Genomic DNA, 72,089 nt, shown 5'->3' with positions numbered 1-72,089 from the left:
GTCACTTCGACTTTTCCTCTGCTGTCTTCGCTGTCTCCACCCACCTCAGGGCTCCCGGTGTCTGCTGCTCTCAGCTGGTCAGCTTATCGGCCAGCGCTGCTACCCCATTTGCTCACACACCCACACACACACACTGACAGAGAGTGCTCTAAATTTAAACTAGCCCGTCCTTCCAAGAAAAATGACAGTATAGGTCGTAAATTCAGTCGCCAAAATGACCTATAGTTAAGTTTGAGGGACAGAAGCCATCTAGCAGCCGTAGTAATTATGAAGAGACGCAGTTCAGGTGATGTCCATATAAGGTGACAAATTTCCATATTTGGAGGTGGTGGGTTCAGAGGATGGCTGGATATAGAGATGGCAAAAAGGGGACTTAGCTGCAGGAGACCACTGTTCGCTTCACATTTCCAACCATGAATCAGGATAGCGTTTTAAAAAAAATAACTACAATTGTCGTGGTATTTACTGTTGCCACAATGACAAAGGTTGCCTAACTTTAAGGAAGTAGTAACTTCAACCCACACCACATTTCAAGTGTTCATTTTAATCCAAACCATGATCTTTCCCTAACCCTAACCAAGTGGCTTTTGTACCTAAACCTAACCACAGCGTTGTCACACCATAAAACATAATTACTTTCTTACAGTGATTTGTGATTTATCCGTGCGTTTTGGAATGCACAGACAAATGAAAACGCTCCAATGGGTCATTCTGGAGTGCATAGTATAATCAACCTCAATGTGGTCATTTAATTATGAGGACGTGTTGATTTAATAATAGATTAGATTTAATACTGATCAACTTCCAGTGTGCCATAACAAACTTCCTTCATCTTAGCATATGGTGCATTATGCTCTTAGGTTGTCTGCTATACTGAATTATTTTTACAGCGAAGCTTGCCAGGATGTCTCAGTGACACAATGCTTGGAAATGTAAAGTGGATTTTTCATGTATTAAAATTTTGTGTTTCAGGCAGCTTGAAAAAAATCCACACATGCTCATTTTGTATCTGTACAACTATTTACATACATGAAAGTATACTGGGTCAAATTAACATTATCAACATATATAAATGTGGTACAAGCTGGGTCAAAATTTTACCCAGTTTGGGTCAATATAGCACCAATACAACATTTGGTTAGCTTTACCCAGGAGCAATCTGCTACTTTGACCCAGTATTACACACAACAAGCTTTAGCTAAAAACTGTCACAAATGTATTGTTTCTTATACAAATTGATGTGCATATGACATTCAAAAGATACACAAGTTATTAACAATCAATAACAAACTGTGACATGTAAATTTAAACGGAGTAGAAAAGATTATAAGAAGCTTTAGTTTGGGGTAAATAACCCAACATTAAAATCGAAACACCAAAACTGGGACAAAACAACTGCTTGTCTTGAGTGGCTTTCTGGGGAACATTAGCCCAGTATTGTGTTGGTGCTATATTGTCCAAAACTGGGTAAATTTTAACCCAGTGAATTTTAGTGTGTACAGACATCCCAGAAGACATCAGTATGTCCACATTTAACACATATGGTCATAACTCTGAATGAGGAAAAGCCAAAGGATTTCAGGGAGGAAAAGAGAGAGCAACCAGTATGACTCAAAAGGGTTAAACTGGTCCGCAACATTATAGGAGGGTCAAATCAAAAAGAAAGAGAACACCAATATGTGTTGGTGCTGCAAATGAGTTTGCAAGTTACAGTGAGTAATATACCTACATACTGTAGGTATGTATGTGTGATACATACTGTGGTTATGAAAGTTTTATGGCACTTTTATTTCACAAGTAGATAGTTTAAACATGCTAATGTAATTTTATTTTACCAAACTTTTTAAAATGAGAACGGGGGGCTGTGAAGGTGTGTTAAACCACCCTCCATTATATATTTCACAATGTGTGGCTATTAAAGGAGATCTATTGCTGGCAAGCTACAGTATGCTAAGACATTAATTATACAAGCGCTAGTCCCCACTGCACAACAATATTGACTTTTTACCTTCTTTCGCCATTTTCTATTCAAGCTAATTAAAAATGTTGTATGACTTCTCCTACTGCACTGAGAGTGGAGAGACTTAGAGTGTGTGAAGCTGCTGCTGATGGAATTAAGATGTAATAAACCTCGTATAGAGAGGAGGAGGCGTTCCTCTGTCCCATTATTTACCTGTGCTCTTGTTCATGCATATTCTGGGTCTTGTACAATAAATAGGTAATTTCTACCCAGACAACGTTATAATAAGATACAGGAAATTAAGAGAACCTCCCCTTTATTGCAGGTATGTAATGAATCCTTTGGAAAACAGAGCAATGTCTGGGTAGACAGAAAGAGTGGAGTTGTCCACCTAATCCAAAGGGCCTTCAAACACCAGTTCATTCAGTGTTTTGTTGACGATCACCCATAGTTTGTGTGGTGAATCCAGCACTGTTGGTATTAGTTGGCCGTTTTGAGTGACCGTTCTGCTGATTCAGCATGTTGAATTAGCGGCATGAGCAGCTAGTGAGAAAGACTGTCTATGTGGCTAACTTGGCAAATCCATGATATCGTCTATGTGGTACTATTTCTGTTTATTTGTTCTGTTCATCCTTACTTTTCTTCATTAACAACCTAATGATGGGATGATGCTAACAGGGTTTAATTAAATGAAAATCTTAAAGAGGATATATCATGTACATATACAGGTTTATATTTTCATTGTGGGCCTCCAGAGGAATTTCTTTGCATGATTTACAGTTATTTATCTTATATTGACTGTTTATGCAGCCCATCAGTTCAGTCTCTGTCTGTCCATTTAAGGCCCCCATCCTTGATGAACCCACTCTGTTCTGATTGGCCAACTGGTAGAAACTGACCCTCAGCAGATTTCTGATAGTACAGCTACCTAAGCAAACAGTAATAGTAGGATTTCACTTATTTTTCTTGTTCTTTACTCAAAATGGAAACTTCTCAAATACATCTGAACATGTTCGAGCCTGCATCCGATTCCAAAATATGTGAGTTGACAACGTGAAGCAGGTTGTCTGGGCTTTTGACTTGCAGGGAGCATTTTTACATACATTCACTTCAAGTTTTGAAACCTTGTCCATGTACATAATATAGACATCTGACATCACAACAGCATATAAATGAAAGAAAATAACAAAAAGCATGATATGTCCCTTTTAAGGATTATAAAAAACAAGATTTGAGTTCATTCAACTAAAAATTGCAACTTTACCAGGAGATTCGACATGATACAAATAAGTTGATCAATCATCCTAATGATGCTAGTTTGTTAAGTTAAGGAGGGCAGGGTCAACAATGAATAACATCTGAGTACTTTGACTGATATGATCTACAGGTAGATCATTTTATACAGTATGAATAAATTCTATTTTGCCACATCAGAAAATAATTCAGTGTGTATGTGTGTGTGTGTGCTTAGGTGCATGCTTGCATTCATTACCTCATTTGCATGCCAGCCTTCCAGCAGTTGCCTTTGGTAAAGGAAATACATTTCTATTGCCAGCTCTGCAAAGACCTGCCTAAATGAGAGACATAGTATTTCAGAGTGACAGGGGGATTTTCAAAAGAATGTATCAGAAAATATATTAAGAGGATGTTATTCTCCTCAGAGAGGCGAGAACCTCAAAGCTGAAATTTTTGTCAGATGAAAGATGGAGACCTTCTAACCTCATCTTTGTGTTGATGAGAAGGGGAGGAGATACAAAAACAGTTTTCTTTGTACAGCCAGGAATGAGAATTGCTTGTTGAAAAAGACCCTGTTATTACAGCCAGAGACCTCAGTTAATGTATTTTGGAGAGAGAACATTTTAGCTTGCTATGGAGCAAAGGATGATAATCATTAGAATTCTGCCATATATTAAATGAGCATTCATCTAAATGAAGTTGTGCTTGTTTATAATTTGAATTGTAAATGAATTCAAATTTTCTGTTCCCATGAATATGCAGACTTTTCTTTTTCCAGCCAAAAGAGGACACTTTTGGCTCCATGTCCAATAGCCTATTTAAGCTACATCACTAGTTGTGGGAGGAAGGACCATGTGGTTGTGGGTTCTCTTTGCATAAAATGAAAGCCAAATGTGAAGTGGCACGTTAGAGATCCTTGAAGAAGGAAGGCTGGTCTGAGCTCAGAAAGCCTGGAAATAAATACACAGTTTTTGAAAATAGATTATCTCTACAACTTTTCCATAGGGTTACAGTGCGAAGAATGAATACTAAAGTCAGCCACAGTCAGTGACCAAACCATTGTTCCCTACAGGTGTCTCTCAGTGACTAGGTGTAAATGGTAAATGGACTGTACTAGTATAGTGCCTTTCTAGTCTTTCAAGCACTCAAAGCACTTTTTACACTACAAGTCACATTCACCCATTCACACACATTCATATGCTGAATGGGTACAAGGGCCACCATGCAAGGTCCCAACCTGCCTATCAGAGGAATCTAATCATTCACACACTGATGGAACGGCCATTAGGAGCAATTGGGGGTTCAGTATCTTGCTCAAGGACACTTTGACATGCGGACAGGAGGAGACAGGTATCGAACCGCCAATCTTCTGATTAGTGGGCGACCCGCTCTACCTGTTTAAAAGTAATTCTGGGCCTATGAAAGACTAGGAATATGTTGATTAGATACTGGAAGATGTAATGTCATTTGTTGATTACTTTGTCATTGCTGAGGGCAATATTTATTATTATATGTAGCAAATATTAATAATTCAATGAATTACACCCAGATTTAACCTGGATACTATATTTTGTTATATTGTCATATATTTGGTAAATGTATACTATGCCCTCTGTCCAGATGTCTATTCTTAGTTAAATCCTATTTTTTCTTTCCTTGTCATTCGAACATCTCAGTTACTATTTATTGATAGATTTATGTCATGGGTTCAGTGGTTTGTGTCTTACCGTAGGCTAATGTGGTGCTCAAAAATATCACCAGGTTTGGCAGGCTGCCAGAGTGCCAACTTAGCCTGATATGGTGATGATGCTCCTGTCTATTTATGAACTCTTAATGAATGTACAAGCTTGCAGGGTGTTTTATATTTGTCCTCCAAAATCTCCAACTATGTCCACTTCCTAAAAATTCAAAATAAATATTGTATTCTCCAGTTACTTACAATTTACTTTTCTGACAGTCATAAAGAAGTAAAATTTCATAACTGCAGTTAATATCAATGTTATTATGAAGCTGAAAGGGGATACACATACCAAATATAGATTTAACCAATGCTGCTTTCTTTTTTTTTCTAAATTTGTTGTACTTTATTTATGTTTTACTTCTTTGCCCCAAGCCTGTTATTCTTCAATTTTTGGCCTATACATAATGGATGCTGTGTGAGTGAGTCAGAGTGGAGTTTGGCTCTGGGACTTGCGGGCATTACAGGGAGATAGAGTAAGGGAAGGAAAGACAGACACAGCGAGCGGCAGACTGACCGAGAATCTGAGCCAAGCCTTGGCAACTGAGCAAAAAAGAGATTATTTGCCTCAGTGAAAAGGAGAAGAAATCATGGTAGACAGTAGCAAAAGCTCTGTTTGTGACCCCTGTCTGTCACAGAATGATATGGAATACAATACGTTTAGGTTTTTGAAGTACTTTAACATCTAACTGGATTTGACAGGGTGACTTTTAAAAAATCCTGGAGAGTGAACCTGTAGCATGGCAATCTCATCCATGCTTAACAAATCTGCCCCTTTCCTGAATGTACTGTGTAATATTATTTTCCTGTCTCCACTAATGACTGCACAAAGGTACATTATGAGATTTCTTGATGAGTAGAATGATCTTCTAGATTCATCATTTTATTCATTTAAAGAGGAAGAAGTTAATCGTAAAAGAGAAATGTCAGGTGCCTGAAGAATCCAAGAACAATGCTGTTCTTGGACTCACTGAACCATACATACACAAATTTAACATCCCTTGTCTTGAGAGTTATCCTGTGAAATTCATAAGGGTCTTGGAAAAGAAAAAAAATCGTCATCCAACAAAAAAAGTTGGATTTGGCTCAACGTTTTCTGCAACACAATGCAATGTCATCCAGCAAGGCATTGCATTTGTCAATCAAATATGTGCAAGTACACATTTCTGGCAGGTGACTTTGTAATATGAATGAGGAAATGTGTTTTTTTAACCGTGTTGATTTCGCTCTGAAGACTCGGTTAAAAGTATCCATACAGTAGGTACCTTTTCCTTTAAACAGTTAATCACTTTTCATAGTTTACTATCAAAATCATTAATTCTCAAAGTATTTTCAAATTTTACCTAGACACTGATTTTATAAGCAGCAACAAAGAGCCATCATGCATGGCTGACGCTGCTAACAGGCGGCTGATCGACAGTCTAAGAGTTTAGGAGTGTCTTTTGCTTGGAACCATTCCTCTTCCAGGTATTGATCTTGGGCAAGGCTTGGCTGATAGCTGAGCTGCAACCAGCTTGGGAGCTAACTCCCAGTGTTCCTGGTGCTGACAGGCCCAGACCTGCATCATTATTAGAGCACTAAGCATTGGCAGTCAGACTGCACTCTTCCCTCTCTCACCCCATGATAAACTACTGACGGGACTCTAAGGCAGATAGGTTTTTCAGCATACATCAGCTCCAAAAAGCACATCAATTATTCAGCCTCACAGTGGCCTATTGTAATTACTCTGCATTGATAGGCTGCCAGCAATCACAACCATAAGTCAATGAAATAAGCAACGAGATGCAAAAACGGTACTGCTGCGGTACTTCCAGTTGCAGCCTTATTAGGTTGTCCTTGTAGCCAGCAGGATGCTAAGCCACTGAGACAAAGCAAGAAGAAAAAGAAAAAAACGCATTGAGTCAATATGACGGCACTGATAGATTGTAAGCTTGTCCAGCAGATGTAAATGCTGCTTCTCGTTTCTTGATATTCATTTTTAATGGAACCAAATCTAATCTGTGACTTGCCGGGCATCTTAATGCACTGCGACTAGTAAAGAGTGGAAGTCTGAAAGTCATACATTCAGATAGATTTGGTGAAAGTAAGTGGTCAAAAGTCATCAACAGACAGAGTAATAGACTGACATGTACACAGAAACACAGACACACAGTCAAATTGACAAAACCACACTCAGAATCAGAGTTCAGAAAGCTAATCAATGTCTTCCTGTTTACATTTCACATGACTCTCTCCTTGCCTTCACTTTCACAAAGCCCATGTAATCTCCACAGAATATAGATTGGTTGTTCCTCAGTCTGCGCACGAGCTAATCATAAGAAATAGCAAACAAGGAAGTGAGAAGTAAAGAGGACAGAGAGGGAGACAGTAATGAACAGTACGGCACAGAGTGACGTCCCAGTCTCACCTCTTTAGTTTTATCGGGCAAGCAAATGCACACTTAGTAGAGAGGAGGAAAAGAGAAGAAAGGAAGGTGACTTACTTCAGAGCGAGGGTGACGGCAGACAAAGAGTAAGTGCTCCTGTGTGTCTTTGTGAGCCTGATTGAGCCGTAACAGTCTCCACTGACACAGATGGAGAGAAAGAGACAGAGAGGGAAAAAGAAAAGGAGAGTGGTGAGAAGAGAAGATGAAGAGGGAGACTGGAGGCGTGACTCAGAGTGCTGGCTTTGCTTTGTAGTGTACACTGTGGAAGTGCATGTGTGTATGTGTGTGTGTTGATATTCTGTTTTTTTTTTTTTTTTTTGTTCAGAGAGATTCCTTGGATGGACTCTGTGCAGAAACACTTAATCAACTTACTCCTGAACCTCTTGTTCACTCGGCGCAGTGCTCACATTTCCAGCACATGCGTGCAAGCCCATGTGTGCCTACACACACAAACATACACACACACACACGCACACACCAGCCCTTCCAAGTTGCCATATCACACAGCTGGAGTGTTTAGCACCACTCAGATAATGCCATATTCTGTTGGCTTTTTTTCCCTCCCTAAATACTGATTCATAGGCAAATAATGAAAGCATCTCTGCCCAGAGCAGGCAGGGAGTTTCAGTGTTTTGAAGAGATAAGGTATTTGGGCTCCATTCACAGCAGACACAGACTGAGACAAATTGATCCCCTCATTCTCTCGGTCAGTTGTTTGTAAGTGAGTATAATGCTGAGAGCTGTCAGTTTAGTGTGTGAAGATACAATCGCTGATATCCAAGAATTATCATTATTATAGCAAATTTACAGGTTTTTTTTTTTCGCATTCTGTGAAGTCAATCTGAGTCAAATTGAGCATCCTGCCTTCTGAGACAGACAGAAATCTTTAGAGGAGCGGACGCTTTTGCAGCATGCAATTAGCCTTTTGTGAAGTTATTGTTGTAGAGAATGTGAGGAAGCCATAGAAATCAGGAGCATAATGGTGGCAGGTGTGGAATTAGTGTTGTCTTGTTGTTTCCACGCTGCTGCTGTGGAAGCTCTTTCAGAACAATCTTGTCTCAAGTTTGGAGCAAATTTTAGCATCCCAGTGACAAAAACTTTCAAATAAAGATGTCAGCTGTGACTGCTGATTGGCATGAACACCGATGTAATGAATATTAAGCAAGCATGAATGAAGTTTGCAGACTGGATGGATGCTAGCCTTTGTGTTCTCCTGCATGGTCCATGACAGATTGTCAGAATCCACTTGTCTTTTTTTGTAGCTCCTGAAGAAATGCTGACTGTAACCTTACATGTCAATGCCTTAAATTAGCTCTTCATCCCTCCCCTCTTCTTGCTTGTGTTTTCCCCCTCTCCCTCTATTTTCCACTAAGCTTCTTTGTAGGTAACTCCATCCAGCCACACCCACAGCAACCCAGTTTTATAGCAGCACGGTCAATCTGATAGCTCTGACAATGACATCTTTCCCTTTTTTATATTCACAAACTCTTAGTCTGGGCTGCGGTCCACCAAAGCATGGACAGTGTCCTGTAACAAGAGCAATATTTCCCCCTGGGGTTTGAGGATTTATTGCCTGAAGCATTTATGGAGAGGTCCCAGTTGGAGATGAAAGCATATGCACACACAAACACACATACGCACGCAGAGGAAAGGGGGTTAGAAATGCTAATTCAGACACACAGACGGGGGGTGTAAATCCAGTCCTCATTGTGAATTCAGCACGTTGGCTGTATTGTGCAGCGGTGAGCCCCTTTATTCAATTGAGCTGCCATCCATCCTGGCTATGGCATTGAGCAGGCACGTACAGGGAGCTCCCACAGGAACCTTAGACTCAAACACACAAGGACTGTTTGCATACACATCAACAGACAGAGTAGGGTGACAGAGACCCATTAGGACTATAATGGCCTGATGCAACACTCTGTAGGGTCATTATGAACAGCTGAGGTATGCCAAAACATTACTTTTAGCAGGGCACGTGTCTGTGTGCATGCGTGTCTCTCTGAAGATACCTGTGTGTGACTGCATGTGATTATGAACATGGGGATCCATGAGTATGTTATAAAAACCCCTATGGACTTTAAATGAAGGAGAAAAAACCCCAACTACCCATGTTATGTGTACACATGGATATGCAGTTAGCTACTACCAGTGATGGATAAAGTATTCAGTATTCAGGAAAAAGTAAAGAGCTCTGTGATAGACCAGCGACCTGTCCAAAGTGTACCTTGCCTCTCATCCAGTGGATATACTGATACATGAGCCTGCAAAGTGTAAAGGCAGGGATTGAAAAGAACAACTTGCCAAGCAAAAGTGTTTAAAGCTGTTTTAACAGCCACACACAAGGAGAGGTGAAAACCCATCCGTCATAGAGAGGAGGTGAGACTCGATGAATCATACAAATGGAAATAACAGTGCCCATTTTTGGACAATCCTTCCTGGTATTTATTGTGTTGCACTTGTTTGTACAAACGAAAAGTGACAGAAATAGTTATAAGAATGAAAAAATAAACAGCTAAAGAGAGAAGTTCAAACCCTGTTGGCTTTCTCACCTCACACACTTGGCCAATTGCTGTGTGAATCGATTGTTGAAATTACAGAAATGGTTGCAGCGCCCTCAAATTCCAGTGTTGGAAAAGTGTAGGGGAAGGAGATTTTAGAAGCTGTTTTACCATTTAAGAAGCACTTAGTTGGGGCACACACACAATAGATAGTGGATGAATAGATGGATGGATGGAGCAAGTAAAGGTACTATAGAAATAGAAGTAGCAATACTACAAAGTAAAAATACTACATTATACATAAAAATCCTGTATTCAAAACTTTACTTAAAAGGAGTACAGTGCTCCAAAAATTTTGCACTGCACCTCTGTAAAGTGTAAAGAGACAGATTTAAAACAGAATGCTCAAAATCAAAGCTGCAGAGGCGGAGATATCATGTCGTTTTAGTCCACCCTTTTTTGTTATAAATTTGTAGAGAGAGATAACCCCGATGACATCATCAAGGGTTGCTTTCTCAGATTTGACAAAGATCCTTCAGAGCCACAGAAGACATACAACAGTATCTGTGTAAAAGTATTATCAGCAAAATGTATTAAGATTAAAAGTACTCAGTATGCAGAATGGCCCTTTTCAGAGCATCATATTTTACAGTATATAGATCACATATAAAATAACATGAAATCTAAATAATCAAGTAAAGTATCTCAAAATTGTTGACTTGAGTAAATCTACTTATTTACCACTGCTGTTTAAAACAATATTTTAGGATCTTGCAATATTGATAGTTGCAAGTGCATCAGCCAAGAGGAAGCTGGCAGAGGCTGAATCCCTATTAAGCCTGTGAGGGCGATGGTACATCAACAGCATCTCCCCTCTCATCTGCCCATTGATGGATGGTGAGAACTATAATTGTGATGATTGGTGTGAGGAGCGCACGAGTCTAGAGAGCAGATGAGAGGTGTTTAGCCTGCAAAGGCTGTGGCAAAGCTGCAGCAAGGTGAGCTATGGTCTCTGGCCTCGGTTATTATCATGCTGAGTTATAGGCCTCCGCCTCCTCCACCAATCTGCACACATTACAATGCCAAGCCACAACACGCAATCTTTCCTTATGCTCAACCTCTTGGTTCTACCCATGCTCGTTCTCTCTCTCTCTCTCTCTCTTGTTTTCTGAATTTCAGTCTCTTCCGGCCTCTTTAGTTCATTTCTGCACCCACTCTCCACGTATGGAAAGACAAGAAATCTAATGAGTTGGAAGATGTGATGTAATTTTTAACAGTGTATGTGTTGGAGGAGGATTTGGCACAAATATTATGATTGTCACGCAAGTATATCTTCTGAACTCATTAACAGTATCTATAGTGACTGATCAAGGCCTCAGTGTGGTTATAGGTTTGCCTGTTTCACTGTAGGCTGATGCCCCTCACTTGCTACAGTGGGCGGGGAAATAAAATCAATGAATCAATAAAAACAAACACTGTCGATTTCTTCCCCTAGAGCATGGATGAAAACTATTTTGGTTCAGTAAATGTCTGCTGTCAGTCAGCCTGTTTGGTTGGTTGGTTGGTTTTTTTTACTATCAGGGTTTGATTTCATGAAGAAATTAAAGGGGATGCATCATGCACGTTTTCAGACCTATATTTATATTCTGGAGCTGTACTGGTATATCTTTACAGTTCAAAAAACTCCTTATTAATCTTATACTGGCCCATTGCTCATTACTCTATTCTACCTTAAAAAAAAACAGTAGTAGTAGGATTTCACTTCTTTTTCTCATTCTTTGCACGAAATGGAAACTTCTCAAATACATCCATACGTGTTCGAACCTGAATCTAAAAAATGTGAGCGGACAACATGATAACCTTAGCAAAAGCCAAAGTCTACAGAACGGATGGCTGTTTGTGGGTATGCATGAACAATCTGATGTCATCTGATGTCAGGAAGTAGAGGTAACTTTGCCAACAGAGCGTTCAGAGCAGACTGAAGCCTGGGCTTTTGACTCACAGGGAGCATTTTTACATGAGTTCACCTCAGGTTTTGGAACTTGGTACCATGTTTAACATAGATATCTGACATCATAACAGTATAAAAATACCAGAAAATCACAAAAAGCGTATGTCCCCTTTAAAATCATGAACCTAACCTGACCTGAACGTGGTTGCAACCATGACAATGAACATCTCCTAACCTTAAGGAATAAGTAATTTTAATCCATACCTTGATGTTTTCCTAAACTTAATCAAGTCATTTTTGTGCCTAAACCTAACCTAACCATAGTGTTACATCAAAGAACATATTTATTTTTCAACAGTGATTTGTAATGGGTCTGTCAATCTGGAGTGCATGGACAAATTACATATTTTGTCATTCAATTTGGAGGAAATTTTGGACTGATGACAATATCATTGACAGACATGCATTGTATCCCTGTAGTGTCTCCTTGTGTTGGAAAAGGCAAAATGCAAAAAAAAAAGGAGATAGGAAAAAATCCTGCATCAAAATGGCAGTTTGAGACAAACTCAGGACAAGGCTTCTCACAAATAATACACCCCGCTCTATAATATAAAACAATAAACCCATTACCATATATAACAGAGTTACCATATGTGAGTGGCAGAGAGGGATCATTGCTCATGTGACATTCATTGTGTTGCTGCCTTCTGGTGCAGAATGCTGACATGCAGTGACTGGCAAAAGTCTGACTTCAGGAGCCCTGCTGTCTGTCACCCTCACCTCCTACTGGGGAGGCCTGTGTGTGCACCCTGGGGGGGTGTGTGGGGGAGTGGAGCAGACAGACGGAGAGGGAGAATTAAGTTAGGGCGAATGGAACATCAGGCCATATCCATCTTCTCCATCTCCTTATGAATATGTAAACCAGACAGGTCAAGTAGGCATCAATGACTCTCCTCCCCCTGGAATTCAAGGCAAGAGGAGGGGAGGAGAGAAAGGAGTGCTCGCCTCTGATGCTTTCATCCAATAATGGTGGATCTCTCTGTGGCATGTTATAGATACCTCTGTATGTGTGTGTGTGTGTGCATGAGAGCAGTGTGTTTCCCCGTGTCTCCATGTATGTGGGTATTTTACAAATGGCAAATCCTGGCAGTCATTTATTAAACACGACTGTTGCTTGGAAATTGCTTTTCTGATAAGCTGCCTCTCTCTTTGGTTTTGTTATATTATGAAAATTCAGAGAAGAAATTATATGGAGACTTTGACATTTCCTAGTGCCTTTCAAAGGGATATGTGGTTGGGGTTTCTCTGTTTTTGTCTTCTCCTCAGATGTGGTGGGAGAACTTGAAAGCCTTATGATCCTCATGCCAAAACCACTCCCTTCCCTTTGCCTTGCGCCTGCCTTCCCACTCCTGTGCTGCCCTTGGCTGTGCGTCTTTGAGTGAAACATTGGCACGGCATCAGTAACAGGGCATACCTCACCACAAGTCCTTTTGATGGCCCAAGACGAGAATGAAGCATTTGGTTTAGATTTTTTCTCATTTTGTTATTTACACACCGCACACACCACATCCATGTAGAGTCCCAGTGTGCAGGATTAAAATGAGAGGTCAAGTCAGGACCATTCTGTGCTGTTCTTATCACTACCATGGCTACATTGTCTCTCAATTCGTCTTGGTGACCACTATGTCTGGTCATGGTTTTCAGACATCCCTTCTAGGTCTGTCGGTGTGGTGGTTTGCTGCACTTTAGAACGGTGGTTCCCAAAGTGGGTTAAACATAGCATTGTTCATCTGTTTTGTGTTTTTAATAACATTTCACCACAATTCAACTATGTTTACATGAACTACTTTTTATGTTACACTTTTGAACATATCAAAAGAGAATAAATAAGCAATAAATATCAAAATCAGCATATTAAAAACTCTGTTTAATATGCAGGTAATCACAGCTGATGTGACAAAATGCTGTTGTCATAATACACTTTCCGGCTCAGGAGTTTTGCAGGAGCTCAGCAGTCAGAAAAAAATGAGCATCAGAGCAGCGATGGAATGATTTGAGAGAAGAAACAGCTCTAAGAAATGCTGAAGCATTTCATCTCTCAACACAGAGACGACTGAATCTGAGCCGACCGACAAAACGACTCGGCTAACGGCTTCACGGACAGGTTTTGGCTTCTTGTGGAAGACAGATATCCATCATTGTCCGTGCACATTCACTGTGGCATTACACATTCCCATTTTCATATTACATATAACAGACGTCCTGTCAGGGGAGTCAGACCTGCAGGTTGTTCTCTCTCCACATCAACAGCAGCTGACATGTCCCATTAAAATGCCTGCAGCCTTTCTTTGGGTTGCTTGTTTGTTTGTTTTTCATCTTAAATATAAGCTCATTCTAACTGAAGAAAAAGTAAGAAACATATTTAACATATTAAGTATTTAATTGTATTGATTGTTTAATTTAAGTAAAATTATTCATCTGTAAATTAGCATAGCCCCTGTTGGCTTTTATTATTATTATTATTATCATTGGGTGACTGAGAATGAGCCTATGTTATTTAACTTAATATTGATATAATATTGCCTAATATAATATAATATGAAATTGTTAAAATTGATTAGCTTCTGTGCAGATACAGTCTATGCACGTTATATTGGGGTTTGGGTGGCTCAGGGTACCATGACAAAAAATCTCCTATGAAGGGTGCTGTGGTCTAAAAAACTTTGGGAACCACTACCTTAGAAAACTCTCTGTCCTCCCAGTTATAATCTATTGATCAGCCTGTCCAGCCAGTGCTTGACTTTGTGCAGACCTTTAAAGTAGTAGACTGTAATCAATATGTTTTCTTCTTTATACTTCTTTAAAAAAACAAACAAACAAGTAAAGGGGTGGTATCATGCACATTTCCAGGTGTGTATATTTTTATTCTGGGGCTCTGCTGGTATATCTTTGCATAATTTACTGTTCAAAAAAACTCCTTATTTATCTTATACTGGCTCTTTATGTGGCCCCTCTGTCTGAAACAGGCCGTTTTAGCTCGTGTCTCTTTAAGGCTCCCCTCCCGATGAGCCCACTCTGTTCTGATTGGTTAGCCTTCAGAAGCTCCCTCAACAGACTTATGCCAGCTCTGGAGGCTACGTAAAGAAACAATACTAAGGGGATTTCACTTCTTTTTCTTGTTCTTTACTCAAAATGTCAAATTCCCAAATACATCCATGCATGTCTGAGCCGAAATCCAATCCGAAATATGAGGGTGAACAACATGAACAATCTTAGCAGACAAAGACTATGGAGCTGTTTGTGAGCATGTTCAAGTTTGTTTATTTGTCATTCATCCACATACAAAGTATACAGGAATGAATTGTCGTTGCTCACAGCCCAAGGTGCCAACACAAAAATACAACATAGCCACGGAACATTATACCACACAGGAACAAGTATAATTACGAGAGAAGAAAACATTACAAAACCAAAAATGATTGACTGGATGAAATAGATAATGGAGCAGAATAAAAACAGTGAGATTATCTCACAGTGTAGGAGTTTTTAGCAGTCAACACTATGGGCAGTGTAACCATTATTGTGAATATTATGAAAATATAAACATAAATAATGCAGTACAACTGAATTATAAAAATGATAAGAATATCAATAATATAAATAATGCCCAACCAGTGACCTCAGTGGTAATTATACACAGTATAAATAGGTTTAGCTTCAACTAAAGCTTAAACAAAAAGTAGCAGTCCAAACCAAAAAAAGTCCAAAACCAAAAAAAGATACAAGAAAATTCCATCTACATCAAAATAGCATACAACATGACAAAATACAGTACCTATTATATCAAAAGGTTATACAGACTTAACATAACATTTGGCAATACATCTTCTATGTGTTTCAAACACTTTTGACCCTTTTTATTACTGCTTTCAAGGAATCCTTGAATTGGAATATTACATCAAAAAATTTATTTTAAATTAGAATTTATATGTATGGGATTTTCCCAGTACTATAATCAAATTAATCATATCTTTTGGAATAGGAGGATTACATTTAAAGCAGGCAACAAAGTCTTTCTTACTAATGTGCATACTGTATCATATATCACCTAAATATTCCTCTAAATCTTTCTAAATCTAAATGTTAATTATTAATAATTGATTAATAATAAAATAAGAGCATTACACTAATGACTCTTCTTTTTTTTCAAGATGTACAGCTATGATCAATGTCTTTCAAACATCTAATTTATAACTACTGTATTAAATAATATTTTGAAATATTGACTTGTCATTAGCATATATTTGCATAATACAGTGACTCATGTGTGGTAGATTATTTACATTTTTTATTTTTTTTAATATGCTATTTTGATACCATATCTTCACCCCACTCTATTCTCTTATTATTCATTGTGACAAATCTCCCCACTCAGATCATTAAAGTGCCATATCTCATCAAGCTAATGGAAACGGCCTCTGAGCCTATCAATGCGCCTATACAAGCTCAGAGCTCCTAGGTAATAATAGAGGATCAGTAGCTTCCCTTGTGAAAGTTAGCATTAAATAAACCACATTAGAATCAAGCATGTGACGTCTGCTGCCCTCTTCTCTGTCCTGTGGAGGTCAACAAACACATTTCATTATTTCCCTTTCATCCTTTAATCTCCTACCTGGTGTAAGCACTGGGCTGGGGATGAGCACACAAATACACAAATGGTCAACAGGAGTTCTTGGGTCATAAATACTGATGTGCAGTATTGCTCCTCGGTGAGAGTGTGTTTGTGTCTGTATGAGTCTTTGTGGAGGGAGAGAGTGAGGGGTAGAGGACAGAAAATGCAGAGTAGAGGATAGAAAGAAGCAAATGTGTAAGAGAGAGGGAAGGTGTGTGCATTCATGACTTTTAGCAACATTGTCATCTTAATCCCTTGTCAGGGACTGAGCTTAGGTTTACACCAGGATTACAGCTCAAGACCAATTATTACCTGAGAAACTGAAGGAGAAGCGCAATGTCAGACCTTGGATCAGCAACCCAAACGTGATGTGACAAGCATGCATTAACTTGAGCCATAACAGGTCAGCATATGGTAAAAATGATGGTGAGCTAGCAGTGTGTCAGGTAGTGTTAGCGAAGACTTACTGCTTTAATGCCTAATAGTCAGCTCCATCATACCTGTCAACACATCAGACACCTGCCAATCATAATCAAGCCACAATCCTCCCACATGATTGTGCTCATTTATTTATGTGTATGTGTGAGTGTGGCTGAGCGAGTTTGCACACAGTGTCCACACAACAGGTGACCTTTGTGTCCCTGCTGACAGTATTATTTCTGTGTTGTGTTTGGCTCTGACACCTCATGAAACGTAAATTGGATTGTAAGAAATTTCATAGAGCCACGGTTGGTAGAGAATACAAGTAGATGTCAGTAGGAGGGAGCCTCTTTTAAATTCCGGTGTTCTGGCTGCCTCGACTCAAGGGTAATGTATGCAGAATCATGGCCAGCCTGGACACATGCAGAGAGAGGGGTCATCTCTATGGCAGCATATCCAACAGCACATTAGGCTGTTCTTTGTCAGACAGAAGCAGTATTATTCACTAAGTGTATTCATCCTTTGTTCCCGGCGTCTCATCCTAGCAATCAGCTAATCACCACTAATCAAGTAATCAAGACTTTGCATGTATTAATTAGGCAATTACATATCATAAAATCCAAAGAAATCCACACAAAACAGAATTCCCAGTGTAATCTTTTTGCTGGCTCCGCTTTCATTTTTGAATAAGCAAAAGGCTCCTCTCAATAAAAAAATAAATGAGTGAATGAAAGAGTGCCAAGACTAATCTATGAAGATATAGAAACACTTTCTGAGGCTGTGCCACTGACAATAAATGGCCCGGGGGATTACATAGGAATTTCTAGTTTACACCTATTAGTGCTGCGGTGAAATGACACCTGTAGTTGTGGAGCATTAAAAATCCTCTGTATCCACAAAACCCACAGACAAGCTCCAAGTCTTCAAAGAGTACCGTGTCCTTGATTCACCTGGTTGCTCATGTCCTAAGTAATGATCAGACCTCTGATTACGAGTTTTGTTTTCAAGCAATTTTTTTTCTTTCAGTAATCTGGTAGCCACTAAGAAGTATTTGCCTGGCTTGAATGAGTATTTGCGCACCATGCAGCTTGCTATAGCCCTAAGATTGATGACCAGCAGTTGAGACACTTTCCTTAGGGTGATGTGGACATACACAGAGGCATTAGTTCCATTGTTTACCGGTGCTATAGATCCTGGGCAATAAGCCTTTACTAATTGCTGCTGCGTGGAGATGGAGTCAGGTAGTCCAGCTCTTGCGATGAGTTCTGTGTAGCTGCAAGGGCTGCAGGCAGAGACAGTAATGATTATGGAATTACCATGGCAGAGATTGTGATGGCTATCCTAATGATTTCATGTTACCGTAATTAGCTTTAAGGGGAGGATTGGTGGAGCGGGGGTGAGGGGATGGGAAATTGAGGGAGGAGAAGAGAGAGGTAGATGCAAGTAAGAGAGTCTGAGAAAAACAGACAAAGACAGCGAGGAAGGAGAGACAGTGAGTAAAGTCAGAGGGAGATGGAGAGTGAAGAAAAAAAGCAATGGAGAAAGTGAGTGTGGTGGGGGGGGGGGGGGGGGGGGGGGGGGGGGGGGGGGGCAAGACAAAAGGGATGGGAAGTGTAGGAGGATGTTCATTAACTAAATGAGGATGAATTGTTAGCATGACTGTGGGCTGGTGAGGTTCCTTAGCTCCAATTTCAGAAATGCTCATCTCACACAGAGAAGGAAGTCAACCCCCTCACAGGCTGTCAGTTCCAAATCCAGCAGATGAACATCAGCTCATCAACATTTTTCTCTTTCTGGCAACCACATTAGTCATGAATGTTACATCCTGAGTGAATGCATACGTCTACTAGATCTATGGATAACTGATGATTAATTGTCATCAGAGGAAAATGTTAGAGCTATGTTCATTCCTGTGGTCATTTTGGTGTACATTATTGCATTGTCTCTTATTCCTGTGGATAACTGCATATAGATGGGTGACAAATTAAAGGAAAACCTGGTACAGGTCTGAATGCTTGAACCCTACAGTGAGGGGATCCGGTGGTTCTGTTATGCTGTGGGGGGCATTTTGCTGGCATGGTTTGGGGTCCACTTGTCCCCTTAGAGGGAAGAGTCACTGCAAATCAATACAAATCAATACAAAGAGTCATCACCCTTATCCTATGATGAAACATTTCTATCCTAATGGGAGTGGTCTCTTCCAAGATGACAATGCCCCAATTAAAAGGGCACAAGGGGTCACTGAATGGTTTGATGAGTATGAAAATGATATGAATCATATGCTTTTGCCTTCACAGTCACCAGATCTCAACCTTGGCTTTGATTCCACGTTTGATTCCAAGTCTCTGGAGCACTTCTGGAGGGATGAACACCATTCTTCAAAAAGATATTCCCTCATGTGGTGTTTTGATGATGGTGGTGGAGAGTGCTGTCTAACACATCAGTCCAAAATCTCCCATAGGTGTTCAATTTGGTTGAGATCTGGTGACTGTGAAGGCGAAAGCATATGATTCACATCATTTTCATACTCATCAAACCATTCAGTGACCCCTTGTGCTCTTTTAATTGGGGCATTGTCATCCTGGAAGAGACCACTCCCATTAGGATAGAAATGTTTCATCATAGGATAAAGGTGATGACTCAGAACAACTTTGTATTGATTTGCAGTGACCCCTCCCTCTAAGGGGACAAGTGAACCCAAACCATGCCAGCACAATGCCCCCCACAGCATAACAGAACCACCGGATCCCCTCACTGTAGGGGTCAAGCATTCAGGCCTGTACCGGTTTTTCCTTTTATTTGTCACCCATCTGTAGATATGATGTGATGTCTAGCTGCAGCTGCAGTGAGGTAAGCTACAGTATCTAATAACATCAATTAAATGTCAGGTTTTAATGCCAGTTCTGCTAATAAAAGAACAATGGCAGCTTTCTTTATTCTGAGCCTCAAGGCGACAAGTAGAAATCCATCACTGAAGAGGCAGAATGTAGTCTCAATAACCCAGATTGCAGTCTGGGATAAGACAAACTAAAACTGTTGCTGATACTTTCTCCTTCATGTTGGACCAACAGCTAACACTGACATTCTCATGCCCATACAATAAATCTTAAAACTCCCACAGTAAAACACTACACATGATAGATGATATGGGAGTGTGAAAGTATCTCAGGTTTTTCTTTTTATAAGCTGTGGGCAGAATTAGAAGTGAGAAGTTTTCATTCAGTTTTCAGGAATGGTAATAGCACTCTCACACCATATGTGTTTACAGCTGTGTGGAGTCATAACAAATAGTGACAAAATGACCACAGCAGAGGTGCGTTCACAAACAGATTTACCAAGCCTGATCCACAATGTGTCTGCAGGAAGACATTATTCTCTGTTGTAACTGGATTTCCTTATGAGTAGGTATTTAATGATAGACTGGCAAATTATCCACTGTCTCACAGTGGCCTGTGTTTGTGTATGCATCTGTGTTTGCATACACACATGCTTTTGTCTTCTTGTTGCATTTTAATTAGCACCTTATTGTGTGCTGCCTAAGCTGTGATTATAATAGATAATTCGTCCTCCCTTTTGTCCCTGCTTCTGAAGTAATTTCCACTGACTGTGAAATATTTAAAGATGGAGATAAGTTATTAACTTAACATGGATATACACCTAAACTGAACAAGGCTGAACATCTTTTCCACCATCTTTTACCATCATAAGTGGGGCGAGAAGCTGGTGGAAGTCATCATTGGTAGAGAGAGAAATAATCAGCAGAGAATATAAAACTGCATCTTCAGGTTGCACACAGGTAGGGACATTGTTGTGTGTTCAATTCCAGTGGTGAGAACTTGACTCAAAAACAAACTTGAGATGCAGTGTGAGTCCATATACGGGCACATATATGTACTGGTTGTTGTTTATAACTTGATTTTGGAAGCACCTCTTTTGTCTCTTCTATGAAAGCATACAGTTCCACCTCTAAGTGACAAAAGATAGTCATTGCTATCATACCTTTCTAAATTACAAAGAACCCCCTGTCCAAACATCAGCAAGTATACTTTAGTATTCTACTATGTGTGCGTGTGTGTGTGTGTGTACATGGTCAAAAAGTTTGTATTAATGTGTCAGTAAATTCACACTATAGGTTTCTTCTGTCACTGTGTTTTTCTCTGAGCAACAGTAACCATTTAAAATGTTTAACACCCTAATTCTTGTTGAGTCACATAAAGCATTTGTCAGATCCTCTCTCCATGTTTAGGATTAACCTAATCCCACCGTTATGAAAATTAAAGTTTGGAATCTTCCTCTGTGTCGCCCCTGAAACAAGTTTCTGCCTCTTTATTGTCATGGCACACTGCCCTCCAAGACTGAGCCACTCCTTTTTCTCTCCATACCAGTGAGTGAAGGGATGGTTTATTCACTTAATGAAAGAGAGAAGGATATTTGCGTGAGGCAGAGAGTTGAGGCAGCCAGTTAATCCCCCTCTGTCTGTGTAACTACTGCTCCGGAGACCTCTATATGTCAGTTAGCATTATACTGTAAATACCTTCTCACAAGGCAGAGAGCTGAGCAGCGGACACTTGTGAAAATTCAACAGCTATAATAATGACCTGCATTAATGGTGTGCTAATTTGGTGCTTATCATTTTCTCTGCCATAGATGAGGTCGCTGTTGCTGGGGTTTAATCCACAAACTTGTGAGTGAAACTCCAGAGAGGTAAACCTAAAGATGTGTCGTTTGTGTGCCACGTGTAAAGGACTCTTAAAATTTTTAAACACCACGAAATAATTACTAAATGACATCTCTAGAGTCAGCTGCAGGTGTCGGATAACTCACTCATTATAGTGTTATTTCTCTAACCCCCCAATATTAAAAGGCTTCCACAGTTACTTATAGCTTCCAGTATTCTCCAGCATGTTCTTACAGTCAGTGTCTGACATACAGTCCCATCTTTTTCCATAATTAATTGGCACACCTGGCAATTTAAGTCTGTAACTTTAATTATACTATTTTGCTACGTTGCTTTTTTGTCTACTTTTGTCAACTATATACTTTCCAGTACAAGTCTAGCTTTCTGAAAAAATAAAAATGGAAAATCTGTCTCTGTATGTGTGTTTGTTTTTATGTGAGAGATGTTCTCAGTACGTTATAATAGTCTAACAGTTGAAGGTGACAGCATCTGATTCTGAGGAAGCAGTCACTGCTGTGTCAGAGCAGTTTAGGACACAGTCAAAGCAGTGTTGAGGAGAGTACAATGGGGGAGTTTATATATTATTGTAGCATGAAGCATAACATAACTCTTTTCCCCAACGAAGGCAGATCAGTTCATTCCACAGTGATTCAGATGGCCAGGACACACTTTCCATTCCATTTTATGGAATCATGTCAAATGGATTTGTTTAGAAATAAAATTGCCCACATTTCTATGTACCAGTGCAAGCTCATATTTCATTGTCCAACTCCCACACACTGTCTGTATACAGTCAGGGGTTGAGTGCAAGCATGATCTGTGCAATAGAGAAAAGCAAATGATGAAATATGGAAAAGAGAGAGAGAGGGGGGAAAAGAAAAAGACCTGCCTTTTTGAAGAAAGGTCCTTTGAAAATATAAATCTTCAGATATACTGTAGAGGAACACTAAAAGAGACATACCCTGATTTTTACAATAATTAACTGGCAGCAATTGACAAGTAACTTACTATAATTTAGATAACAGTAAGTTACATGTCAATTGCTGCCAGTTAGTTACTGTAAAATACCAACACAGTAAACTTATTGTAATTTATTTTACTGCTTTTTTTTAAACTGTTTATATTAACAATAACTAACTGGCAGCAATTGACAAGTAACCCACTGTAAACAGGACTTACAGTAAGTTTAATGTGTTTCTATTTACAGTAACAATATTGTGACTGTAAAATGAAACACAGTAATTTAATGAAACGGTACTTAAAATCACAGTAAGGAAATTGTAACTGTAAGATGAAACATGGTAATATAATGATACTGTGTTGACTGTTACATTAGCTGTACATAACTGTAAAATAAAATACAGTAATTTAATGTTACTGTCAATTGGATTTCAGCACCAGACATTTTGCAGTAAATTAGATTACGGTTATTAATGCAAGGCTTTAAACTTTTAAATTTCAATAAATGAGTACAACAGGAACAAGCATATTTACTTATTTTCACTGTGCGCATGGATTGTGCATACCATATTTACAGAAATCTAATTACCGTCTTCCATATGGAAGCAATACCCACGCTGAATTATATCTTAACTGCTGCAATTATATCTGTGGTGCACAGTGCAAATGGTTTGCCCTCAGACAGGACAGCAAAACAAAATAAGTTGTTTACCCTTAATGACTTATTACATGTGTGCTGGTTCACACAGACTGTAGTAAAAGCGCTTGTTGCTTGCTGCTCTTTGACTACTAGCTCAGTGATCTGCTGACCAAACAGCACAAAACATTTTGCTGTGTAGACCAATATTTACTTACCAACAGTGCAGTCAGTTTTGCATTTCCTGTACATGTTTCATAATAAAAGCCACAAAGTGGTGCACCAGTGGGAATTTATTAATGTGATGTGGTAGCAGCAGGAAATGTTTAGACTTCACGTGCATCAACTTAACATAGTAAATAAGAGTGTTTTATTTTCAGTGTTTCCAGTTGTTATAATTCCTGAAAACATTCCACCATCTCCCCTCTAGCCATAAAAGTAGCAGGGACCATGTGCAACTTTCTGTCCTCTAAAAATCCTTCTGTAACTCACAAGTTCAACAAGTTTTTAAATGTACATATTACAAACATCAGCAAATGTTACAAAGACAACATTAAAAATCCAATATGTTAAAAGCTTGTTTAAACCTGTAGCCACAGTTAAACAAATCCCTGCAAAACAAATATATATACTGATGTCATTTCTTAAATTCACTACAAGTTAAAATAATCAAATCACTGAATTTTACAATATACGAGACACTGTGATTTCCTAGAAACAAAACATTCGATAATCTATATTATACTAGTATAATATTGAACTGTAGGAGATGTGAAGTCACCAGGTAGGGGTGTTGCCTTTCATGCTCTGGAAACACAACCCACTAACTCAGACTGAAGCAAACGATAGCTTACTGGGAACACCAAGCTGTGCACACTTGGGCCAATGTTTGCTATGTTTTCTAAAACTTGCTGAAATATTGCAACCATAGTTTGACTGAGTGCCAGTCCTGGAGCTGGGGAGAGCAGCAGGTGAGCCAATTGTCAATCAACGCCCACATGGCAGACATCAAAGCTACTATAAGTCTTCAAATCTTATTACCTGAGCAATAATTTCCAAAATGACCACTAACACATGTATTAGAGGGCCTGAATTAAGCAATTGAGACCATAATGTTGAAAAAAAATATGACTCTAGAGGGAGGTGGATGCATTTTGAATGTGAGTCAGTTGGTGCCAGGGATTTTTTGGAGCCAGCATCTAGCAGCCATTGGTGGCATCGCACCTCAAGGTACTTCTGCATTGGCTTCAGCCTCAAGCCATGGTAATTGCCCCTTAGTCTGTATTCAGTTTGCTTAAACACAATTACACAAATACTTATGAGAATTTCTGTTCACAAACATGTTGTCTGTGAGGCACTAGAGCCTGAATATTTGAAGGCTACATTGGCAAGAGCAACAAACCTCACAAACCATGGCATCAAAAGCCTCAGCAGGCTAATGTACGGAAGAAATAATTTGTGTCAAATAGATTAGACATGAGAAATGAAAAGTACAGTAAATGCAGCATTAATAACAATATATATGAGCCAACATGTACAAAGCACAGAGTAGTTGAGGCCCGTTTCAGCCACATTAAGCTTGAGCAGCTGCATGAATGTGCAATAGGGACAAATGTGTAGCTTGTCAGATTATATAGATTGTCCTTATCATCTCCAACTTGAACTTGGACCTACCGCCTGTGCCTTATTTGTTCATATTAGGGATCTGCTGATAGCCACAGCGGCAGCATGACTGAGTATCCTGCCTTTCATTAGGGTTTGAGATTCTGATGGCCTGGGACAGTATGGCATGGTACACTTATTTTGTGAATATTAGAAGATTAGAAGGAGACAGGGATATGATAGAAAGAAGGTGTTTATTGTAAAGGCTGGGGAAAGGGAATGCAGGCTTGGGGAAGCTTGGGCAGGTAACTGGGAACTGGGACTGGAGCTTGGGCAGGTGGCTGGGAAACTAGGGTTGGGGCTGGGGTTGGAAGCCGGGAACCAGGATCTGAGGCTTAGGCATGTAGCTGGAAAACTGGGGCTGGAGCTTGGGCTATAAGCTGGGAAGAGCAGGGATCTAGGGCAGGCAAGCAGGGCTGATGAGTTGAGACGAGGGTCTGGAGACAGGGTCTGGAGACAGAACAGGCAGAACTTCAGGAGTCAGGAAACTGGGTTAGGCACAGGAAAACAGGCAACAACAAGAAAACTGGATAAATGCAGCTAAAGGGCTCTAAGTGTAGTAACACTGACTGAAGGAGAGGCTACGATCTGGCAGGGCTGGGTATTTGTAGAGGGCTTGATATCAATGATGAGGTGCAGCTGGGGTGGCTCTGCTCCGACTCCAGCACACCTGTCTCCACTCACACAAGCACGCACACACGCAGGGAGAAAGAGGGAAAGAGTCACTGGGAGGTTGGCAGCAAGTTAGGAAGACACAGGATGATAACATGGCCAATCTTTACACTATTTTTCGACAATTGCCTCGGTTGCTCATAGTGACCATTACAATTCCAAATAGCATAAATGTCATGCAGCTAACTCAGAATTTTGACATCCTTATTAAATCAGTGATTTATGCCTCTCATGTTTTTGAGAACTTTGGGATACGATGCCACAGTGAAAATTTAATAAACTTGTGACAACACCAGTGTTATCAGGTACAGCAGACATTTTACAAGATATTTGTTGATCACGCTCAATATCGCTTTAACATTAGATTTTTAGTTTAGGTCTTCCCCTTACTTAAGAGTTAGTGATGGTGGGCTTCAGGCTGCCACCAGGGCGTCATCCTCCGAGGGGATGAACCAGAGGACGACCGCCACTTAGAACCAGAACCGGAGCAACCCTCCTGCCATCTGGAGATAGACACACCGAGAGCAGGCTGAGCGGGCAAAAAGCAGGAGAAACTGGTTTCTGGTGAAAACAAGCACCGACACCCGGGGAGACATGAGAGCAGCTGCTCGCAAACATCTACGTGTGTTTACAGCAGAGAGCAGGAGGGAGGACAGACGTTTGTGCTGTGACTCTGCTGCTGCTGCAGACTTTCACAGAGCAGTCCCTTTCAGTTTATAATTGTGGTGTTCTTCGTCCGACTACGTATTGATAACATGCTTAGTATTTTACAAATTTGAGATTTTTATTTGATGACTATGTTTTATTTCTATAAAAAAAAAGCAAAACAATGGTATGGGCAGTGGGCAAGTAATGTAATCGGTGTATGCCCCAACACCAGTAACACCGACTACCACGGCAAGCCTAATTGTTACCGTTGCTATTCACAAATATTGATTAAACTGTCCCTAACTCGAATAATAGGTGGTACATTCTCAAATTTAGAGATATTCCCCTTAAGCAGCTTTCCCACCTCGCTAGTCTTATAAAAAGTGACTTCTTTTTTTCTTTCTTTTTTTTTTTTTTTTTAAGAGGGAGCTCCTGATGTGCGATTATATTCCTTTAAAGCCCTCAGACCAGACTGAAAAGCAGATGAATTTGACATTTCTATTCTTTCTCTTCCCCCTTTCTCATCCGGCAGGACTGGAGACTCATTTGTAAAGCAATAGCGTCATTGTAAATCAAGGCCAACTCTCACACACACACACCTCAGACCAACTTTACACTTAAAGGACCTAAAACTTTCATCACTGAAAAGAGGTGAGTAGGAATGTGATCCTCTTGCCTTTAGGAGAAAGTCTTACTCTGAATCCCAATAGACTAATCAGAAAGACATGGGAAGATTTTGTCTCTCTATGTTAATCTTTAAAAATGTAGTTTTAGATCTTTAAAACATATGTCAAAGAAATAATCCTGTTGTACAAAATCAAGTCATAGCAGATTGTTTTAGATTAATCTCTGGTGTGAGATCTAATCCATGAGCATCGCTTGACTGCAAGAGAGCTGTTATAATCCCATATCAAACCAAGGCTGTTAATCTTGTTTCTAACACATGTCCTTTTTCCACTATGTGATCTCATACGATACAAAAGCCTGAACCTACTTCAAGGTGACTCTCAGTGTCATGATGCGAAAATGATTTGAAAATGGATTAGCTGGAGCAGATTGACCCTAAAAAAAATAACAGAAATGATTAAGAGAGGAAGATTTTATTTTCCATTTTGAATGATTTCCTTTGATCCTTAATTTGCTCAAATGTTTTGAACTGTGAGAAATGTAAATGGTTCTGCTAGGGTAAAGTAATCCACAGCTTTCAACACGCACTAACATCAAATCACCCCCACTGCTCAGCTGCAGTCTTTTGGTATTTCACCACGCTCAGTATTCAAAGCATGAACAGCTTTAGATTACCACTCTTTCTGCATGTGAGTGTGTGGGGTTGCATGTGTGTGTATGTGTAACTGCCCTTTTCATCTGCCCTTATTGGTAATCAAGCGACATGGAAATCTCTGCCTGCAGAAGTCAGAAGAGGAAAATGGCTGACTTCACTGGGCCTCGACCCAGCCTCAGCTTCACACTGTGATTTATGTGACTTATTAGCGGGCCCCGACTGGCAGGGCCCATCATCTGAATTATAACTAAGGATTAGGCCCCAGGCTAATGATAGGACCAGGAGGGGAAATTGACCATGTGTTTGGCTGTGGCGTGTTTCCTGTAAACCAGATTACAGAGCACATGCGGAGCCACACAAATATGAGAGACAAGCACACATAGAAATTATGTCTATAAGCACACACAAAGATTAAATACACACATACACACCAGTGCAAAACCACCATATAAAAGATTGGAGGCTGCAGCTGTGCTTAGATTATGAATCTCTATTAACCTTGCCAACCCATCAACTCACTGTTAATGAGGCCAAAGATAACACACACACACACACACACACACACACACAAACTAGTGCATATAAACAGGTGATATTTGTAGTTGGTCATAAGCACTGGAAAATAAGAAAGAGAATCCCATTGCATCAACATAAAAAACTAGAAGCTTGAATTCCCATTTATCAAAAGAACAAGCTCTGACTCTTATTATAAAGCAATACATGTGGATACATGGTCGTCACTATATAGACACTGTAACAAAGCCTCTTCATGTGTTGTACTGGCAGAAGAGTGAAGATAGATTTGTAATTTTTACAGTTTACAATGCATGTCTCCAGTTTTTTCTGTACAAAAAATTATTGTTTTGCAATGATAATGATGGAGATGTTGCCTTTTTGGGGATTTATTCTCCCAAAATCCGACATTAAGAAATCCCAAGAATAGTTGCCTTCAGATCAATTGATCTGGGAAGGTAGAAACTATTTGTGGAAGCGCTGCTTCCCACAGTCATTGGTTTTAGCTACAGAGCTCTAATTAACATAGCTCGATATTGAGTGTTACCTTAGCCATGATAAATAACACTAGCTTTATCTCACACACTCCTTTTCCCTAATTGAATCAACAGAGAAATTGACATTTTTTTTGTTCTTGCTGAACAGGACTTTCGATTTCTCCCTTGGTCAGATGGTGAGAAAAGCCTTGGGGAGTGAGGTGATCAGACGACCTTGAGGTATAGTACAATGAGATGACCTTGGCTCAGAAATCAGGGATGAGCAGACAGAGGAAGCATGCGGTTTGAGGTGTGAAGGCTTATAGGATATACTATCACTCTGTGAATCTACTGTATTGACTTCATTACAGTAACAGTTTTCATTAACATTCTAGTGGAATAAAATCATAATCTCTCTCTCTCCCTGGACACCTGGTAGGTTAGTCTGATTTGAACACCTCTATGCATTTCATCCAACTCAGAAAATTGTCTGGTAGCACAAATTAGCCAGTAGTTCCAGAAAAAGAATACTTTTTTTAATTTCCTAAATAATTGTATGCAATTTTAAACATTTACTTTCAATTTTAGACTGCATATCTAGTGCCAAAACACTCTTCAATCTTTGATTATTAGAAAGCCATTGAAATCAGGCACTCATTTCTTGTCATAGTGCAATTAACAGTCAAAGGAAAAGACCAGATGCCTCTGGCAATTTATAATAGCTCTTAACACCTGCTGAAATTGGATGCAGCTACAATCATTTTCACATAGTTGTTGTGATTTTCCTGATGCCTTTAGGAGATGTTTCAAGATTTGCTTAGGTACAGTTTGCAATATATACTATGACAGAATTATTTGTAGTATTGTGTATCTACCATGCTCTGAATCCTAGAGGCTATTTTACAGGGTGAAATAATTGTAATCCGTAACCTATATTACCTAGAAGTTTTAACATGGCTAAATTAGAGACAAAGAAATAGATACAGTATGGCACCATGTGTGGCATTTGTGAGTCACTCTCATGCCAGTAAGATGTCATGAACTCTAATTGTCTGAACTAGGATGCTCTCGAAAACTTGAGGTAAAATCAAGGACCTCACTTAATTTGATGTCTGGATTTGTCATGAGGATCTGCTGCAAATTACAAATAAAGGTAAATTCAGTTAAAAAAATAAAAGATACACAACAACATCAGCAACCAATCTTAATGTTGTGGTTGAAGTATTTTGACGGCTTCATGTTTTTGTCTCCTATAGTCTACAGTTTTAGCTTTTTAGGGGCCCTCTCTTCCTGTTAAAATGGCTGGATTTCTTTACATGCTCTTTAAAACCGCACTGGGATTTAAGTTTCTACAGAGGAGGAACTGTGCGCATACTTTACAATATAGGGAATTTCAATCCCAAATTTCTCTCAGATCCAACCTACAATTAGTGGAGTCTTCAGTCACGTAAAGTGGGAAGAGGAGCACCAGTTCAACAACATGCATGGAGATCCGTTGATGCAGAAGCACAAAATATCTCGAAAGCAGCCAGTGCTAAAATTACAAAGCTTTACAAGGACTGATGCCGCAACAACCTGCTTTTCTCATACTTCTGCCTCAAGATCTGGAAACCGTACAACTATGCACAGGAAATGGGTATTAAACATGGCAGAAGCTGTGCCAACATGAAGTATATAAGCAGCCTCATCTGCATGAAGAGAGGTGACATGGCTGCAATGATAATTTATTTACAATTTAACAGTTGTTACAATACAATAAAAATAATAAGCAAGTTCAATCAGGAAATCTGATTGATCAGAGATACATTCTATCTGTATTGATTATTTAGTAATTGCTAACCTTAACACAAGGCAAAATTCAAATACTTTAGGGCATAAACTTTTGGTAATCTCATACTGTTAGCAAAATGTTTAGAAAAAATATACATATATGCAATTTCATTCTTTAGGAATGTCATGATCTAAGTACCAAAGTGATTTTCTGTCCTCTAATTATGGGCTTGTGTAGCGTTTTAGGTCATTAAGAAGCTGACTTACAGTACAGGTTGAAAGTTTGGACTTCCCATTCCCTTGAATGAGAAAGTGTTGACTGGTACTGTACATAAACAACACCAGCAGGAGTACAATTCATAAATAAATAAAATTGATTTTCTGTAAATACCCTTAAGCAACCACTTCAGATACGAAAAATAAATGACAATAACTTGCAAAGATTATGGGAGAGCAGCCAGTAAGAGTCAGCTAAACACATAATAGCAGAAGAACAGATCCACAGACTTACTTACTCTAGAGACAAGAAAGAAAAATTGAAACAATTACATTTCATGAACAGTCAACTGAAATCATAAAACATGAAAAAATGGGTATATTAACAAATTAAAAACAAGAACTATTCCAAAAACATTGGTAAAATTTTAGAGAATCTGCCTCATTAATCTGAAATATTACATATCACATGTACTGGACAACACAGTGTTTAGGCTAGTAGAAGTTTCAGTTTATTAACCTGAGGATGGTACACAGATGCTATGTTCCACCCTGTGTTTGACTCTGATCTCAGTCTAAACTTTACTCATGTTTCCATGATGTGTGCCTCAGAGGAAAGAGGCCCAATCTCCTCTGTAGAAGCCACAAAGCCTAAACAGATTCTCTTTTTTTTCCACTGAGAATAGTGATAGACAGATGCATCATGCAACCATACACATACACATGTATACAGTGCATATGCATTCACATGGAAACATTGTGTACATACTCTCTCTTTCTCTCTCTTTCTCTCTCTCTCTCTCTCTGTCTCTCTCTCTCACACACACACACACACACACAAACACACACACAAACACACAAACACACAAACACAGATGGCCTTGTGGAGGCTTTTATTGATTGGGCTGCAGGACAGAGGGAGGACACAGCAGTGGAAAAATACATGCCAAAACAATTTCCTAGACAGCTGGCCTTAAACAGCCAGTCAACTGTCTTAACCTATTAGGAAAAGGTGTGGCTAACAGATACATTTGGCCCTTATACTTGGCACTGTTATTCATTCATTCTGTTATTCATTCATACTCTTCAGGATAACTTTTTCAGACAGTCTTTAGACAGATAACGCATGACAAGACACAGGACTGCCTAAGTCAGTGAGCTCAGGCTAGAAATCACACTCCAGCTCCAGGTTTGATGTTTGGCAGCACCCAGGCTGCCAGTATGTAATCTATCATAGACAGACTACCTACATTAGGGAGTGCCTGGCTAGAGTGAGGGGCAGTGGATAGAGACTTGCAAGCACTGGCATGGAGCAAAGATGTGGCCTGGTTTGCCTCATTGAAGTGTGCAGCAGACAGATCAAAACTCCAGTGTGCATGCATGAAAACAAAATAAAGACGAAGAGACTCAAAGGCTGTGCCTGTTACTGCAAAGGGATGAAGGGGTCTGTGTTTAAGATGGGTCGCCACGCCTTTGCTGTTTGTTGGTGAATTACTCTTCTCTAATTCCTCTCAAGTGGCACAGCAAGATCAAATAGTCATCCACTATAATAACATCAATGGCCATTAAACAAGACCAGTGATTAGGTCTGGGAGCCATTTGGGATATATTTCTAAACAAGTCATCAGACTTTTCTCCATCTCACAGGATAGCCTTGTATCTGCTGAACTCTCACCTATCAACACATTTCCTGCATGCATATCCAAACTGCACAGGGAAGTCATTACACCCCTCAGAGAAGCTAAGTGTAGTACTTAACGTGCAAGGAAAAGCCAACCTTTAAAGGTTATATTTAGTCTCCATGGTCTGGTAACTTCTTTTATGTTCCCCAGACTCAATCATAAACACACTTCTGAGTCCCACAATAGTTGGTGGAATTGAAACGTGGACCATTATGGTTCAATTTGCTCAAAAATCCTGAAATATCTCAGCAAACCCCAAACTAACCAAATTAGTTTGGGAGGGTTTAATTCATCATAAGAGATAAAAGTTTGAAACCTATTTGCTAAAACTTAATTGCATTACTTCATTTCTCAGATTTGTAAGTGAAATTTCATCAGATTACGTAACCTGTCTTGTCCATACTCTATTCCAAAATGAGCACAACTGACACCTCCCACAAAGTGCCGTGATAGGCCTAAAAGTCGACCTTTTTCAAGTTTTATACTGTATCATCTTCACTTCCTCCCCCCCCCCAAAACCAATGTTCTCTGAAATCAGTGAGCAACATTTTACCCAGGCAGTGTGCTTTCCATATGCTTAGAGACTCTGACACCAAGGATGCAATTTAATTAAGCAAGGCTTCAAACACAATCTAAACAAACAGGGAAGCTACAAACAAACAACAAGTCCAATTACAGCAATGTTAATATGCAGGGCCAAGCAGCATTAGGCTACCATGAGAGTGGGAGCGAATGGGAGGAGGAGGAGGAGGAGGAAGAGGAGGAGGAGGAGGAGCAGGGTCTAGCTGCTTTGATCCATGTTTGGAGATCTGACACTAACACTGCTGCTTAGTTCAACGGGGATTCGTATTAGCCAGAGAAGAAACGGTCCTGTTGGTAATCAAAGCACTTCCTTCAGTGCTACAATCCAAGAAATCCTTTACTCATAATAGTCAAAAATATCAGAGAGAAATTGCATCAGAATCCTGAGGCTGTTACATATTTGCAGAGGGACCAAAAAAAATCAATCCAGATTGAGTTTCAAATTCTGCTATTATGTGACAATCACAACAGATGGAGGTAAGGTAGTTTTCCTGAATCCCTTTCTTTATGGGGTAACACTATGTACTCAGCTCTTATTGATCCTAGTACACCTGCCCTTGAACTGGTAATGGCTTCATGGAATTGCCTGTATAATATTCTTTACCTTTAAAAGGGGATCCACTGGTATTGTCCTATACACCATTGTCCAACAGGCCAGAGGTGTATTGATTCTTCTGATTGGATGGCAGGGTTTAGAGCTGCAGGGAGGGAATCCTGTGATCTATGTTCTTTACAGTTGTATTGTACAACATTCAGTACATACAGGCGCAAACACACACACACACACACACTCACACATACACACACAGATACATACACAAGCTGCACAAAAGTATTCCCTAGGAGAGAGCAGAGAGAGATGTGATGTGATATTCGAGTGCAATGTTATCTTATAAATGAAACAATCGCAGCTAGGTTGCTGGGTGATATTGGGTTATCTTAGTGCCACAGGCCATGTCAAACTGTGCCATTACCCGACAATGGTGCAAATCAGCAGCGCATAGTATATGAAAACTGCCCGGAGCTACGTCTACCAAAGTATTGACCCAAACATGAATTGCATGTGTGTCACTGACACTCAGGCTTACATGCGTATGAGTGTGTCTGCCTATTTAAATTCCATGTGTTGTATTTGTATTTGTGTGTGTTCTCCTTGGATATGTAGGCCAAGTGTGTAAGCATGTTGTGACATTTTGAATTACAGATAACCCAACGTTAATGAATATATGTTGTTTTTTTTTTTTTGGCAAACTAATTTAAATCTTAAAGCTTCCAAATTTCAATGTGTGTATCTGTATTTGTGTGTGTGTGTGTTTGTGTGTGTGAGAGAGAGAGAGAGTGTACATGTCGTGGCCTTTTTAAAAATGGGGAGTGAGGATGTGTGACATGTATAGAATGTATCAACCCTGCATGTTGCCACTTTATTATATGCACATAATCCAACAAACCCACCTGGACACCCTGTGCAGATACATTCTTATCCTTGTTTCTTTCTCTCTCACAGTTGGAGATTGTCATATCGTAGCAAGTTGCACCAAGGACTCTGCACAGCAGGAGAGGAAACTCTAAACTCTGTTTCAATCGACTGTCCAACTGTAGCTCCATCAGCGCTTCTTTGTCTGGCATTGAGGACACAAATTTAACTTTGGTTGCACAGAAACTGGTCAGAAATGAAAAGCATGAGCTAATAGACTGAGATGAATGCCTTGCTTTTTAGGCTTAGTAATGGAAGCATAGCTTTTTCTTTTCTCTCTGACTTATTGAAAAGCTGTCTTTTTCCTACATCTTTCTCACATATACCCATACATACATTCACATACACATACACACACACACACACACACACACACACACACACAAACATATCTCCACACCTTTCACTGTTCCTATGACCTCGCAATGTTTGTGTACAGTGTTCATGTGGGACCCAGTGCTACAAGGTAGCCCATATATAGGTGAGAATGGTTCATAAGGCTCACAATGCCGTCTGACCCTAGAAAGTGCAAACTACTAAAAAGAAAAAAAAAAACACAACACACAAATCTAAACAGACAGTCCATGACAGGCCACTATGCACACTACACTTTATTTATTTAATCCATCTTTCTTTCATGAAGAATCTCTTTCTGTTTATGATTTTAAAACATTGATAGCTTGGTTGCATTTGCAGATGTTGCAGGGAAAGATTTTCCTTATTTTTAGACAAGGGAGCTCAAAAGAAAGCTCATTCCTCATACTATCATTAATCTACATATTTGTCCTCCTGCTAATTAGAGGGCTAGTGAATTCTTTATTAACTGGACCAAAATTCAGCTGACAAAATGAATAAGGTGAAAGGCAATTACCAAATCCAAATGTGAAAAAAACATGGTTAATGTGATGACAGACAGACAGTGAAATTAGTTAAACAAACCCAAACAGGCTGAGGCAGGTTGTTTGTAATTGGCAATAAGACATTGGCAACAGGTGATCAAGGAGAAACAGATTACAAGCAGGTAATAGGCAAACAGGCACAGGTAGCAGCTAGACAGACAACTTGGTTACTTAAAGTGCCTTTAGATTGTACAAAAACCACGATCGTGTAAGTTCATTGCATGTCACACTGTGCGAGATGGTTCTAATAAAATCTTGGTCGCAATCTGTGTCAGACTGTATCAATTTGAAGCATGACAGATTGTGCAGTGAATGTGGTGAATCTTAGTGCTACAATGTAAATAGAAAAAGTATATGAGGGCAGAGGCACATCATCAGCTCGTGTTATATCTGTGTCGCTTTTATGTTTTGAAAATGCAGCAAAATAACAAGCAAGCTTTGGCCATAGTACTGTCACTTCTATCCATATCCACAACCTATTGAGGGTTTTTGATGCATGGACAGATTGGTTTGTGCAGAGCCCCGGAGGGGCCACAGAGTGAAAAAATACATATATCAAGGCCGTGTTTTACTACATCAAGTGTTCGAAATGTTATTGCGTGGGCAGGAGATATAATTTATTCCCACATTTTGGTTAATTTGTGTGCACGTGATTTGTGTGCACGATGTTTATATACAGAGAGCCAGCCTTTCTCCCCGAAGTATGAAGTGCAATGTGCCTGCTTCAATTCATTCATCATCCTGTTAGAATCAGAATCTCTTTATTTTCCAAGTGCATTTTATATACTAGGAATTTATACTCTGCATCCTATTCTTAACCATCCTATTATATGTTATACTAGCCTATATACCCATCGTAACTATTTAGGAGCAGTGGGCAGCCACAGTCTGACACCCGATACTTGAAGTAGGTGCACTGCATTTCATGCATGGAGAAAGGCTGGTCTGTTGTGCTGGCTCTCTGTATATACACTTATCTTGTCCGCATGCAATAGCATTTTGAGCGCTAGATGTAGTAAAACATGATCTCGATGTATATATATTTTTATCTCTATGGCCCCTCCGGGGCTCTGTAGGTTTGTGTGTGTGCATGTGTTTTTTTCCTTAACTTTATTAAAAAATGGAGCTTATGAAATGTTATGCGGGATGGTGTAGTCTGCGTAATTTAATGTCATATTCTCATTGGTTAGTTTGTAGATGTGGGTGGTAGCAGCAATCTCATTGTGGGAATTTGGTCATAAATTTCTGACATTGTCAGAATTTTGCCTGTCTTTGGTCAGCAAAGCTCCAAATCAGACATTGGTGGGCATGTTTCATAGTGCAATCTAGTACCACTGTTTTACTGTTTCTCTCATTATTGCCAATTTTTGTCTTAGACAGCTCAAAATTGCATAGTGTAAAGGCGCCTTTAGACAGTCTGACAAAGACTGTCTGAAAACGTACCTATAGATACACTGGGTTTGATGAGAAGTAGCTGGGTAGGCAGGTGACTGGGTCAGGTGATCTCTAGGCACGATCTGATATCACTGTGTTGTTCCTACAATGTCATAATTAATGTTACTCCAGGACCACCACTGCAAATGGCCAATGACGTTGTGATGTCATAGCTTTGCGACTCGGGGTAAAAACACTGGAAAATACAAAAGTGCGGCTCCTTGCCTGCTCACACACATACTGCATGCAGTGGGGAACAGAAGGTAAGCATTAAAAATACTTTCTTTAATAATACGATAGGACATTTTAATCCTGAGCTCGATCTTTTAATAAATGCCTTTTCCCAGGATTAACTTGTGTGTTTGTCCAGGGCCATCATATTATAGTTGGTCCTGGGCCATCATATGAATGTTTCTCCTATGCCATCATATGAAAGTTTTCATATTTATTTAAGACATCTGTTTTAAACTTAACAAAACATTTTCTTTTATTACAGATTTTCCAGAGGACCAGAGTAGAGAGCTTGTGAGACACCAGGGAAGACGGCTGTGGATGGAGTGTCGCTCACCTCGGATGGTTTTGCTTGGGTTTCACATGTCTGCTTTCTGAGTCCTTAACTGTACCTACCAAGACTTGCTTTCACAGCGAAATGGTACACTCACCGTCCACACCTGAACAATCTAATGTAATCCTATACAACAGCTCTGCAATAAATTCTACCTTTTTGAAGCTTATACACATTTTGTTCACCCTGAAGGGGTGGACAAAATATTAGGAACTCTTTTCAATATAATGCACTCCAGCACACCACCACCACCATCACCCACTACAACCTTAATAATAAAAAAAGCAGAATTAACAACTTTCTGACAATGTCAACAAAAACAGAAAATGAATTTAAGCATTGTCTTTTATTTTACTAGATGATTAGAAGTGATAGTTAATCTTTGTACAGTTGATGTACAAATGTATTAATTCTTCACCTTTTTTTCTCATATGACCACTGTCTTCTTCAGAATAAATAAAGGTAAACTCTCTCTTTGCTGAAATTTTCATTCATTTTTTCCTGCTAACAAGGTAAGTACTGCAATAGCTCCCATAACAGTCACTAACAGTGTTTTGTGACTTCACCATCCTGTAGATAGTGACAAAGGGAATGCTCTGATATAATTTTATGAAATTTGAGGAATTTTGTGAATATATAACAGTGAATATAATCTTCACCCTTTGATTGGATGTGAGGCTTAATGTTGTTTTCAAAACTCTGCTTTGTTTTGCATATTCGTGAATGCAACATCACTAAGTGTGATCACTTACTGCATACTTACAGGATTACTCATTTAGGTGAAAGATGTTTATTTGATAATGTCAGGTATGTTATGAAGTGACCAACTAATACTGGCAATTGTACTCCGATCTTCAAGATTCATTATGGTAAGATATTCTGGTAGAAGGCTAAGGCTGGCAATATTTAATTTACTGGAAGTAAAATGTGGCTAAAGAGCCCAAATTCAGACTTTCTTAACCCTATCTGGGCTTCACCAGACCCATATATACTGTCAAGTGAATTATTGCAAGTCACACAGCTGAGTTTAGTTTACATTATTTCTAATTGACATTGTGGGTGTATGTGATGTGCTGTGTTTAGCTTTGTATTTTGTATTTTGTATGGTGTGTTCTGTGTGTTTTTTGTTGTTGTTGTTGTTGTATGCTTTTTGTCGGGGACTACAGATGCAAATTAGCTTCAAGCTAACTCTGGTGCAGTGCATCTTTAATGTTTCAAACTGCGCACAGTCTCATTCAATAAATAAATAAATCAGACAATTTGAATGTTTTTGTTTTTTTGTGCTGTGTTCAGAGGACTCACCTCAAACTGAACTGATAACCTACGGTTCCTTTACAAGACAGTTTCAAAATGCCATAATGTGAAAATTCTAAATTACATTAAATTATTTGTGTACTTACTGCAAATGCATTGCATCAGGGTTGCTGTACACTTTTTGAGATAAATTTAATGTTTTTTAAGACCTCAACAGAGAACATTTAATACCTTTTTCACAGCAAAACAAATGCACATTAGGGCTGAGCTTTATGTTTGAAATCAACTTGACAAGATTAATAGGGATATTTTTCAGGATATTTTTGCATTTCCATTTAACGATCATGTGTAAAATCTTATAAAGTAATCAAATTAATGGCAAATGTGATGAACTGTGTCCCACGCTTTACACTTTTTAGACAAGACTCTTGTGTTAAAAAAAAGCATTTTAATTTAAAATTTAAATTTTAGTTACAGTTCGTGTGGAATTATTAATTTTAACAACATCATGTAAAACAATAAGGCTGTTCTGCTTGTGCTCACACTCACAGAGTAGGCTATAGTAAATTCTCCACATTAAGACACATACACGTTACAGTTTCTTGACCTTCATCCACTTTAAAGGTCCAGTGTGTAGGATTTAGTGGCATCTAGGAGTGAGGTTGCAGATTGCAACCAAATGAATAACCTCCCCCTCACTCTCTCCTTCAAAGCATGTCGGAGAACCTATGGTGGCCACGAAACTCATGGCCCTCTCTAGAGCCTGTGTTTAGTTTGTCCGTTTTGGGCTACTGTAGAAACATGGTGATGCAACATGGTGGCCTCCGTGGAAAGGGACCCGCTGCCTATGTAGATATAAAGGGCTCATTCTAAGGTAACAAAAACACAACAATTCTTATTTTCATGGGATTATACACTAATTAAAACATACTTATGAATATTGTATTCAATGTCTGCCAAGTCTGTTCGGCTAAATGCCACTAAACTCTACAAACTGACCCTTTAACAATCGATTAAATCTGTAAACACCAGCTAAATGGTCACCAAATTAAAAGTCCATTCCTCTCCTACATGTCGCATATTGACTGTTGCAGCTCCACACTAAAAACATTGTTATCCAGATTCTGGCAACTATCAGAAATAACAGAGGACTTTGTGTCTTCTCTGAAACCCCCTGGCTAACTGTCTTTAGCTTAACATCATCACTGTACTGTTTTGTGTACTTCTTTAATCCTGTTACCTTCATGAAAGCAGGTGCCGTGTGGAGAACCAATCAAAACGGCTAACTCTTCAGGGTGGGAAGCTGTTAAGTAAAGCCTGTGTAAAAATGGCAAGATGGTCACATGAACTTCATTTTTTATTTGTAAAATTGAACTAATAAGCGTTACACTGACCCACAGATGTAGTTTTACTTCTTTTTGGGACAACACTTGTAGTTTTCTCAGGCTGGTTAGCAGCTCCTCCATCTAGACTACTGCTAATGCAATGCCACTGACACACTTTGAACTTAGCCTGTTAGCACCTGCTACCGCCAATGTTACTTAGGACAATGCATAAAACAGCTTGCAAAGCTGTATCTACAGAACTGTGTGAAAGTTAATCAAGGATCACTCTTTCTTCTTAGTTACAGTTTCTTCTCTGAAGCTCTCAGCTCTCAGGGAAACCACCGCTTATGTTTGGCCATCTTAATATTATCTTTTATATCAGCATTTCCATTGTGCACGACCGAAAATATACTCTTGCAGTGTATGCAGAACGTAGCATTTTTGTTGCCGGGTACTTTACAAAGGAAGAAGTAAGCCTCCTGGAGCTCTTTAGAAAAGACTGACTCTCTCTTTGGCATGATAGCTAACTGTTAGCATACTGACAGGTTCTGTCAGAAAGAGGCACAAGCGTCATAGGCTAGCAACAGCCTTGACAATGTGACATTGATTGATTGACACACATACAGAGAAATCAGTGTTGAATTCAGATACGCGGTGCATTGTTTATTTTTTTAATATTGGTTCAGGTAATCATGAGTGGGACAGAATCTGACAAATGTTTATGTAAGTGCTGAAAACAAGTATAATATTATAATTATTATTTCAATTGTGGTGAAAACCAGGACAATATGGCAGTGGATATGTCGGGACTTGGAACACCCAGCTTGAAACCGCGACGATCCCGGACAAACTGAGACATCTGGTCACCAGAGTCTTATCAAAGGCTGGCCATGCGAAACTAACGAGGTTAGAGCTTCATGCATCCATGGGAAAAGGCATATATTAAAAAATGTATTTCGGGATTAAAATGTCCTATCTTATTATTATAGAAAGTATTTTTAATGCTTACCTTCTGTTCCCCACTGCATACATGTGAGCAGGAAAGGAGCCGCTCTTTTGTATTTTCTGGTCTTTTTCCCCCCCAAGTAGCAAAGCTATGACATCACAACAACGCGATTAGTCAGTTGCAATGATGGTCCTGGAGCAACATTAGTTATGATGTCATAGGAACAACACCAAAACAGCAATATCAGATCATGCAATCTCTAGAGGAGGGAAAGTCAGTGAGGGCAAATAGAGGGCAGCTGAAGCAGGACAGGATATGTAAAATTCCAGAGCAGACACACTAGGAGTAGGAAGAGAAAGATGGAGGAGATGGAGGTTCAAGGGCATGGACAATCAAGGCAACACAGACAGGACAGGCTAACCATCACATAGGGACCCAAGGACAATCCAAGACAGGCTTGACTCACAAGGCATGACGTATAGGAAGAGTGTGCATGCACTAATGCAGATGCAAGGCCGGTAGGCCTCAATCCAGAGAGGCAGGTTGTACTGCAAGTGGATAAGCACTCCTCTTGCCAAAGGTTTTAACTACAGGTAATGACTTATGTGGAGGATAGGTCAAGACAAACTGAAACTGTAGCTCAACAGATGTAGGGCTCTATAAGAGGAAACGCTTGGTAGAGGAAACATGAAATGTGTCTGGTAGAGAGACTGGAGCAGACTCTGAAAGAATGATAGATAGATATAGAATCATACTGATGGACAGAACAGACAGGCTCTGTAACAGCTGCGAAGCAGGTATGGGCATCAACTTTCAGGTTGAGGTTGAGGTGAAGAAAAAGATTCATGCTCAGACAGAGAGGCAGAAGCAGACGGAGGCTCATGTTGCTTAAACTTAAACAGTTTCAGACTGAGGTTCAGAGCCAAAAAAGAGAAGCAGAAACAGGCTCATGCTCAGGCAGAGGGACAGGTTAAAGCTCAAACTCAGATAGAGAGAAAGATTCGTGCTCGTGCCCAGACAGACAAACAGGAATAGACTGGATGCGAGACATGGGAAGTCTTTCTGACACAGAGACACATCCAGGTTTAGACTGTGACTTAGAGGCTGCTTTTGGCTCTGATACAGAGAGAATGTACAGTACTCGAAAGACCTCACTGCTGAGGACCAAAGGAACTGAGTTTTTTGGCATCTGAACATTGGGAAAAATAAAACTTATGTGGAATACACATCCACACATGATACGAATGCAGAAGTTTTCTCGGTTCCTCTATATTTTCCTTAGAAATCTGTACAAGATGCAATACAAAGGTAATGCCTCTGTAAAATATATCAATTAGGTATGATCTTTTGTTTATACACACTAAGAATGATTCGTGCTGCCATTTAAACAACCTGTCACTTGTCTTCACAGAGGCAGCTCTATAAATGTTGGCTACTGTAGGCTCATCTCTAAGATTACTGCCTCTCTTTCTCCCTCATTTTACCATGTGTTGCCTTGGCTCACTCTGAGCCCTTTGGGCTCTGCTGTACTTTAATATTTATAAAAACAATTTCAAGTGACATGTTGCCTCTATTTTAACCAAGACAGGATGGCCTCAGGTACAGCCAGGCAAATGGATCCCAATATGTGCAAAACAAGCTTACATCAACTGGAGAGCTGCCCATGCAGGCGCTATCTGAGTGGAAAAAAGAAGTCCGTTGTGAATAATTCTGAAGAAATGCTTTCATTAGTCTGGCTAATATTCTTCCAAATATAAATAATAGTTTTGCAATATACTACCTTCAACACTGTAGACATGATTGAATTGTTCCTATTTATATTGTATACTCATAACATGCTGACATGTTGCCAACATCAATAACAAATGATTGTAATTATAAAGCCAGAGCGTGGGTTGTCCATTTTGCATAGGCACCCTGACATGGATCACATGCATGTAATGGTTTTTGTGAATAATTAATCCGCTTTGCTGCGCTGTCCCTAGAATACTAAATATTAAGAGTCATCTGAAGTGCCATTAGGAACCAATAGTATCTGTAGCACAGCCAAATGAATATATAATTACTCAACATTTCAAATGTTGTCCACAGAATCATCCAAGCGTTTGCATATTCCCCATCTGTACGTTCTCTATGCATCCATCAACAATGACACACATATACAGTACGCGTACACAGTAGTTAATGCTGAGACCAGTTGAGTGATCTGTCATGTGTTTGTGTTGTGGGTAAATGGAGTTCTGTGTTGTTCAGGCAGGCGTGCTCACTCACTGCTGCTCCTGCGTCTCCCTAGGCTCTGTTTCTAACCACTGCCACAGAAACACATCAATCATCTCTCAAGGCCAGACACTTCGATGGACATGGAATATTGATATGGCTTTTAAGATGTGGGGCATGAATATGATCTCTGACACCTATCTGCCTTGCTTTGCAGCTGTTCTACATATAGCTGCAGAATTATTGGTGGAACTGCGTGTGGAGTATTTATTTTAAGGAAACTTATAGCTGGTGCACTGAAACACTAGACGGGTAGTTTTAAGTGAGGAGCAGTAGGAGCTTATTCAAGGCAGGAGGAGCCTCTGAGGTAAAAAAAAAAAAAAAGTCTTCATGCACAGTGTTAATATCTCAAATGTTTATGGCATTTATCATTATGACAAAGATTTTCTTTTCAGATCATTTCTTGTTTCCCTGACAATGAATGGACAGGCAAAGTGAGTTGAAGTGTTTGGTGCGTCTTTCTAGGTGTATGGCTATCATATGTGTATTTTTGTATGCGTACAAATGTGTGTCACTGCTCCACAATTAACTGGTGAATGGAAACTTCTCCCTGAAGACGTCTCCTCATTACCTGCTGTGTGTACTTTGAGCTCTCCCACAGTCTCCTCAACTGGAAAAAGAAATGTCATCGTCACCATAAATAACAACCCCCCCTCCCCACTTTCACCTGGCAGTCATAGCGTGCTTTCTGCAGCTCTCCATGCATGAGGATTTACTGCTTTATATATATCATTTAAGAATCCATTTAAATCAACTCCCTTTATGTTCAGGCAGAAGAAAGATGGCTTGGTGTATATATCTCTGCATGTGCAGGGGGACATCTTGTTGCATAAATAAAATTTGACTTCTGTGCATGTGTGTATATATATCTAAATATTTGCCAGGTGGTCTTTTGTTAAAGTCACTCCACATGTCTGTTGGTCTAGTTGGATTCAAGAAATCAAATCTAGCTTAACACACTTTCTATAAAATGCAATGTAGCATAACAATATCACTTTATAATATTACAGCATATTTCAAAACATTTATCAGTAAAAACGGTGTGTATTGAAGAGCTCCTTATTATTGCATTGACAGATACTTTATACATGCAATCATGTAAACACACATAAACACATTTGTACTGCCATAAATGTTGAATTCTATGATGGCTACTGCCTCCCTCACAATGATCAGTGTAGAACATTTCTTCCTTTGCCTGACAGCAAAAATGGATCTCATCCAAAAATATGGTATCTCCCACCATGCTGAGCAGTAAAAAGGGAGAGTTTGCAAAGTTCAAACAATGTGCTTCGGGTGAGAGCACAGCAGTTAAAGAGGCAAAAGTGTGATGGATTTTGTACATTAAAAAAATCCATTATATTTCTCCGGAGGACAGGCAGAATTTGGTCTGACTTTTTTAGGCATTAGAGCCAGTGTGCGAAATACCCAGTGGCAATCGGGGGTCCCCCCTACCTAGTGCTCCAATGTTATGCCAAAGTCTCACAGACTCAATAGAAAATATACAAGATTTCGTGGATGCAAGCCAAAGCAATCAACTAGGTTATACACACTTTGCCAACACTACAAACATTACCAAGGCTAATATCGTTAACACTAAGGCCACTCACACAACTATACAACTACACAACCACGTAATAACTATGCCCTTCAACAGAATCCACAGAGCACACTCGTCTATCTCTCTCTAACCCAACACACACACACAAACCCAGCACATGCATTTTTGTGTGTCGCTGTACAACTTTTGACCTTATGCACAGCAGGTCCATCACAATTCAGTCACAGCAAACATAGGCTAGAGATCAAAAAACATTCCTGGTAACCAAGAAGAGGAGAGACGATGTCCTGCTTAAATCCAGGTTCTCACGAATGGCACTGGATCAAATTTATCCAAAGAGGGTCCGTTTAGGTCCACAAACAAAAGTGAAAACAGGCTCTCTTCATGCAACCTGTTGCAACTCTGGCTTGCTGTGTCATTTACAGTGGAAAATCCTCTCTCGCGCCCAGCAGACGTGGGGAGGTAAGTGCGACTTGCTATGCATAGTCTCTCCAGTGTTTCGCCCTGTAGTGTGCCCTGCAGTTTCCATTCTCTAAACTGCTCCACACTCCACAGCCTCCCTGGCTGGTTCCCCTAGCCATTTAGCCAGACTGTGTACTTTTTGTTCGCCATACAAAGTCAAGGCCTCCTGCTGTCCTGGCCAAAAGCCCTCATGGAGCTTCTGGACTAAGGTTGACTCTGGTAAGCGCTTGGTTAGACTGGGAAACACCGACTCATAACAACGAGGCTTGTTTATTTTCCCCCTGCCTTCTGTCAGCTCCACATCTTTTAAAAGGCCTGATAAGACACACTGTTCAGCCTTCTTCATTGATTTCCCACCAGATGTCTTCATGGCTGTCAAAACATCAATGGTTTGTTGGATGTGGAGACTTGAATCCACAAGTGTCGTTTCTCTTCTCTGCAGCTTGAGAGATGGACTCTTAAGTTCGTACAGGATGTCTTTCATGACAGCCAAATCTTCCACAAATCCTGAGTTGGTTAGGAGCTTGTGAAGCCCTTTGTATTTTTGCCTCTCAACATCAGTGCGTGATGTGTCCTCACTGGATGTTTTAAAATGGAGTGCTAGGGCGGGGAAATCTTTCCATACAGCTTTTACTGTATTATAGCAACTGAAAACCCATCTGATGGTGAAAATTTGACCAATTTTCAATATTTGCATTTTGAGCTCAGCCGCTGCTTCTTGAAGCAATCTGGCATTCATGGTTGACTGGTGATAGAGTGAGTATAACTTTGAAATAAGAACTCAAAGTAATTACAGCCAGCCACTTCTTTAAGAGCATTTTTGACTGCCACTTCTAATCTGTGCGCCAGGCAGTGTACAGACTGCACGTTTGGAAAGTTGTTTTTGAGGCTGGCAATTAGTCCACTGGCTTTCCCTGTGAGCACTGCAGCCCCATCCGTGGCTATGCTTATGAGAAGCGTCTTCAAAAACTCATCATCCATTCCTGCTTTATGTAGACTCACCATCATAGAGTTATAAATGGATTTAGCATCAACCCCATCTGTAAGTTCCACTATATCCAGGAAAAGATTATTGTCATGACCCTTACCACTGACATCACATCTTGCATAAATGATTAGATAGGGATGCCCATGAACGGTACTTTCATCAGTCGTGATGGATGTGGTTAGATTTGTGGATATTGCCGATAGCCTTTCTTTTGCCAAGGTGTACGCAGTTCTGAATGAAATTGTTGTTTTCTGGAGTAAGTCAGCTTGTAAATCAATGGAGCTGTTTGGGAGGCTTTCTTTTATTTATCTTATTTCGTAGCCTCCTTGCATCACGACCACTAACTTCACCATTGATCCATTCTTCCACGGGGTGTATACCCGGTTCCTTTTCGGAGAGCAGCAAGCTCTTTGCTCTCCTACACACTAAACACCCTAACTTCCCAGCCTTGACATCAAGCCAAGCATTGTGGTCTTTCCATTTGCCCACCTGCTTCATTGTCTAACCAGCCAGCAGGTCACTTATGTTAGCAGCCTCCTGACCTCTGTGTCCCTGTCAACTTCAACTTGACATGGTTCTGGGGATTGACTGGGCAGGAGAGGAACCCCAACTCACCTGTGCATGTGCTAGTAGCTGCAGAGGCACCAGCATTAGCTCCAGGTATATCCACTATGTTTTCGTTGTTATTCTGATTCAGCTTTTCAGAAATCCAAAGTTAGCAAGTAATGAACTTTGCTTTCTCTTTGACATATTTTTCTGATTTGATGCGTACTGAGTCCGTATTTTTAAACAAGTGTAACCATGATGTCAAAACAGAAAAAAACTCCACTGCTTGTCAGGTTGTATGGGGTAATGTTTTCTAACAGCAACAGTGCCACCCACAGAAGAAGGTCTTATCAGAAAGAACCAGGTATTCAATGGAGGAAATGGAGGGAACACCACAACAATATTTTTTTGTATTCATATGTGTGAAAAAATGTTTTGCAATTTAAGTAATGAATACTGGACATAAGTAAGCTTTAAAAATCTGGAGTGAAATATAATTTTTAAAAGATTTTTCCAGAGACATCTCCCAAATTTTTGCTTTTGAGGATTTCAGGGGGTATCAAGGGTCAATCAAGAGGTCTTGGACCCCCGAAACGCCTCATTTTTCACACCCTGGTTAGAGCCACATCTCCCGGATATTTAGTTGTGGATATTTTTGTGAAATAGACATCTTAATCTGTCTCTAACTTGTCTGGCTCTCTGTATACAGAAACATCCAGTGGTGTTGATGGATATTTCACTATTTTGTAGTATTATGCATTGAGATCAATAGCATAACACAAAGACTGGTAGACAATATACTCTGTCATGACCTGCTGTAACTAAGAATGTCAATCAATCAATCAAACTGTACTTGTATAGCACCTTTGATACAGGTTGGTGCAATTCAAAGTTCTTTACAGATGACTGTCAAGCTGATAATAAGACAGTACATGTAATAAACTTGCAATAGCCATGTGATTATACAAGTATATTGTTGGATAATGTTGGTGGCCACTTAGCCTTATCCCATGAAAGATTCCACCCAGTGTAAATATTGTTACATTACACTAGCATTTATCTTTTATCTTTCTGTTATTCTGTGAAGACCCGCCCCTACACTGCCTCTGACTGGCTCTGACCGTGATATTCTTACCCTAATCCTAACCATCTCACTCCTCATGCCTAAACCTAACTAACCTAACCAATGGAGGCAATGAGTACTAGAAGCAGAGTAGGGTGGGTCCTCGCAGAATGTGGGTCAGAAAAAAATGAGGCAGGTGTAATTGCCTGACTGACATTTTCATTTAGCAGCTATGGTGGCCCTGGGAGCTCAACCCACTGTAACTTAAGAAAACACATGCAAATAGACAAAACACAAGCAAAGTAAGAACGCATCTTCATCAATTTGACAACACGTTCAGCATTTAGAAAACACCCTGCAAATTCAGACAACACAACACATTACAGAAACGCACTGCAATTACACCAAATGACAATGGAAGTGTTTCCAGAGTACAATTAAGAATGCCATGTACCACCTGCCTCACAGGTTTGTGATTAACCCATGCAATATGTGACCATGTTCAGTAAATATCAGATTACATTTTCACTTATTTAAGTTTAAAGACAATGTGTGTGATTGTCTAAACAGATCAAAATGTATAGTGGGATGAGTCAGCGATTTCTAGTGGTTTAGAAATTGGTAGCCATTGAAGCCACAAAAGTTTAGCCAATGGTATAGAGGCCCAATATGATAAGTTCCTCACTTGATGATAATCCCATTCCTTTAAGTCTGAAAACTAGATCATTATTTCAAAAAGGTATAAAAAAAAACATTCCCCACCAAACCTACATTCAGAATGTACAAAGCAAAAAGGTGGATTTATCTGATTCAATACCAAAAAGTGCCTTATGGTAGAAGCAAATATAAGGACCATTTTTGACTGAAAGAGCTGCTGTCAACCTGTCAGTCATCCCGTGGCTGATTTCTGTCATCAGAAATTCAAGGTCTTTGCAATTTATCACAGCTAGAAAACTAACTTATTGTTTTAGTAGTGTTAGTTATAATATTATTTAGCATTTTTGCCTACCTGGAACGTTAAATGATCAATTTGTAATGACTAGACTCATAGCGTTTGGATTTCTGACTGGCTTTAGGTTTGACGGAAGAGAATGTGGGTTCCCAGTGTCCCAGGAAGCTCTACACCAGTTTGATGACATTCTGCCAGCTCAGAGCAGTCTGTGTGTCGATGATAATCTCCAAATTCATTTTGTGGACTTGGAGAGACAGAGTGGGCTAGCTCCACCAGTCAACTGAACAACTACTGTTGAGAATTACATATCACCGAAAAATACTTTAGCATCTTCGGTTCCTAATTCTGTAACATTAGATATTTGTCTGGTAGACATGCCTTTGTAACCTCTGCCATGAAAGTTAAGTTTTCTCAAAAACTACTGGGTGGTTTGATGTGCTATTTGTGAGGCACATTCATGCTCCCAGGAGGGCATTGACTTTAGGGGTCTTGTGAATGTCCTTTAAGAGCTGCTTTTAAGAAGAAAAAGATATTAGGTATTTAAGAATAGATTGGGGCAGAAAGCAATTGCTGCATTTTTATGTGTTGAAACTTTTTTTTCTTGTGGCTACTTTCAAATCAGTGGAGGTGGTTTGTTAATTCTGATAAACCACATGAGGCACAACAATGGAACCCATATACCTGTTTAAATTCTTATTGACTGTATGTGATTGTGGATTTACATGTTCTTAATTAAAGGTTCCTTGAACTGATGTGTAACTTTCTGTTACTTTATATCTCAATGTTTGTTGCAGTGATGATTCTGCACATTTCTTATAATTTTAATAACAGTTAACTACACAGCATCAGCTGTCAGCTTGAATGAGAAGAAAAGTGAAGGACGCTGTTGTGTCTGACAATGTAACTTTACAATGCCAAAACATCAATATTAACCTTGACTGTTTTCTTTTATTTCTTTTTGAAAATGTACTCCTCTCCATTTCTTTTAGTTTTCTGTATTTCATGAACTGATGAATAGCTGACTTTGCTGGGATGGCCTATGAATCCGTCACTGAGACACTAACACACACACACACACATGCACAGAGAGAGATTAAAGATGCCGATCGGACGTTAGCAGACTCCATTTCTAAGGGATGGGATAGAGGCAAGCCACTCGGGAGTAAACATAAATGTCACATCCTTTGGATTTTCCAGCAAAACCGTCTTAAGTATTATACATACAAATCAGTCAAAAGGGTGTTATAGGCAACCGAGAAAGTCAGGGAAGGTCTCATCTTATCATTTCTCCACTTTCTGTTGATAATTTTTAGTTAATTTTTGAATGTTTTAAACTATAATTCTTACACAATTCTTACATATTGCACCTTTAAAGAATTTGAAATGTATTTTCATCCTTGAATGTTACTTGGTGAAAATTCTGAAAGTAACTATAGCCAGCTAACATAGCGTGTTTCACAATTAATTGTGTGTATTTCATCAGGTTATTTGAATTGACAGGCTAATAATAAGCAAAAGGCAAATGCTAGGTTAACAGCAGATATCTGCAATAATATCTGAATCATGTAATCACAATCTTAAAATAAACCAAAAACACTTACATTTTCCAACACCACTGACAGATAGCCGACTTCAATAACATCATGGGTCACAAACTGTCGCAACAAGCGTGTCCAGATGTATTCATCACTCTTAGGTGTCCTCTGGAAACACTTCCATTGTCATTTGGTGTGATTATAGTGTGTTTCTTTAATGTGTTATGTTGTCTGAATTTGCAGCACGTTTCTGTAATGTGTTGTGTTGTCTGAATTATGCAGTGCATTTTCTAAATACTCTGCATGTGTTGTCAAATTGATGAAGATCTTTTCTTAATTTGCTTGTGTTTTGTCTATTTGCATTTGTTTTCTTAAGCTGCAGTGCGTTGAGATCTCAGGGCCACCGTAGATAGCTGTGTATACAAACCAACAACAAGATGATGTCCCAAGCAAATGCTGATACTCTTCCATATTTGATGTAGTTGAACTTCAAACAGCATCTCTGACACCTCTTGGTATTGTACAGGGTGACCACAAGCAGAAGGTTATGGATTATAGCTTTGATACTTAGGACATTTGCTATTGAAACTATATAATCTTTACAAAAAGCAACACACAGCTTAAGTTTTGCCGTAGTCTTTGCACTTAAACATTTGTAGATAAAATATAATTAGTAATGTGTTTTCTGTGACGCATTTCTGCTGCAAAAAGAACAAATGTTTCTCGAATAAAAACTTGCAGCCTCTGCTGAGAAACACAGTGAAGTGAATCTCACTATGATACATAAAGAACATGAACGTGTAATTTTCTATGTAAATTGAATTTTGAATTGAGTTTTTTATTTGAGTATTTATCCAAAACATAAAATGTAGGAAGTGTGGTTAGGGTGTAGTATTTGTTTTTATGACATTTTGTCTCTGTGTATCTGTTGAGCCAAGAACAGTAAATAAGGAAATGCTTCTGCTGTCGGACAGTCATGGCTGATAGAGTGAGACCATCTGTGTCCCTGCTCACTCTGAAAAGGGGGATGATGTTGAGGAAAGAGAGATGAAGGGATGGAGACGGTAAAGGCCTGCACAACTGTTGGTGGTCACAGCCCACTGCACACATCCCCCTAGCTGCCTTCAGGCTTGACCTGTGTATGAGCTCTGTCTATCCCTCACAGTCTGAACTGCACACCTCTGGACACACACAAGTGTACACAAACAGATCTGCCTGTCTTGCAAATGCAGACAGGTGTGCAGACTCAGTCAACAAGATTTTAACACAGCTCCTTCATGCACACATGCGCATGCCTACACATACTCACACACATGTATACATGCAGTTGGTTGCCACCTGGGAAGCAGATTTGACAGACACATCTGGTAGGTCACTTGTGGCGCAGGTGCTTCCTGCTGCTGAAGTTGTAAAAATCTTACATGTTCCCACATAATCACCTCTCTTTCTCTGACAGAGTGCCCTCTGTGTCCAGATTACCTGTCAAATTTGTGTGTTCATACTGTATTCACAGATTTTGCCACATCAATGCACAGTCTCATATACCCCCAGTATTATGTTACCGCTAAAATCACTATAAAATCATGAATGAACAGACACTGTTGCAATGATGCAAATGAGATTGGAACAGAAAGAATGCATGCAGCTCTGGGTCTCACCTGCGTCACAGGAGGAATGAGTTACCAAAACCTGTCTCCATTATTTATTAGCATAACAATCCCTTGACCAAAGTGAGTTTGCGTGATTCCAAGTTTCAGAGAGAATATAAAACAGGACATTAGTAAATCTGTATGCAGATAACTGAATCACATATAGACAGAGGAGGTCAAGATGTTTTTCTCATGATCTAAGTACTAGAAGTAATCTAAAGATTTCTGAGGATAAACAGATTACTTGCTTGGCTGGTTGTCTGCATGAGGGTCATAAAACGGGGTTATATCTGACATTATGCAAAATATGAAGAATAAATATCTCCATATGCAGAAGAGTGATTCTCCCCCGGTAGCACTGTACATTATTGCTGATGTGTTACCAGTTTCAGTGCAAGATAGATTGGCCTGGTGAGACAATGTCTCACCACATGATCAATATCTATCTCTGTCTCCCAGTTAAATGAAAAAAAGACAATCTTCTGCTAATATATCTCTGTTATTACGCGTATTTATCACCAAGTGAGATGAGAAGGAAAAGAAGGGCGGGTGGCAGCAGCTTGGCGTGTTGAATATGAACATAGTGAGTCACACATAACAGCCTGTCAGCTACAAACAGGGCAACCTAGCTTCTTCCCACCATATGTGGAAGTGTGGTTCTGCATGAATATGGTAAAACAGACCAGATTTCCATCTCCTCCGCCTTGTATCTGCAGCGTGATCCCGCTTCAGGAGTTTCGTGTTCCCCTACAGCCTTCCTTGACTGCTGCTTTAATTTTTGATGAATCTTGTAATAGCTAGAGCAGAATATATTGCGGAAGTGGCCTTTGTGTGCAGGGCGACGGGCGTGTTGGAGGGAGGGCGGCACCATATGTTGCAAAGTGGAGATGAAATTGGCTTTGTCTAAAACAGAGAGAAATCTAGATAATGTGCCGGAGCCCTGGAGGGAAAAGGAGGAAGAAGAAGAAGAAGAGGAGCAAAAGCCTCCCCCTCATTTCCTCATCACCTCCAACAAAGCAAGGTATTAAAGAAACACCTGTGGTTTGAGCAATGAGAGATCCAGAGCTTTCCCTCCCTCCTCGTCCTCCTCTTCCTCCCACCATCGACTCCCTCATCCTCCATTTCACTTCCCCCCCCTGCTGCTGCATCCCTTTCTGGCCTGGGGCATAATCTCTTCCCCAGACAAAAAAATGAAAGGAAGAGATGCTGACATGTAATAAAGCAGGACTGATTCTGTTTGGGGCTAAGGCTGGCAGTGGCTGCTACTGAAGCCCGGCTAGTTTCCTGCTTTTGGGTAGCAAAGAGAGAGAGATGCTAAGTATTTCTACTGCAGATTGATGAGATTACTGACTAACAGATGCCTGCTAATGAAGTGTTGACAGGCCAGGTGAAGGGCCATGCAAAGCTACTGTATGGGAAATGATGGAAAGAGGAGGGGAAAAAATGAAAAGACTGATGGAGGCAAGGGAGGAGAGTGTATGTGTGTGTGTGTGTGTGTGTGTGTGTGTGTGTGCGGGTGTGTGTGTGTGCGCGTGCATGTGTGTTTGTGAGTATGTGTGTGTGTGCGTGTGCAAGCCTATCTTAAGCTTCTGTTCGCCAACCTCAGAACTTGTGCTGTGCTCCATCACCAGGGGAACAGATAGCTTTTAGCAGGCTACCCTGAGGTGGAAAAGACTGCTCCATCTCTCTCTCCCTCTCCCTGTTTCTTCCTCTTTCATGCTCTCTCATCTTTTCATCTTTCTCCTTCGAAGCATTTTGTTTTCCTTTGGTACCCCTGTGACACTTCTTTTTTTTCCGAGGCAGGTTTGAATTGAAATAAATTTATTTCTTCTCCCTCCACATGCTGCTGCTGCTGTGGACATAAACCTTTTCTATCCAGAGCAGTCAGCGCTGTCATTGAAACATATTACCTCTGTTTCCTGCTCCTCACACAGGTGGTGTCGTATTTTCAAGGCTATAGATGAATAACAGGGATCATTTCATGTTGACATCTTTCTCTTTTTTTTTGAGAACTTATCAGCTTTGTTTACCATTTCCATTGTTTCCCCCTGCGAGCAGATCTAAGCCGGATGGCAAACATCGGAGACCGACTCAGCGGGTGATGAAACACAAGGACACACACGGTGGGGAGGTGGGGAGTTGGGACAGCGTGGGGTCTGGCGAGCTGTAGTCTGACAGAGCAGGTAAAAGTGGGTTTATTGAGACAGGATGGAGACAGGAGAGTGGTGGCTGGGAGGAAATGCAGCACAAGAACTTAAAAAGAGAAGGGGGCACCCTAACAGCTCCCTGGACCTGCACATTTAACAGAAAACAGTCACTTTTGAACTTTTTCTAGCCTTCACCTGCCTTCCCAGCTTGCTCACCTTCCAGTCTTACATACACACATCCCAGGAGGCTCATGATCCTCTAGAAGGTTATTTCGAACACTGTTTCCCTCTGTTCCCTTTGTTCTCAGGAAATGAGCACCTAAGATCTGCTGCCTCCTCCTCTGTTAGTGAACGAATGTACCGAACAACAGCAATTTCCTTGAGCAGGCATTGCCTCCTGCTGCTCCAGATTACAGCTCATTAGTAGAAGCGGCAGAGAGACAGCCCACACCATGCCTCCCCTCTGATTCCCACATTGTTTCCTGTGATTCTGGAGCGGCGTGCCACAGTGACAAAAATGGTGGAGGTGGTGGTTATGAAGGTTAGGGGGTTGGAAGGAAGACAAAGACAGCAGTGAGATGCTTGTTCACAGTTTGTCAGCTGCTGATGAACATGTGAGGAAGTAATTTGGGGGAATGGAATGGCATTGATCTGAAAGGAAAGTTACAGGGCTGGTAGGAAACATGTGAGAGAATGTATGTCGTGACAACTGGCAGCATGTTGTGTTTCTGGATTGAGGTGAAAGTGACCTTCAGGAGTAGCTGTTAAGACAGATACGTGCCAGTGTTTGTGTATAGTACTGACATATATGAGGAAGTTAAGGGTCATGTACAGGGCCAGCAGCTTGTTTTTTGTTGTTGCTGTTGTTGCATGAATAGGCTACAACTAGTGGGCTGCTTTGGCAGTTGAGTTCTTGTACATCTGCTTAAGTCTGTCTTTTGTTTGCAAGAATAAAACACGTTGAGAGCGCTTCACTCAAACTGTCAGCTGTGCCAGGCAGTGCGTGGTAATTGCCATTGAGCGGCTTTGTGTTTCTGCGGATTCACATTCACGATCTGTTTTTCCCTTCCTTCCTGTTTCAGACCAGTGGAACTCGAGCACATCCCTCCAAAGTTCCACTCTCCTCACTATCTTTGGAAAAGTTGCAAAAGGAAACAGATGCCAGATGTGTGCACCGTATGTTTAGTCTCTTAACTAAACTCTTTTCTCTGCTCTTTCTTTGTTTTAGTGTTGTGTGAAAATACTCTTGTGAAAAGGCTTGTAAATTTCTATATAAACCATGTTACAATAATTATTTTCAATATTAGAAAGGAATTTTAATGTAATTTCAGTTAATAGAATATATATTTTCAATTGGAAGTGAAGAAAAAATATGCATTTATAAATTATGTAATTAGTTTTAGTTTTAACTCCGCCAACACCCATTCTTGTTCAAAGCAAAATACCCAAGATTTCACAAACTCATATTAATAAAACACTGGTTTGATTTTACACTGCAGCAAAGTAAAGCAATACATCAGTGGTTGGAACTTCTGAGATACAAAACAAGATCATGAAGAGTAAGATCGACTATTCAGATCGGGTCAGTTTCAGTTTACATCTTCTGCCTCTCCTTAAGGGGTAGGCCTCCATCCATACACGGTTGAATGATTTACATCCACTCTTTCCACTGGGGCCCCTTCAGACTGGATAAGCCAGGATGATAACAGTGTTCTGGGCACTGGGGAGCAATAAAAAAAACAAAAAGACAGTCAGTATGCCCGTCCTCTGCCCACAAACACAGTTCTGAGCTATGCAGCAGCACTGTACACTGCTGCCTGCAGCTGCTCTCCTTTCACAATACATATCCCAACATGACCTCTGACCCTACAGTCATCCTGACAGGCGGAGGCTCTGACAGCCTATCGCCTGAACTCATTTTGCTTCCATGAACACTGGAGCATGAAGCATGCAATACGTCACAACTGAGATGCTGAGAGTCTCAATGTCAACACACATCAAACCCAACTAAGCCTTAATTACATTACACTGACTGGCTTGGATTGTTTGAAATGTACTCCGGGCTTTCTTTTACAGTAGACTCAGCTGTCTTCTGTCATTAACAACAAACACAAACTTTGATCATATATCTTTGTGAATTTATATTAGAACAAATATATATTATTTGAAGTATAGAAGTGCTGAATAATACAGATTTTGATTCTGGCAAAGAAAAGCAGAAATAAATCTTCAGAGTGTGTGACTTCAATTTCTCTGCGTGTCTATACCAAGCCCGGGCTATGAAATATGCTGCTTGTGTCTCTGCTCCGTGGGTCACATTCAGCTGTTACGAGGATGAATTACTTTTTTTTTCCTTCCTCTGTTATGTTCCTTTCTCCACTCAAGCTAGGCTGACCACTCCTCCAGCATACAACCACAGCTCAGTTGATCCCGAAAGAGCGAGTTTCACCGCAGGCCAGCTTCGGGGTCAACCCTTTTCAACCTAAGCGCTGCAGTCTGCCTAATGCTGCGCTCATGAACCAAAGCAATTCCACTTAATTTGTTTCTTTTACAGTTGTAAAAACCTGCGCCACTAGTGCTGAACTGAACTGATGACCTTCGAGAAGGAGCCACGTTAATCTCGAAAAGCTTGCAGTAGCAGCCTTCGCTATCTGTCAGTTTTTCATTTTCTTGACTGGTAATCCAGTTTGAAAATATATCTGCTATGTAGCCTCTCAGTGCGTGTCTCTGGTTCCACCCTCCACCCCACCCCCACCCCTCACCACCAGTGATGTCCCATACCCCACACAATGTGTCAGCATGCCTGGGACACTCACTTGGTCACAATCTCAACATCTCCCATCGAAACAATCCTGTTGTCATTTGTCAAACTGCTCTATCTGTCTCTTCTCCCTGCATTTGCAGGGGGAGCAGAATGGGATGTCGAGGTGTGATAGGTCCTGTCAAGGCCATTGCATGTGTGTGCACTCGCATATACACACGCACCCTGTGTTCGGTTGATAGAGATGGATGCCCTGTGCATTTGAGCATTCAGAGAGTGAGTGTGTGTGACAGACAGTCAATCAGTCCGTGATGAGAGGTAATCGCACAGTGGACAGATCAATTAGTTATTTTCTCAGGAGATGAACAGAGGAAAAACACCACTGTTCCTCAGGTAAATGATTTGCATTTCACCGCTTTCATCTCTCTCATCCTTCTTGTATCTTTATCTATCTGTTTTCTTCCAAGCCCCCATTCCTCCCTTCTGTGTGTCTCCCTCTCTCCCTCTACACTTTGAATTTGGCTGTTTGGTTGTTTATCTCTGCTCATTTCTCCTCCTGCCTCTCTCATAGGGAGGTAGGTGGAGATCCAGCCGATCAGGGCTGAGTAATGGTATAGGAGCGCAGCTGGTGAGCGATGTGAGCTCCGCTTGGCTGGATCATTTATACCACGCCTCGCAGAGAACAAACATATGTATCTCAAAGCCATCAGAGACACTCAAAGCCTGGTTTGGGCACAAGCACATACATGCATGCAGGTAAACTACAAGCTCACTTTAGGACATGCTAGGCCTATGTGTCAAGTGCATGCTTTGACCTCCTGAAGGGCAAAACTCACCTTTCTTTGTTGTCATGTGGAGGACAAGCTAGCAACATGTGACCTAAAAATGAGTGAAAAGTCAGCTGCTTTAAAGCTCTGTTTTCTTGTTATCCCCTATTGTTTTTCTGCTGCCCATTCAGCCAGTGTCAGCTCACATCAGCAGCATGAATCGGTGGATTTAGGGTTTTTATGTACATAGGTCATGTGTTGGTTTTTTTTTTGTGTTTACTAGCTGTAGCAGCGGACATTCCCTGAGGTTGCAGAAATGTGGTGCAGTCTCGGATCGGAGATCGCTCTGTCCTTCACACCCACTTAGAGTCGGATTCAGTCAGTGCTTGTCAGAGCAATTTTACACAGCAGTCTTTATTTACAGGAATACTACCCTGCACAGTCACATGCAGACTCTCACACACACACAACGCGCACACACACACATACACACACACTCACAAAATCTCATGTTTTTCTTGGGAAGGTGATGCAGCTAACAAATATTGCTCCATTCTTCTTACACACAAATATAACCAGGTGGTTTTCACTGATTTAAAAAAAAAACATGTGCCATCTAATTTTACAGTTAACCACTACACATCAGTCTTATGTTCCCTTGTGTCAGTTGGTGTTGCTCAGAAATCCTCAGTCCTCCAGGGCTGGCCCAGCATGTTCCATTCCAGTTTCCAGTCCATCTTCTTCTTCTGTGTGTTGACAGGACCACCTGGTGCTGCTGCTGGTTGCCAGATTTCGGATTATCCTGCATAACAATGGGCCAAAGGACTGTTTGGACCGGTTCCACTCCTGAGATGCCAGGGACTGCTCTGCCTCTTGCCCTTCAGAGACAGTGGCTCTCCTCCCCATCGTGCACACATGGATGCATGGTCACTCTGGGATGATGCTCCCCCTCACACAAATTCGAACTGTTAATTAACGTGTCCTTGTGTTTATGGCCATCCAGCAGCCCACAAGGGAGTCAGCGAGATCTGTGGTTGTGTAAACACACAAATATTCACACACGTTGGTGTGCTCATACAAAGCAGTTTATACACACTTAACAGGCGTACAGTGGATAAAACAGATTAATTTCAGTGATAGTAAAAAGAAAAAAGCTAATAATAAAAAAGTCAAACAAAGAACATGTCTGAGGGGAATAAAAGTCTAATTTCACAATAGTGTGGGATGAAAAAGTACATTCAGATATGTGTGTGTTGCTGTGCACATACAGGTGTGTTATTGTGTAAAATGAAAAAGAAGTTGGCATAGTGCTCTTTTTCCTCACTGTTTACTATAACAGGAGATACACCATGTGTCTGCATAACCTCTCTCTTTGCATACACTGTGACATTTCTACAGCCTGTAGTGACACTGGTATATATGGCCTTCAGGCATCCAGACAGAATCTTATGATAGTCTAAAACAACATTTCTGAAGTGCAGGGATCACACTGCAACTGTCAGAGTCATGACCCAACTGGAATAGACTGAAACCCGTGAAATAGAACCAGCCTCTCTCCGTCTGAAACAAGAACCAAATCTGTCACTCAAACGGCAAACAGAGACCACAGAGAGGTAAGGAGAGAGAGGGGGAAAGAGAGTGACACCAGGATAGTGGAAAAAAAAAAAGGGTGAGAGATGGGGAGCAACGCAGAGAGAAGACACAGAGACAGTAAACGAATGTGAATTTTAGAGAGGACAGTAATACAAAATGAGCAAGTGGCTTTGACATCCACTGCAAGTATGCAAAGTAGTATTTTACAGAAGTTGTTTTGTTGATGCTCCATCACTGAGTTACACTGTGTTGCGTGTTTCTTTTGCATGGAGAAACAAGGCAGCTCCACATGGTGCATAACTGAAAAGGCGTTTTACATGCAGCTCTCACAGACAGAGGTATCCTGTGTGAGCATTATGAAAAGCAAAATGAGTCACTCTTCCATAAAATAGCCATTTGAAATTATAAATGTTTAGTTGTTTCTGTGTTAGTGGATTGGACTGGAGTTGGTGCTGCTAGTATTGAAATTCAGTCCTTCCCCTTGTAATTGTAGTATCAAGAGGGAGCAGCTTGTGGCCAGATGTCATGGGCAGACACTATTTCCCATTTGTTATTCACACATGGAATAGAAACGGCTGGAATTAGAGGTTAATTATGATAGAGAAAGTAAGGGAGGGGAAAGAGAGAAATAGACGAATTGGGAAGTGTCGCGGGGAAAGTTAATTTTCATTGCTGTTCTTACGGTGTTGTGCTGCAGCTGGTGATGAATGACAGAGAGCTCTCAGCTGGAGGAGGATGGCTAATGGAATTGTACTGCATCAGCCCCGAGATTCACAAGGAGAACACACTAGGTTACTATTATTCTTTCTAAATGCCATGCCTTGTTAGGGACATCCTGCTTCACGCGGAGTGTGCTGGAAAAACCCTTCCAAAAAGATCTGGATTTTATACTGTCTGAGTTTACTCATTTTGTTTTGATTCGTTGTGAAATTAGCTTAAAAGAAGACAGAGTATCTGGCTCGCATTGTGATTCTGCTTCATTTCCAGACAAAAAATGTTGTTTTAACAGGCCAATGAGTTTTCATTTGGATGGTGTAAGTCATCTACTGCAGATGTGTTTCACTCTGCTCTGTGATAATGACAAATATTGCACTACATAGTGGGCAGGTGGAAGGAGGACCTGAAAAGTATGCTGTGTGTTGATTCAGTTTGAGGTGTAATTCTACATTGATGATGTTCAGCAGAGCATGAGACCAGCCAAGATGAGTGAGCCTTCATATATCGCTTTCTCCTGGCTGCCTGTACTTGTATCCTTCAAGTGTACGCTCTGCCCAAGTGAAACCCTTCAAACGACCACAGCCCCTCCCTCAGCATGGTTTACGGTCTTATTAATACACCGTTGTATTTACTGTATTCACTGCTTGAGTGTTAAATCAAAGCAAACAGGCAGAGTGGATGAAGTCATCAGATATAGTAGCATTGATTATGCCCATTAGATTTCTTCCTTCCTCCCTCGCCCCCTGCTTTCCTCGTACGTCCTAGTGCTTCTTCAGTTGAATGAGTTGTGGCCAGTGGCCGAGCAATGATAGACAGATCATTACTCTGCACTGGGTATGCCAAATGAGCTGCCTTTTTACAGGCGAGGGCAGAGAAAGCGGAGAAGGAGACAAATAGAAGGAGAGAGAGCAGAAAGACAAAGAAATTTATCATAAATGTCAAATGAAGCTAGCCTCTAAGTGTTTCACAGGCTGTCTCGGTATTTCCCATCCCCCACACACTGCACTATATTCTTTATTCTCCAGTCTGCACCTCTAACCTCTTTAGAGGATATTATGGTCCCTTGCCATCAGGAAAGACCATTACTGCATCGACAAAGCTTTATCCATGGAGGTATAGCTTTACTTTTCACTCTGTCTGCGTGTGCCCATGATAATGTAACCAGAACCTTTGCAATTGTGAAGGGTAATGCCTGTAACAGCATCAGTTCTTGTTTGCCGTAAAGGAAGCTCAAGACAGTTAGATAGTATCAGTGTCAAGATAAAATGTTCATCTATCATGGTAGAGTAATTGTTGTTTTACTTGTAGGCCTTTCAATCCAGCCCTATCGTCAGATAGAACATTGATATTGGACCATTCTGCAAAACGCCAGATTTTTTTTATGGTAGTTTCTTTCTACTGCATTAATGCACGGCAACTACAGTAAAGTATGGTTTATGGTTAATATATAGTTTAAGTATAGTTATTGTATGGTTAAGCTAAAACACGTTGTTTAGGGAAGAATCGTGTTTATTGTAAAAGAAAAAAAGCCGACATTAATTGTTAGCACATAATGTTGACATTGGATGTAAATGGTGCAGTTGTCCAATGTGAAAATAATCAATACTGTGCTGTTTTAATCAGTAATATGAATGCAGTGATAGGGTTAGGAAATGTCTGCACACTCAACAACTCAACAAATATTTTATTCATGTTTCGACCGACAAAATCTTCATCAGGCAATCAAATGTTTGGGAGCTTGCAAATTTCAGTGTGTGGACAACATCTACATTTCCAAAAAAAAGGTATTATTTCACTTACTTATTTTCTTTGCATCTGCATGGGTTTACAAGAAAGACAGCAAGTGTTGGTGTCTGCTGGTTAGTTGGCTGTTTGAAGTCATACAGATCGCACACAATTGTGAACTATATTGATATTGTTCTTTCATTCTCTTTCTTTCATTTTCTTCCACTCTCTCGCTCTACATGAAGCCAGATTGCCCTTCAGTTGGGGTAATGAAGCCACTCTATCAAAGACCTGTACCTCCACCCGCTTGCCGCCCACCTCCCAGTGCCTCCTTGATAGGACAATAGAACACTGTTGTGGTCGAGCTACACTGCACAGCTTAAGGACAACATTCAATCTTTCTGTATCCTTCATCTTGAACTTGTTGTTTACAGTTGCTCATAAACAGCACTGCAAAAAATACACTCATTACCTGTCACTGTGGACTTACACTGATACTCTGCCACTTTATATTCTATTGTCTTCACTCATGTTGTATTGTTCTCCACAGAATGACCTTGAGATCCTTCAGCCTTACTGCTCAGTCACAATGAGGGATCCTCTGAGGACCCCTCCTCTCTATCACTTACTGTACCACACTAAGAACCATATGGACCTAGCTCCATGGAGCAGCACTCCAACACTGAGGAGCTTTATAGGCATAAACGACAGCAAGACAAATTCCTTTTCGGGGACGGATAAAATCTCTCTAGTCATCCATTTACTATATAGCCAAAACTACTTTTGCTCCAACTGTCTCCCTGTCCCTCCAAATGTCTGTTTTTCTTCTCCAGAAGTGTGCTGAGTGGGGTCGTGGCATTGGCAGTGGCAGCATCTGCCAGCGAGGAGAGGGCCAAGGAGAGAGAGTGCCTCCTGTTTGTCTCTAAGCCCCCAACCATATTCTTCCTGCTAATTAACCTGCTGACGCCTCCTTACTGTGTACATTTTGGGGGGAGGTGGAAGGAGAGTGTGCAGCAGGTGGGGAAGAAAGGACAGCTGAGAACATGTGATTTGAGCTCTGAAGATTGAGGATTAGCTGTGCTTTCTAATTTTCTGACCAAATGTATGCACACACACCTATTTGTTTGGCTGTGCAGGGTATCTTTTTTTTTTTTTTTACCATTTAACATTTTCACACATTTGTAGCCCGTCTGTGCTGTCTGTCAGATTACATTTTACAACAGGTGGCTTTTCTCTCAGTCCAGCACCAACAAAGGGAACATAGGAGAGCTTGAGAAACTATCACAGCGAGCAAAGTGATTCAGCTAATTTTCAAACCTTCAGCTAAAACCATGAGTACTTGATCCAATCACATGTGACCAAGCAAGATGGAGGTAACATGGCAATGGTGGTGCAGCAAGGGAGGGAGGTGCAAACCTTCCTGCTGAAACACACCGTGAGGTTAGAGATGCAGATGGCAAAACTGGCTGTGACTCCTCTGGCTTAAGGTTGCGAGGCTTGAAGCCAAAGAGGAGAAAATGTACCACAGTCAAAGTGCTACCCTGTTTAGCATTGGAGTTCAATTTACTATAATATTTTGCCAAAGGCCCATTAGCATCTATTTTGACTTTTCCACTTTGTGGTTAGAGCAAGCACTTTTGTTTCTCCTTATTAAAATGAGTTCCTGAAGGTAATTGCATCCGTGTTGCATTCAGCGTGTTGTTCATTAGGAGAAGGAGTTATAAATGGGAGCTCTCACAGCGTATGTTCACGTCAGGCTCTGTTGCTCCCTCTGCCACCATGGGCGACACGCACATCGCTCACTCCCTCGCAGGAACAGGCGAATATATGGCTGCACCCTGCCAGCGGGAACGAAAATGGGAAGGAGGGGGATGGAGGGCAGAATGAGGAAACTGAGGCAGGGAAGGCCACACAAAGACAAAAAAATAAAGAAATAAACAGGATCAGAGATGATGTTTTAGAAGATGAAACAAAGCAAAAAGAAAGTTTATTTTGACTGGAGACAGGGAAAGATGAAGAGGTGGAATGAGGAGAAGAGGGAGGAGGTATATCAGAGCAGGCAGACGGGCAGGAGAAGTTTCCAGCCCTCCACCCATCAGAGAGTTCGGCTGTTCAGATGTTTGGTTGGCGGTAAAGTCAGACAGACAGATTGCAGCCAATGATATGTGTTGGGAATCATCTCAGAGATGGGCTAATGACAGGAGGGGAGAAGCAGGCAGATGGCTCCCGTCAGGGAAATATGCGTGCAGTATCGTCCCAGTGGTCTGGACCGAGTCTGCGTGAACATTTGGGATTGAAGGTAATAAGTAATGGTTAGTATATAGAGAGAAACTGATCAGGGAAGGTGGGGACAGACTGTCCTCTGCTAGACCTCCTGCTTCAAAGGAAGAAAGGGGAATCTGTGAGTGTATAATGTTAATTGTTGTTTGTATGTGTGCATATTAGTGAGACACAGATATGGGATATACCGTACTTGGAAAATGTAATTAATTACACATTACTCATTGAAGCTAATCCCATTACTTTACTAATTACTGATCATTAAACTTTACTTCCTCCTACTCAACCCAGTTCTGTCAAATCAAGTCATCACAGAAATCCAACGCCCACAGTGAGATTGCAGCTTCAATAACATACCCAGGTGATTCCCCGATGTACCAGTGGCACCTCCCAAAATGTTGGAGAATCAAAATATTACTGGAATAAGCAGCTGTAATGTAAAGGTTGAAATTTTAATTGTAATCACATTACGACCAACACCGGTATGCAGAGGGTTCTCTCTCTCTTGCTCTCTCCCCAGTCCATAATGTTTGTCCTCTTTGCATTGCTATGGGTATGCATCAGAGTTGTGTGTGCTTGTCAGAAGTTTTGTCATAAATCCACATTTTTATCCAGTTTTTAAGTCACATTTTATGCTACACTTTTTGATCCAAGTTGTTTTAGCTATATGTTTTATTAAGGCATAAGATTTTACTCATTGGAGACTTGGATTTTAAGCTATATGTTTCCTGGTTGAGACAGCCTGCCAAGGCTAGTACACCCCGGCTTGTTTTTAGCATGGGCGCTAACATGAGACAACAGGGACTGCAGATACCAAGTGTCAAGACCCTACCAACTGCCAACTGAAGCCTAATTTCCACAGTGGATCCACCTGTTGGGCCCGTATTGGTAAGTTTGGGTATTTGGTGTCCTTTCTGTGGGTCACCTGTACTAATACCATATCAACACGGTGGGCTCTGTGTTGGAGCTCCTGCATTTAAATGCCTTAGCCCTCCCTGCTAGCGGCTGCTACCCTCCATAACTGGTCACTAAACTATTATTATACTCTTTTAGCCCTTGTACTGGCTTCCTTTTTATTTTTGTTCCCAAGCTACCCCATTTATAATCCATGGCTCCACTCACCTCCCCATCCAGCTGTGTCAGCTGTGCCCATCTTGCTGATAAGATTGCAGAGTTGGAAGGAAGAATCTCCACACTGTACCAGATCCAGGCAGCTTTGAAGTTCATGGACACCATCATTTTCAGTCCAGCAAAAACTGACACAACCTGTGCCCGAGAGCCTGTTACCACTGCTCCCTGTCCCACCGCTGATGCTGTCCCTCCTCCAGTCATTGCCCCTGATTAATCCTGAGTCCGGCTAGACCTACAGCCCCGGTCACCTCTACTCCATCCCACCACAAGGCCTGGTCCCCGGTTGGCTTAAGTTCTAAAGTTATAAATGTTATTGATACTATTACTCCCATGAAGATCAAAGTTGTCTCTGGTAAGAAAAAAGTACCATGGAGGAATACAAAACTGGTAAAAGCTCAAAAAAGACAGCGTAGACAGGCAGAACGCAGGTGGCAAAAATCCAAACTCCAGATTCATTATAACATCTATAAAGAGACACTTCGCAACTATAACCTGGAAATAAAAAGTGCAAGGCAGTCCTTTTTCTCAGAGATTAGTATTAAAGATAACAATAATACACACACCTTATTTACTGTTGTTGACAAACTGACCAACCCCTCAGCATCAGTCCCTCCTGAACTGCTATCCACCAACTCATGCAATGACTTTACATCTTTTTCTACAAAATTCTGAGGATAAAGCAAACAGTCTGTAACTCCATCTCGGGCAAAATGGCTATGTTGCCTGTACTCCAGCATAAAACCACTCTACTTAATTTGGCACATTTAGCCCCCCTAGTTATGTAACCCTGACAGAAATTGTCCAACACTGACCTACTACCTGCTGACTTGACACTCTGCCTACAAGCTTTTTAAAAATGTTTTTAACTGCATAGCACCAGAGATACCACAAATAGTCGATAGCTCTCTTCACTCAGGCGTGCTGTCAAGTGCCCTGATGACTGCAGTTATTAAACCACCTTTAAAAAAACCTAATCTGGTTACCTCATTGATAAATAACTACAGGCCCATATCAAAGCTACCTTTTTTGGGAAAGATCATTGAGAAGGTTGTTTTCAGCAACTCAACACTTTCTTGGTGCAAAATAATTTCTTCATTGTTTTTCAGTCTGGATTTAAACCACACCACAGCACCGAGACTGCACTTGTGAAAGTCCTAAATGAAATTCATCTGAGCAGTGATGCATGAAAAATTTCAGTTTTAGTGTTACTTGATCTCAATGCAGCATTCAACACAGTTGACCATAAGATGCTGCTCGACAGACTGGAGATGTGGATGGGATGGGCACTGGGCTAAATTGGTTCAAATGAAATTTACAAGATAGGGACCACTTTGTAATCGATTGTCAATTATGAATCTGAGCGAACAACAATCACATGCAAAGTTCCTAAAGAGTCCATTCTTTTTTATTCAATATCTACACGCTCCCCCATGCTCAGATTATAAATCATTATAACATCTTCTACTATTCTTATGCAGATGAAACACAACTCTACATAACAGCGTCACCTGCAGTCATGTCCCTTACATTTGCTGAATAAGTGCATTTAACAAGTCAATGGGTGGATGTGCCAGAATTTTCTACAACCGAACTCAGAAAAAAACTGAAATAATTGTTTTTGGCTGCAATCAAGACAGATTAAAAGTCAGTGCTCACCTCAACTCCATGATATTAAAATCTACAAATCAAGCTAGAAATCTTGGTGTAGTTATGGATTCGGACCTAAATTACAACAGCCAAATCAGCCCACTACCACCTTAAAAAACATAGCAAGAATTAAAGGATTTTTATCTAAACAAGATACAGAAAAACTAGTTCATGCATTTATTTTCAGCAGGCTAGACTACTGTGACGATGTCTTCACAGGTCCCAGCAAAAAATCAGTCAGACAGCTGCAGCTCATCCAGAATGCTGCTGCCAGAGTACTTACTAACACCTAGAAAATGGAGGACATTACACCGGTCCTTAAATCACTGCACTTACTACAAGTCTATAAAGCACTAAATGGTCTTTGGCCCAAATACATTTCTGATTTGCTTGTACATTATGAAGCCCCCAGACCACTCTGGTCCTCTGTGACAGGTTTACTCAGTGCTCCCAGGATCAAAACAAGTAAGGTGAGGCAGCTTTTAGTTTCTATGCTCCCCACCTGTGGAACAAGCTTCCTGAATACCTGAGGTCTGCTAAAACTGTCAGCTCATTTAAATCAGGGCTTAAAACATTATTGTTTGCCGCAGCTTTCCAATAACTTAAATGTGTAACTTCTTTTTAATCTTTAACTATTTATTCACTTGTTTTCATTTTTATTGTCTTTTAAATACATTTTAATGTGTTTTTTTCTTGTTTTTAATGTCTTTTGTCCTATTTTCAACATATTTCTATGCCCTTGTAAAGCACTTTGAATTGTCTTGTGTCTGAATGGTGCTATAGAAATAAAATTGCCTTGCCTTGCCTTGTCTTGCTGTCCATCCTTCTCCAGTGTCCTCATAGTGTCATCTGATGAGCAGTTGTAAGTGGCAGCTTCTGTCAACCCTTTCTTATATTCGAAATGTGAGTGAACGTCCTCTACCCATGTGGGCCCACTGTATTCCCCAGAGTAGCAGCTAAACAGATAAGAATGGATTAATCTGGTTCCGGCTCCTTTTGTCTGCTCCAGTAGCTCTGACAATATGTGTCGCCTCAGTTGCATGTCATCTAACTGTCCACGTCTGTAGTACTCAGCTCTGCTGAAGGCCTCTGAAAGAGGGCTTCAGATCAGCTGTCAATATGGCAAGGAAACTGAAAGACCAGCAACAGATTGACAGTGACAGTGTCTCATGGGCAGATCAGATAAAATCCATGAATCACAGACAGCACTAATGCTGAAACTGAATCTTGTTTGTATACACAGTGACGCACATGTATCACACTGCACACGACATGTTAGTATCTGCCTTCTTTGGCTTGCCAGTGTGTTTTGTGCAGGAACACTTGTCCTTCATCATATAAACAAACAAAACAAATAGTGTATGTTAACTTTAGCAATGGGTGCTGGTGAAATCTTTCTTTTACGTCAGCAATCTACTGTACATAGCAAAGAAAAACGACAAAAACATCTCCTTTCCTCAGCTATCCATCCTCTAATCCTCTCCATCTCGTCTTTGTGTCCACTCTGTATCAGAAACAGACTGTGTTTTAAGCCCAAGACAAGATGTCTGCTGAGCAGGATACACTGTAAGAGAGGAGAATGGCTAATCCGCATTCATTACATTTAAAATGATCTTGAGTGAGTCATTCCTAGTGGCCCTCTTACTACGTCCTGCCGGGCTGTGTGGGTGGATGACTCTGAGTGTGTCAGACAACTGATGCTGGCTTATGCATTTAGCTAACGCCGTTGCACCACAATGAGGGGAAGTACTTTCTAATGCAATAGGGAAATGGTCATTAGTTTGGCAGCTTCATCATCATTATGAGGCTTAAATAGGTCAGCCACTAACTTCAGGAGGGTGAAGAGGCTCTTGTTTCTGGAGGACGTGGTATATGTGATCTTTGTGGCACTTACTGTCCATGGTCTATGATTATTCATTAAAAGTGTTTTTGTCAATTAAACTTTGATCAGTTTAATAACTGGACTCATACTTTTACATTCATGGTTATTAAAACCAAATTAATAATACTGTATAGAGGCTCTGGCTCCGGTGTTTGTGTATTACTGCTCGCTCGCTGAGAAGACAAAGGACTGTAAGAGAGCCAAGATACGATAAAAGTCCATTTATATGCAACCACCATCGCATACACATACAAACTATTCCCCTCTGGCAAAACAGCCCGGGATACGCTATGCTCTCTGAGACAGTAAAGGTGCTGAGGGAGCAAACATAAATTTCATTTCACACACCAATCATAGCTTTATTTGACTCCACCTGTTTGATAATGCTCACACTGTGGCTTATATTGTGATTTTCTGGGCTGAATAGGATTCTTTATGGCCAAGACAATAATAGAGACAAAATATGGATTAGATATAAATTAATCATACACTGTGAATGAGTGTACGGAAATGTGCGTATAAATATGTATTCTCCTCAGCCATGGGGATAAACAGGTCTGTATATTTAGAAAAATGTGCTTATTATTATTCAAGCATGAGATTCATCTCAGGGTGCTTCACCCTGATAGAAAGCAGTGTTCTTTGATGTTCAGAGTCAAGATAAAAGAGTCATTGTTTTATGTTTGTGCCCATGAAAAAATATCTGTAATTCTCTGTGTGCCAATTATGCATAGTTTTTTCACTCTAAAGGTGGATGTTTAAAAGCTTTCTCAGCACATGCAATGAAAGTATGTGGAGCAGAAAAAAGCGGCGGCCAGTTGAATCTTTGTTTTCTTTTGTTGAATGCTAGAATAGGGAGTTAGCTCTAAGAAATTCTTATATCCAGACACCACTTGGCTCTTTCCACAATTTGAGTTAAGCAATACAGTAAAATTCTGTAGCCTTTTCCAACGTGTCTTCCAGACACAGTATAATTTCCTGACTATTTCTGGTTATGTTTTTCATTTTCATGAGCTATATTTTTAGTTCTCTTCTCATCCTTACAAGGTAAATCAATATCAGTCACTCTATGTTTTCCTCTCTGTTTTCAAGTCTAAGAGACTTGCAGCACTCTTGATGAGTATGTTTCCTATAAAATTGAAGTCAGCATGATATGACCAGTTTAAATATATAATAATTGATTAATTATGTGTATATGTGTACATTAAAGAGTAGTGTGTCCTTCCAAAGTGCTTGCATACAACAAGGCAAAGGAGAGAACTGCATGTCAGAGAGTTGGAAAGGCGCAGAGGTTAATTTACTGTTAATTTATTAGTCTGCACACATGCACTGAGTCATGTATAGATGGCATGTACCATTTTTATGCACATGACTGCACATGCTTCATATGGCGCACATGTACACACATCCCAGAGGCAGAGATAGGGAGAGCTGACCTTGTGGTTTTAGTTCCAAGGACACTGCCATTGATCTTCTGGTGGAGGCAGTCAGTCTGCAGGTGTATACTGGATTAGTCTGAAAGGGATGGGGAAGACAGCATCAGAGAGTGTGTGTGCACAGTAAGTGCTTATTTATTCCTGCATATGTCTTTGTCTCCATTACAGAGGAGAGACATTGTGAGTGTATTGTATTTGTGACACATGCTTGTGAAACACACTTCAGCATAAATTGCCTAATGAACATTAAAATGCAGAAGTCTGATACTGCAGTATTCTGCTTTTTGGTATTAGTGTTGCCTTCAGGGCATTGAGAATCCCCCTTTGTTCTAGCAATGGGACATTTCCTCATGTAATATGCAGTAGAGCAGAATATTGAACAGCATCTATGACTACTGTCGTGGAATGAACAGTAAACCAGTAAGCATTGATTACACATAATTTCTACCAATGATTTATGACGGCTAACAGCTGCAGTGCAGAGTGTGGCATCCCACCTCAATTTGTCATATAAAAGAATATAGTGCTGTAGTGAGTGTCATTTTTTCCCCTCTGTCTCCAGAGCTGTAAAGTAGTGCCCTGGGGAAAACTCTTTGAAATATCTCTTTGTGACAGTGCAAACCTTCACCTCGGCTCAGATCTGCCTAAATTATTTTAGCTGAAGGTGAGAAATCCCAGCCTTTGATTTAGCAAGGGGGCATGCAGGTACAGATTTCCCAGAGGAGGGCGAGTTCACAGATATATATCCAGAGAGGTAAATGTCTAGCTCATTCCCAATTATGGTTTAACGAGACGGATTGAGGTCAGAGCCAGAGAGCGGGGCCGCAGGAACCAGCCATCAGACACACTTATGGGAACGCCAGTGGAGAGAAGGGGGCACAAGGGGTGGCAGGAACATTGGAAGTCCTAGCACGCCACCCTGAGTGAGAGGAATGATTTTTCCGCCCTCTCTTTCTCTCACACAGTCATGGAGCAGTCAGAGGCAGGGGGCTGCGATGGTGCCAGCCGCCCATAAAGGCCCCAGTGATTCTGTGTAGAGAGCTAACCTAGCAACCACAGAGAGAAAGTGAAGCAGCCAGCTCCTTTCTCTCAGGTCCACTTTAAGACCGTGTTTCAGGAGAATATTGTCCTCTATGATAACTCCTCCAGCACAATGCATCATTTCAGAGGGGCTTGGCATTAGTGCTTTTAAGTCAGTAGCAAGTCAATGATATGGAGAGGGGGGAGGTGACAGCCTGGTTGGGACTGACAGCTCAGAGACTAGCTGAGAGAGGTGTCACTGCCACTCTGTCTGAAAGGCTTGCTGTTGTCTCGCCTTGTTGGTTCACTTGGTCTTTTCACGGTGACTTCCTGTAGACAGGACAGAAGTAAGCCTCATTCCCAACACAAATCCTGTTTAAACATCTTGTATTTGGTAGTTTCTGATTTTACCTGGAAACAAACATCTATTTTTCTCTTAGCAGATGTAATCTGCTTGGTGGAGTTCTAATTGTGAAACACATAAAAGATTAAACACTGACAAGCTTAAATGATTTACTAACTATATGCAAGTAAGCATACGCTCGCACACATGCTGTTAAGAGTGCTTAGACACACGTACAAGCAGCTGTACTTGCAGCTGTATCACCCAACTTTTATTTAACATGACTTCAAATCTGTCACCTAAACATACACTCCAACTGGTTTGTGCAGCATGTGTCCTCTGTTCAACACTCTCTCAATCATTCAGAAGAAGAAAAAGATATTGTCTGGTCTGTGCAGGTTCAGCGTTTGCCTGTCAATCTCATTGTGCATATAGTAACTCTCTGATTCAATATACAAGCCATATGGAAAGCAACTCTTGGATTTCACATCGAATTTCCCTTTACTGTATCTTTTCACCTTGCCAAATGGAATGGAAAATAGAGAGGAAGCAAAAGTGCTTCAAGGAAAAAAGATGAATCTTTACAAAGGTCAGAGCGTGTGGTCCTCCAGGATATTGTTCACAGTCTTGCATGCAGTTGTCTGTGGCCAAATCATGTGTATGTGTGTGTGTGAGCAATTGTGCATTTATATGTGTTTGTGTATAAGTGAAGGAGTATGTGTGCACACAAAGGGTGTTCTTCAAGACTGTGTTTATCTTTAAGGGTTGCTGCTTGTATCAGTTTACGACAGCCCCAGAGCTAATGCCATTCAGAGCAGAGAATAAGGCTGTGCATTTTAACAGCTTGGCCAGCGGTGCACGGCAACCAGCAGTGCACGATGAAGCAAGAGTAGTCAAGCTATATGTCTGTGCCAGATAGTCTACCAGGGCTGCTTAGTAAGGGCAGCAGTTCCAGCCTGTCCCTCTGAGGACCAGGCCATCCTGAGAGATGAGGAAACAATCTAAGGAGGAACAGAAAATCATTCACCT

General features: G+C 40.5%; 5 long non-coding RNA genes across 9 annotated transcripts; 4 read left to right on the top strand and 1 right to left on the bottom strand.

Moving 5' to 3' along the window:
• Positions 1-24,015: 24,015 nt before the first annotated feature.
• On the top strand, positions 24,016-34,272 carry LOC121900729. The gene is made up of 3 exons (XR_006097042.1): positions 24,016-24,149; positions 28,601-28,671; positions 34,186-34,272. It is a non-coding gene; the product is annotated as an uncharacterized LOC121900729 (long non-coding RNA).
• LOC121900725 lies at positions 25,039-26,109 on the bottom strand. Of its 2 annotated transcripts, none has more exons than XR_006097029.1 (3): positions 25,903-26,109; positions 25,411-25,519; positions 25,039-25,290 (listed from the first exon to the last, which is right to left on the bottom strand). It is a non-coding gene; the product is annotated as an uncharacterized LOC121900725 (long non-coding RNA). The 2 variants fall into 2 exon arrangements; XR_006097030.1 differs by having other exon boundaries at positions 25,411-25,514.
• A 6,146-nt stretch (positions 34,273-40,418) lies between the features above and the next one.
• LOC121900721 lies at positions 40,419-43,707 on the top strand. The gene is made up of 2 exons (XR_006097018.1): positions 40,419-40,538; positions 42,872-43,707. It is a non-coding gene; the product is annotated as an uncharacterized LOC121900721 (long non-coding RNA).
• Positions 43,708-43,856: 149 nt separating this feature from the next.
• Positions 43,857-67,010, top strand: LOC121900712. 4 transcript variants are annotated; one of them, XR_006097014.1, is made up of 4 exons: positions 54,741-54,934; positions 58,047-59,670; positions 61,571-64,489; positions 64,736-67,010. It is a non-coding gene; the product is annotated as an uncharacterized LOC121900712 (long non-coding RNA). The 4 variants fall into 4 exon arrangements; XR_006097012.1 differs by lacking the exon at positions 54,741-54,934 and adding an exon at positions 43,857-44,878 and having other exon boundaries at positions 58,047-64,489; XR_006097011.1 differs by having other exon boundaries at positions 58,047-64,489.
• On the top strand, positions 46,094-49,179 carry LOC121900733. The gene is made up of 3 exons (XR_006097043.1): positions 46,094-46,526; positions 46,706-46,776; positions 48,552-49,179. It is a non-coding gene; the product is annotated as an uncharacterized LOC121900733 (long non-coding RNA).
• Positions 67,011-72,089: the final 5,079 nt, after the last annotated feature.

The sequence above is a fragment of the Thunnus maccoyii genome, chromosome 1, assembly GCF_910596095.1.
Source record: "Thunnus maccoyii chromosome 1, fThuMac1.1, whole genome shotgun sequence".
NCBI lineage: Eukaryota > Metazoa > Chordata > Actinopteri > Scombriformes > Scombridae > Thunnus > Thunnus maccoyii.
The sequence above is the reverse complement of the archived record's forward strand: the minus strand, read 5'-3'. Positions and strand labels throughout refer to the sequence as shown.